Genomic DNA, 72,089 nt, shown 5'->3' with positions numbered 1-72,089 from the left:
GTACATTTATATTTGTTGTAGGCTCTAAAAGGGCTCTATTTTAATAATCTAGGTGCAAAGTCTAAAGTGCATGGTGCAAAAGTATAAGGGCGTGTCGGAATACACTTTTGCTTTTTAAGGACAGAAAAATACGCTGTGCGCCCCAGCACATGGTCTAACAGGGTTGTGCTTATTTCTTAATGTGTTGGGTGTGTTTTGAGCATGACGTGCATTAAACCAACTAGAGTTTCATCTCCAATTTCTTTTAAGACTTAGTTGCATTGCACCATGGTGCATTTCCTATTTACATGGTGGACTTTATAAGTAGAAAAACTGAATGCTTCACTAGCGAGAACAGTTAAACAGACCATCTGCATGAGGATAAAGAATGAGCCTCCTCCATTCAGCCTCTTTACTTTCCCTTTATTTTACTTTTACTCTTTACTTTAAAGGCACAAATGTGCTGTGTTGAAACAGTGTTGTACGCACTCCACTGAAAACATCCATTAGCCTACATATTTAATTTTAACAAAGATTTGTTTCAAAACTATTTCTAAACTCTGTTCTAATTTCCAGCAAATTAATAAATAAACAATAATAATAAAGTTGGGTCAAAAAATATCCAAACATACGTCCTATTCTGCTCCATATGGTGCATACATCTTCAAACCCAACAGATGAACAAATCAAACGTGTTTTGGTTTTGTCATAGAGGTATTGTTTTTTATTTATTTTACAGAAAATAATAATTTTTGGAACATTTTAATCCTTTATTTTTTTCATATGTAAAGATATTTGTGTATTGCTGTACATCCTGTGTGTACTAAGCAATGTGTAAGCGTTTGGACCTGCATAGGTGCATAACTAACGAGCTCTGCACTGGACTTTAGGCCAGCTTTTAAGCCTTGCTCACACTTTGTGATTTTTTTATAATCCTGAATGATTGTAGCATGTCAGACTGCACAAACATGGCTCCCATGTCACACTGTAAGATCTCAGCTGTCATAAAGTCAGACTGAACAACAATGAAGACGCCCCAAACACGAAAGAAAATGCCCCCTTGTATTTGACGTCATCAAACCGTGACACTTTCACTACCCCACAGTCTGAAATGATTTCTCACAGCAAACGTAAACAATCTGTTTTGACATTTACCCGCAGCCATTTGAATTGTCGCATGGATTGTGTCATCAAATTTAGAGCTCCTATTGGTTCTTGGATTGGTGTCTGAAATCTTCTCACACTGCCAGAACTTCATCGAATCAAAGATCACAGATTTTAGCCTAGGATTTGAGGAACCTTTCAGGATTTCCCAAACTTGTCTCCAATGGCAAAATCGTGGCTGAGATCTCACAGTGTGAGCAGGACTTTAGTCGGTCAAAGGCGAAGTCTGTTTCAGTTCCTCAAAATAGCAACCCATCAACTATGCGTCTTAACACACCTCCTTTTACACCGGCACACCCATGAGTCCACAAAGTGGTGCAAATAGATTTGCTGTTTAAACAACATGGCATAAAATGATAGCAACAAATCGTGCCATAAATGTCTTGCGCCATATTGCGCTAGATGTATGATACAGGGTTTCTGCAGATATCATAATGTCAAATTTAAGACTTTTTAAGACCATTAAGTATTAAATTTAAGACCTATATCACAATATCAAAACACGCGAGAGAAATGCTAAATCACAAAATTAATGGTAAAATACATTTATTTAAATTGAACTGTACTAAAGACAGGTTAGATGCACCATTAAACTATAGAAAAAAAAACATCTTATGACAAATTTATACTTTCGCCTGGCACTGCATTGCGGACCTCCGCTGACTATGCGCGCACCTCACGAAATAGACGAGGCTTTTATACTTGACACGTTCACCATTCTGATATTCTTTATTTTTAAACAAATTTTTTTTTTTTATAAATTTTTTCATAAAAATTTATAACCATTCAAGACTTCTAAAATGAAACTTTAACGCATCACTCGCTTTTGTTCATATCTCAGACAGTTCTACCTATTAAAGTTAAATATCAATGACAAGAGAAAATTACTTGCTCTACAATTATATATTTTTTATTTTGGCAAGAATAAAAGCAAAAAAACTTACCAAAAATACTGACTTTTTATTTTTATTTTGCCCACTCAACAATTCACACATTACTGTCTGGCTAGATTCTGTCCTCTACTTATAAGCCAACAAGTCAATAATGGTCCAACATTCCTGACCCTTATTACCAATAAAGCCTAGAAAACAGAGCATCAGTATACAAGAATTACAGTTAACAAGAATTATTTATATTATTTCTTAAATTTCCCATTTATTGCATTTTATTAACATCTTAATGAGTTCAATAACAGAAATATGATTGGCTATTGCATGTTGGTCTCATTTGTAGTTGTAATACCACAATTACATTTGGACTAGTGAAATAAAGAACTACAACACCACGAAAAATGAGCAACAACAACAATTAAAGAATTTAATTGAGCATTAGATGTAGCGTTACATGGACATCAGAAAAATAAGATTTGTGCAAAAATATTTAAGACCTAGAACAGCGAATTTAAGACTTTTTAGGGCCTAAAATTTGAGACTTTTTAAGACCCTGCGGAAACCCTGATGATAGGGCCCATAGTTATTATTATTATTAGTAGAATTTTATTACAGCTCATTTTTAAAATGCTAATGTGCAGAAGTGTCATTGAAAATTATTTTACCAATCTTATTTTTTATAGGCACTTCATATAATCTTATTCCTACTAATGTCACAGTGCATTTTCTCACACATTTTCATTACTCTAAATGTAATCTAAGTGTATCTTCCTAGATTTTCTTGGTTGCAGGGCTGGGAGATAAATCGTTTTTATCGATTAACTTGAGTGTGACATTTACATAGTTTTTTTTATTTGAATGAAATGGGTTTTCACCATAACACCTGACACTCGCGTCTGGGCTCCTGTAGTTTACCCTGCATTTGTCATAGAAACACACGAACAACATGGCAAAGTCAGCAAGCAGGGAAGAACTCGGAAAATTATGCACTATTTAAATTGAAAAAATAAAATAAAATAGACGCACACCCACCAAAAAAAAACAAAATAATTCAGGTCTCTCAGTCACACATTCAACGTCAGACGCATGCATTTGAACCTGCTCACCACACCTTGTATTTCTCATGGTAACAAGTAATGGAGAAGACAATTAAGGGAGAAGACGTGTATATGACTAACTGCTACCGATCTAATGCTGTAATCCAACAATGCTGTTTCTGAACATATGACATGACCCAGCCGCAAAGATGTTCATTACTGTAAATATGAACACAGACAAAACTCGCTCAGTGCACTAGACTGATCTATCAGATGCAGAGACCCCATGCACTGATAAAACACAAAATAAAAATGAATAAACCTCTGAATCCATGTTCACTGAAAAAAAAAAGGTCTTGGAAAAAAAAAGTCTTAAAAAAGGTCCTCTTTTTAACAATCATTTTGAGTTTACTTTAATTGTAGTTTACTTTCACTGTAATTGTATAAAGTGGCTTAATTTATATTACTATTATTATTATTAAAGTCATGTATGCAATTATAAATACAACTTGTTAAATTTGATTTAAATATCTTTATTTTCTGTCAAGTTGTTTGTTGGGTAGATCTTGCCTATCAGCAAGGCTGAGGTCAAGGACTAAAATGACTATCTTGGACTAAAAAGGTTGGTGACCACTGGTCTAATGTGAATCGCAGTTTATCAACAAACAGTTATGAAATTAATATTAAGACTGTTTGTTGAACACTCACCTACTAGGATTGTCACCACTTGGTTGTTGGCATACTGCTCAATCTCCCTCAGCCACTCAGGAAGGCACCGGAAGGAATCTTCGCAGGTGATGTCATAGGTGAGGATCAGGGCATTGGCACTGCGGTAGTAGCTCTGGGTTATAGAGCGAAACCTTTCCTGACCAGCTGTGTCCCAAATCTGGAGCTGTGGGAATGAGCCCATCCAATAATCAGTAAAATCTAGCAGACTACACAGACTACCAATATTAGTACAGCCCAATTAGCAGGAAGGTGACTAAAATATGGAAAACTGCCCAGGGGAGCCCACAGACAAAAAAAAGGAATAAAGGCAAACTTTAGTCAGCTTTCTGCTTAAAAAAATAATGTGATATACAGTCGAAAAAAAATTATTAGCCCTAATGTGATTTAACTTTTTCAAACTTTTCCTAGATGCTTTTTAGCAGAGACAAAAAATCTATTAAACTTATATAAAACAGGTTAACTAGGCAATTTAGGCAAGTTGTGTGTGTGTGTGTGTGTGTGTGTGTGTGTGCGTGCTGCGTGTGTGTGTAAAATGGCTAAGGTCAATAGATTGACCCTTTTCAATGCAGTGTATCCATACTTCTGCCTATACGGCACTACCCAAAATTTACCCAGTCACCTGAATATTTACTACTGATATGGTTAGATGACGACTACGGCTGTTTTCTGTTGTCTGCATACAAAGCTAGACATCAGTGCCCAGTTGCATGAAAACCCTTAAGCTAAGAAATCCTTTAGGTATAAGGTTAAGTGAATCTTCAGTAAAAAAAAAAAAAAACCCAACTTAAAGAACAATGACAAATTGACTGTCATTGAGTTCCCCCCTTAATTATCGAAGTAATTTCTAAGTAGCAACTCTTTCATTGATTCATTTTCTTTTCGGCTTAGTCTCTTTATTAATCTGGGGTCACCACAGCAGAATGAACTGCCAACTTATCCATATATTTTACGCAACGGATGCCCTTCCAGCTGCAACCAAGCACTGGGAAACATCCATACACACTCATTCACACACATACACTACAGACAATTTAGCTTACCCAATTCACCTATACCACATGTTTTTGGACTTGTGGGGGAAACCGCAGCACCCAGAGGAAACCCACGCCAACACAGGGAAACATGAAAACTCCACACAGAAATGCCACTGACCCAGCCAGGGCTCGAACCAGCGACCTTCTTGCTGTGAGACAATTGTGCTACCCACTGCCCCACCGTGCTGCCCCTAAGTAGCAACTACTCCCTTAAGTCAATTTTAAACTCAGATGCTATGGCTGAATTAGTTTTAATAGAAGAAGAGGACGTGCCAAGGCACATTTTCACCAAACCAATCCATTGGAGATGATGAATGATGTGCAGCTATTGAGGGAATAATACTTTGGCTGCAAATGTTCTGGTACCCTTCAGCTAACTAGTAAATGACTAATAAACTTAAACAATGGGGCTTTACAGGATTTTCAGCGGGAATGGCCTCACGAGACTTTTGAATGACTCCGCTACATGGTCATGTGCTCGCCTCTGGCACATCCTGCCAGATGTACAATTTCATAGAGACAAAGAGAAATAATGCATACGAATGAAAGACAAACTTTTAAATTGTCAAAACTAAGGCAGATGTATCTTTGAATAATATGCCATGGTTTTCCTCATATGCTATGTTTATTCCAACCAACCAGGTTAATTATGTTTTTTAACCCTTATTGCAGATTAAAATGATCTGTATGTGTCTGAAATGTATGATGTCTGGTATTGAACGAAAGCTAGTGACATTTGCAATAGATTGGTGTAAATGAAAAACTAGTAGCACAAACAGTATTCGTTGTGTAACCTTTGATGTGATATAGTCACAAAACTTACCACGAGAATTCTACATGCAGTCTGTTAATTATTAACCCTTTCTATGATGGTACGGGGCGTGGCCCCGCCCTTCATGGGAACTGCTCTTTGGAAGACAGTGCCATGGGGATGGACCAAACCAGGTCACTTAAAACACCCTGCAACAAAGAAACTTTGCTTTTTGCATTAGCTGGCTTGCACATGCTTTTGCTTTCTGCCCCCGTTCGCCTGCTCGGACACTGCGCCGCCACGCGATTGGGTCACCACGAACACTCCATGCAAACCTCTTAAGTTTCGGACCGCCGAAACCGCACGAACTTCCGCAAACCGACTCTCAGCAGTCCGTCACCTCGGTAACCCAGAACGACCCACTCACGAGCGAGGGAATCCCAAGGACGACACAGAAGCCACCAGCCAATCAGGAGCACTGTGTTTCCCCGAGGCCAGCCGGCGAGGGAAATTCGACTTCGGCAAAAAGGGCGCAAGTACCACAAAATAATGTTGTCTCTTGCTGATCTGGTGCAGATTGATCTTAAGCAGTTAAAAATAAGCCATATCTCTGCTTTTGTGGTTTCTCAGGTGTTATTCTAAGATCTTGTAAGTATTAGAATTAATTTGGGACGGTTGTTCAACTCATCTTACATCATCTGAACTGCCTCTGTGTGTATGTGTGAATGTGTGTGTGCGTTTGTTTGTTGTTTGCTTATTACGTAGTTAGTTTCATGTATCGTAGTGTAGCTCAATAAATCTTTGTTCTCAGTTTGTAAGAACTGTGTTCTTGTTTATGTGCTTCTAAGTCATTGCCTCGAGCTGTAGATCTTGTTACCTTACTAAAAGTTAACCCAATACTGTGTTATGTTATTATCGTTGGCCACGTAAATAATATTAACAAGATTGGTAAGATACGATGTCTTCTATTTGCAGGACAAATGGTAGATAAAGTGTGAATCTTTTAATCTGATTCAATCTGAATCAATGATTCGAATCTTCAAGATCCGGTTCATTGAAATGAGCTATTAAATCCCTGATTGATCTTAAAACGTAGGTTGATCCCCTACATAATAATGGTGGAGAATTTTTGGGCACAGCACGATCTGACTTTTAAGCACAAAAACTTTGTTTATCTTTTCTATTTTGTCCGGAAGAATAGATCAGAGACAGAGAAACAAAGTTGTTGTGTTGCTGTATGATTTATTGTGGTACCAGTGTGTTTAAACGCACGAATGCGCAACTCGAGTGCTTTTGAGAAAGCGAACTGCAGTAAATAGTTATTGTCCACGAGACAAAAGCTATAAGTCGCTGTAAAGCGCACGGATTGAGAAACAATAAGCGTGTTCCTTATTCTTTCTCCTATAAGGCCTTCACAGTTGATTTAAAGGTGCGTGTCCCAGCTTTAAAGACTAACTGTGCATTTCTCCCTGGGCAAATTAAGCACAGAGTAGCTAACTGTCTTTTGCCATTTAATTCACTAGCATCAGAGTTTAGTGAACTCAGAGCGCTGCGCTCCAGCGAGCCCGAGCGTATTCTCACGGGAGAACTTCTCTTGATCAAGTAACATGTGTGGTTTAATCCACAAGTGTCGTTGATTGTGCATAGTCTCGACACAGAGCGCTGGGATCCGCCGAGATCTTAATAGTGCTATATTCTGTTGAGCAATGTGAAATGTGCCACCATTTCACGTGACTCATGTAAGCTTGTGTGCATAACCGCATATTGGTTCGTTCTGTGTACGTCGTCATAGTAACAGCCTACCGAGAGTCATGGGAGACTTTTTCGAAATAACTTTCAAGTGCGCAGGCGCAGTCCCCCGCACGTGCATCGGCTGTAGACATTAGCACAAGGCTAAGCTAACTGAAGCTCACACTGTTGCATTGAAGTGTGTGGTATGGCTGTAGCATTGAAGGCTAGTGGTTAGCGCTCTTGTGGTCTTGAATGCAGTGTGTTAAGTTGAAGTGACAACCCAACTCACGCTAGCGAGAATTTTAATCTTGATTTCTCACTTTTTAGGCTATTTGCCTTATTTCTCAGTTTCTCCCCTTTCTTGGAAAAGTCTTTGACTAATGCGGATTTAAAACCTTACTGTACGCGATCTCATCGCTGGTTTAATCACATTTGTCAAATGTTTTTCCTGCTTAACCTGGCCTGTTTTATCAATCCAAATGCTCATAAGTTGTTGGTTTATTAGCAATGAATTATAGTTTATGACTATAACTTAATGCTTTTGATTGCTCAATCAGATTAATGCTTAATTAATGATTAATGATTTTCTTCTGAAACTTACTAACATTATAGGAACAACCATTTCCTATGACTGTTGATATTAGAAGTAAGTAGAAGTAAGAAGTAACAAGATTTATAAGTAGTGTTTACTGATTAATTTAATCATAACATTTATTGTTCCTGGGACTTTACAAACACAATCACTATTCTGAAATTTTAATTTCATTTAATAGTTCATTGATGATTGGCTGCCCTACCTCAATAACAGTTATTGATTAATTTAATTAAACATTTTTGATCTAATTTAATGACATCAGGAATACCCATTTGCTATCATCATTGATTTAGAAATTGATTTATTCTCATAACTATAGTTTGCAGGGATGCTTGCTGATTAATTAAATCATAATTGTGTTTATGATTTTAATGACAACCTCACTGAGTGTTAGTCTTAACCAACATTATTACTATTTGGAAATTTTAATTTCATTAATAGTTAATAGGTGTTTGGTTTGCCTTTTCTATAACAATTATTGATTAATTATAGCAGCTCTTAATCAAGGTTATTGATAAAATCTGATTTCTGAATCACGTAATGTCATTTCTAATTTGAATTACATTTACATTTAGTCATTTAGCAGACGCTTTTATCCAAAGCGACTTACAAATGAGGACAAGGAAGCAATTTACACAACTATAAGAACAGCAGTGAACAAGTGCTATAGACAAGTTTCAGGTGTGTAAAGTCTAAGAAGCAAAGCATTAGTAAAAAAATTTTATTATTTTTTTTAAAAAAGAGAGAGAGAGAGAGAGAGAGAGAGAGAGAGGAGAGGAGAAGTCCAAATCTCTCTTTATTACTTCACAACATTCAATTCATTATCATACAGAAGGCTTTTTACATTTTTAAAGTAAAACTTTATGAAAACAGACCTCTAATTCAACTCAACACAGCCCAAAAACAACATATGTTCTTCAACCATACATAATACATTTTAAAACACCAAATGATTATGAACTGTTCTCCATTATTGGTCTATTTGAAATAGTCAAAATGAATTTTCAATCTGGCTTTCACTGATCTGACAAAAACTGTACTCACATCACTGTCTAAAAAACCTTCTATCTTGTTTCTTCTACTTAAGTAGATTGCCATTTTGCTTGACCAAGTACAAAATTAAGCAACTGACATTTCACTCTCCATTTTTGACAATATTTAAAATCAAAAATGAACATTTGTTTTGAAAACTTTTCTCCAAACATTATAAACATCTTTTGCAATAACCGAAACAAAGCATTCAATCTGCCACAGTCGGAAAAACTATGAAAAAGGTTTCTCTCTGCTGACAGAAAGGACATTGATCATACATTAGGATTTATCATGGAAATAAAAGCATTAACAGCCAAACTACCATGCAGAATTCTCCATTGCAAGTCTCCTACCCTCTTTGTCAACGGTGGTTTATACAATGCTCGCCATTCAGGTTTGATCTCATTTCCAACCCTTAAATGAGCTCTCCAAGGAGTGTCAACCTTACCATTTAGTCTATTTTTGTTTAACACTTTTATACACAGGTTATACATAGCTTTTCCTTTAATGTTTTTCAAATCATTTGTGACAGAGAATTCAGATTCCAAAAATTGACCAGTGCATTCTTTAAATTCAGGAAGTAGTAACATATTAGGAAAAGATGCATCAAGGTTTGACAGACATTGTCCATTACAGTACTCATTCAAAAAAGAAAGTTCAGTTTCTGCAAGTTTGTTTTTTCCAAATAGCAAGTAATTGCTCAATGATCCGAACCGATTTTACTCCCACATGAACTGCCAGATTTTGAGGATTAGAAAGGTCTGGTCCGCATAGATCCACTACATGTCTGAGAGTGACAATTCCAGCCGAAATGAATGACTGCATAACAGAAGGTCCTTTAATGTCCTCTACGTTGAAACGTGTTCCATACACAACAGGTTCTTTTAAGAGCCATAATAACGACTCTCCTGTTGTTGTTCTTTGTTTACAAAACAGTCCCCACACAGTAAAGAGACCTTGATAAAACTTGGGAAGATTTTTCAGCTTATTAGGGCTTATGTTCATTAAAAACAACGAGTCTGCAAGTTCCAGTTTGCTTCCTTGGGACAATATAGTTCTGGCTAAGGGTCTCCAAACAAGATCTTTGGTCCAAACAGAACCTCTGTATAAATTGAAATCGAAAGGTAGCACCTCTACTGGCAAGATGGATAAGACCTTGGCCTCCTTCTTCTTTTGGCAAAAACAAAACGCTCTGTGGGACCCAATGCATTCGGTCCCAAAAAAAGTCCACTAGAATTGATTGTACTTTTGCAAGCATCTGTACTGGAGGGTCAATACACATTAATTGATGCCACAACATTGAAGACACCAAATTGTTGATAACAAGTGTTCGACCTCTAAAAGACATGTGTGGTAAAATCCACTTCCACTTTTTTAAGCGTCCTTCAACTTTCTCTAGAACATTTTCCCAATTTTTACACATTAAAGTCTCATCACCCAAATAGATTCCAAGATATTTAAAACCCTCCGTACTCCAGCTTAAACCACCAGGTAAAACAAGTTTCTTACTAATTTTTCACTAAAAGTTATAGCTTTACTCTTGTCCCAATTTACTTTAGCAGAAGATAACACACTAAAAACTTTAATATTTTTCACCAAAGTGTCAATGTCTCTTTGCTTGTTGACAAGAACAACAATGTCATCAGCATAAGCAGATAACTTAAAAACTGTTTCACAACCAGGAATATGTACACCTGAAAGAGAACTTCTCAAATTTTGTAAAAGAGGCTCTATTGCCAAAGAGTACAACATACCAGAAAGTGAACATCCTTGTCTTATACCCCTCTGAACTTTAAAAGGAGCGCTTAAACCACCGTTGATCTTCAATGTACTCTCAATGTCACTGTACAAGACTCGAATCATATTCATGAATGTAGAGCTAAAACCAAAAGCATCAAGCGTTTGCCACAAATATTGGTGCTCGACTCTATCAAAAGCTTTTTCTTGGTCTAAAGATATTAAAGCATTTTCACAACCTAATGATCTAGAAAGATCTACAAAGTCACGAATTAAGAAAATATTATCAGAAATTAATCTATTCGGAATGCAATAAGTCTGATCCACGTGAATAATAGACTCCATTACTTTCTTAGCCTAAAAGCCAACACCTTGGACAAGATTTTATAATCAGTACAGAGCAAAGCAACTGGTCTCCAGTTTTTAATTTCCTGTAAATCCCCTTTCTTGGGGAGAAGAGTGAGAATAGCTCTTCTGCAGCTCAAAGGTAACAGCCCTTTACTTAGACTGTCCCTGAGAACCAGCAGTAGATCCTCACTAAGCACCGGCCAAAAAGCCTTGTAAAATCAACAGGAAGTCCGTCAATACCCGGAGCCTTGCTTAATTCTAGGCTCTGCAATGCAGAATAGCTCCTCAGCAGAGATCTTTGCACTCAATTCCACTATAGATTCTTCAGGAACTCTAGGTAACTCTCTATAAAAAGATTCAGCCATTTCAGTGTTCTCCTGAAGTTCATTTTTAAAGAGTTTCTCATAAAAACCAACTGCACATTTTCGGATTTCTCCAGGTTCTTTCAACAGCTGCCCATTGCTATCCCGCAATGAATGTATCAGCCTTTTTTGACCATTCTTTCGTTCAAGACCAAAGAAAAAGTGAGATGGAGCATCCATTTTAACAATGTTCTGAAAACGTGACCGGACTAAAGCACCCCGAGTAGAAAAACCCAAAAAACTATCAACTTCTCTTTTTTTAGATTGTTAAAATGTTCTCTATCTTTAGTTTGGTTTGCCAATTGTTGAAATTGTTCAATTTCATTTTCCAAAGCTTTTATGGACTTAGTCATGTCTTTTGTGACATTCAGAGTATATTGCAAACATAACTGCTTTATTTTTCCTTTTCCTATATCCCACCACTGCTGTAATGAATTATATTCTGTTTTTGTTTTTGTATAACCACTCCAAAAATATTAAAAGCTTCAATAAAAACTTTATCAGAAAGTAAAGACACATTAAAGTGCCAATAAGCACTGTTACATTTTACTCTTTTAACAAAAAAGGAAACCTGAACAAGAGAATGATCAGATACACCAACTGGATGTATTGAACAACCCCTAAGAATGTTTGTTTGATAATTAAAACAATAAAATCTATCAAGTCTTGCTAGAGATAAACTATTATCCTTCGTGTGAGTCCAGGTATATTGACGTTGGGTGGAATGAAAAAATCTCCAGGTATCACATAAATCATTTGTTTCAATTAATTTTACAAGGTTTTTCATACTTGCTCCATGCGGTTCTGGATGATTTCTATCAAGAGCTGCATTTTCAGTGCAATTAAAATCACCACCCAGAAACATTAATTCATCTTCACTGCATTTACTTAATACTGTACTTAAAATATTCAAAAATATAATTCTTTCAGTGCATAAATTTGGACCATATATATTAATAAAATTAATCTTTACAATTTCAAAAACAGCTTGTATTTTTAACAACCGGCCTTTAACTATTTCTTCAGTACACATGAAATAGGTGAAAAACTTTAGAAAAGAGAATACCAACACCTCCACTGTTATTATTTTTATGACTAAGATACACTTGTCCATCCCATTCCTTTTTCCAATTTGTTTCAATCTCAACTGTACTATGTGTTTCTTGAACAAAAATAACATTTAAATTCTTCATTTTAATTAGATTAAATAAAGCAAATCTCTTAACATCTTCTCTGGCACCATTAATATTTAATGAGCCCAGCTTTACTTCACACATAATAAAAATAAAATTTCATTTAAACAAAACAACAAAATAAATGCAACAAAAAAGGAAAAAAACTTAACAAAAACACTTAGCCATCGCTTGCTATTTGGGCTTTGACTTTAGCCACCAACTTAATGAGACGGAATATCTCCTGATCAGTGAAAGTTTGAGTATGGCCTGTGTTTTTCATGAAAACCCTAACTGAGCCGAGGAACAGCTTCAAATCTGGAAAAACTCATCAACTTTAACAGACCTCATTCCCTTTGTTTTTTGCAAAAAGGTCTGAATTCTGTTAAAAGGGTAACCACCTTCTAGTTCCATTTGTGCACCTCCACAATCACTTTCACCTTCCTGTCTGCTTACGCTTTCCTGACACTGTGACAAACAAACCATTGATTGCATTTTTGAAACTTTTGTAATTTGCTGTTTTTGACTTATTTTCTGGGCTTTTTCTTTTATTTGACACTTTAGATAACTCATCATCCATCAATACATCATCCTCATCAAATAAAACTGACTCCGCTATTCTTGTCGCTGTAAGTTCAACATTTAGAAATTTATCAATCCTATGATGTACTTGCTGCTCACTTTGTTCCATTTCATCATCTTATCGATCAGAGTAATCTGCCTCTAAATTCTCTTGCAGTTTGCTCGAAGCACCAGCTGTATTATCAACTGTTGCGGCCGGTAATTCATCCGCATCATCCACTATAGCGGGGGACATTTCAGCCTCGTTAATTACTGTAGCATCCTGCAAATCATTTACATTATCCACTATAGCGGCTGACATTTCTCCCTCATCCGCTATCGCAACTGGCATTTCTCTTACATCCATTATAGCGGCCGGCATTTCTCTCACACCTATTACAGCGGCCGGCATTTCGGCCGCACGAGTTGTGCTCCTTCCATTAGGGCAAGAGCATATAACATGCCTCACTACCCCGCATCCAAAACACTTCATTACTTCCGTTGTGACATGTACGGTATAATCAAAGTCATCAACCTTGAACTTAAAAACTAAGTTCAACTCTTCATCGTTGTTTTTTAAAATCATTTGGACCTGCCTCCTGAACGATACTACATGTCAGTTGCAGATTAGGAAGGAAAGTGGAGACTAAACAGTTGCGTTTTTAGTCGTTTCTTGAAGACAGCAAGTGACTCTGCTGTTCTGATGTAGTTAGGGAGTTCATTCCACCAACTTGGCAGATTGAATGTGAGAGTTCGGGAAAGTGATTTCTTCCCTCTTCGGGATGGAACAACGAGCCGACGTTCATTCACAGAACGCAAGTTTCTGGAGGGCACATATATCTGCAGAAGTGAGAGCAGATACGAAGGAGCAAAGTCAGAGGTCGCTTTGTAAGCAAACATCAGAGCTTTGTATTTGATGCGGGCAGCAACTGGCAGCCAGTGCAAACGGGTGAGTAGCGGAGTGACATGTGCTCTTTTGGGTTCATCATAGACCACTCGTGCTGCTGCGTTCTGAAGCAGCTGAAGAGGTTTGATAGAACTAGCTGGTAGCCCGGCTAGCAGAGAGTTGCAATAGTCCAGTTTGGAAAGAACAAGAGCTTGAACAATGAGTTGAGCTGTATGTTCAGATAGGAAGGGTCGGACCTTTCTGATGTTATAGAGTGCGAATCTGCAAGATCGAGCAGTTCTAGAAATGTGGTCAGAGAAGTTCAGTTGGTCATCAATCGTTACTCCAAGGCTTTTTACCATTTTGGATGCAGTGATGGTTGCTCCATCCATCTGGATTGAAAAGTTATGGTGAAGAGTCGGGTTGGCAGAAACTTCAAGCATTTCCGTTTTCGTGAGGTTAAGCTGGAGATGATGATCTTTCATCCAGTGTGAAATGTCTGACAGGCAGGCTGAAATGCGAGCTGGAACCGAGGGATCATCAGGGTGAAAAGAGAGGTATAGCTGGGTGTCATCAGCATAGCAGTGGTAGGAAAAACCATGTTTCTGGATGACTTCCTAAAGATGCCGTGTAGATAGAGAAGAGAAGTGGCCCAAGAACAGAGCCCTGAGGTACCCCAGTGTTTAGATGCTGTAGGTTGAACACCTCTCCCCTCCACAACACCCTGAATGACCTGTCCGAGAGGTAAGAACTGAACCATTGAATAACAGTGCTGCCTGCGACGCCCAGTGACTCAAGCGTAGATAGCAGGATCTGGTGGTTTACAGTGTCAAAAGCAGCTGATAAATCCAGCAAGATGAGGACAGATGATTTAGAGTCTGCTTTAGCCAGTCTGAGATCCTCCACGACCGAGAGCAGGGCAGTCTCAGTTGAGTGGCCTTTCTTAAAGCCAGATTGCTTGTTGTCCATGAGGTTGTTTTGAGTAAGAAAATTAGTTTTAAATTAATTTGCAATTAAGTTTTTTCTTTTTTTTATTATTGTTATCCTTCAGGTATTAAATTACCTCACAGGACAGTGCTCCCCTGGTGTCTGGTTGATGCAATGGGACAGTTTAGCCTGTAAGTAGCTGCAACTGAACTCAAGTCATCACACATAACCTAGCATACCAGAGCAGTAGCCTCCAATTAGTTATCTTGATAACATTAAACCAACCCCTTTTGATGTATTGACTCAACAGTGCCACCACTTTGTCAACTTTGTAATTTGAAAACTCGCTTCACTTTCTATTCTTTCCTCTAACTGTCTTCTTCCGAGTTGACTACCGTTGCCCTTTTGAGATTGTACCTATGTGAATCATGAAAGCAGAGAACGTTAGAAACACTTAACAGATGTTTGTGAAACTTAAACATTTTATGTTAAAATTATCTGACTTTCTCTCTACCCTTTCTCGCCATAGGACGCTACCCAATCAAGGACGAAACGAGTCAACCAGAAGACAGGTGTTTTCAAATTCAATTTCAGATTCGCATCCAAAAGTGGTCTACTTGGTGTATGGTGTCAATCCTAATGCGTAAGAAACCAATACTGTCATTGTTATTGTACTTTCTTTCACAGCGAAGGAAATTTAATAACAGTCACAGTCCTAGTGTTTAGAGCTCCCCATTTCTAACTTCCAGCCGTGAAGCCTCCTTTCACATGCTTGACAAAAGCTAAAGGAATCGTTCTCTTAGGAACCTGGAAGCAGCCAATTATCACTCTACTCCTTATCAGTCTTGCTCTCTTCCTCTGTTCTCTAGCTGTCCTAACTGTGTGTGTTTACTGACTGTCCCCACAGAGACTACAAGTTAGATGCACGCCCCCCAGAGGATCACAGTCACAGAGAACAACACCCACCTGTTTATTCCACACTCAACAGTAGCTCATACCTGACATTACACCCTGACACTCTTTGTTTGCTATTTGTTTTTGTTTTGTTTTTGTTCTTTTCTCTCTCTCTCCCCCCTAGGTCTGTGTCAGTTTTAGGTCTTCCCCCTAACTGCTGCAAAACATGGCTCGCCCCAAAGACCCTGTTGGCCACTGGAAGGACCTAGAAGCATGGCTAAGTGTTGCAACGGACAGCCTCCTCCCTAAGGCCGCCGAAACGCTACAGCATCTGACACAGGACCAGCTGGATGAGAACCTAAACAGCCTTATGACGCAAGACCCAAGCAAAAGCTACAATCACAAAGACCTAGCCAAGATCACAGGTACTCTGAGTCACGTCCTCATTGCCACCCTCAAGCTGAGTGACAGGCATTCCACCCAGCTCCAGCACAAGCTGACACATATGCAATCCCACATCAACCAGCTAGAACTGGAGGCTCAGGAACGACCGGAACAGCCAGATGAGACTGATCAAGCTGCCAAAGAGGAGATCGATAAACTTCAAGAGACTCTAGCCGCCACCACCCAAGAAATGGAACAAGCCAAAGCCGACCATGCTGACGTTGCTAACAAGCTTGAGTATGTCGAACAGCGACTGGAAGAGGTAAATGCTGACTCTAAAGACAAGGACAGCAGAACCAAAGTCTTCGAAACTCACCTGAGTGAAGCTAGACATGAGATCAGACGACTAACGCAGCAGCTGGACTACATCAAAGAAAAGTCCAACAGCATTAAAGATGAACTCAAGCATGCACATGAACTGACACACAGTGAGAAAGCTGAGAGTTCACTGCCAAAACCCTCACCAGCTCCCTCTCTTCCAGCCTGCCATGTATCACCATGTGGCCTGGACCTTAGAGACCTTGACAAGCTAGTCAAGAACCTGGGCAAGTTCACGCCGAATTTGCCAGGCAGCCAAGATGTTCACGCCTATCTTCAAGACATTGACTTTCACTTGGAAATGAGACTCAATGTCACTGACAAAGATAGACTGTATTTGCTCCTAGCAACCTCCAGCCCTGAAGTACGCAGCTTCCTGGACCGTCAGTCTGCTCACACAAAGACTGACTACCTCCTGCTCCGAGAAGCCCTCATCAGAGAGTTTGATGACATCGAGTCTGAACAAGGACTTGTAGCTGCCCTGGAGACGAAACAAGGTTGCCATGGTCTTCTCAAGCCTACTATAGCAGACTCAGACGAGCCTACTTCGGCACCTTCAATGAACCTGAGATGGAAGAGGACCTGAACTTCAAAATTCTCTTCCTGAGAAACCTTCATCCTGGGGTAAGCCACCATCTTGGGGTTCTTACATGCCCCCACACGATGAACACTCAGCAATTACGAGATTTGGCACATAAAGCCTACGTCAAACAAAGGACGACTTCAGAAAAGACTGCCAAAATCCCTGCTGTTTATGACTTCAACACCCAAAGTCAAGATCTGGCCCTTGAGGGTGCCCAAGGCCCAGACAATGCTAAACTACCTCCCAGTGAGTGGAATGTGTCGTCTTACCATAGACAACGAGACAGTCATGCTGATACCAGACCTAAACAGTGGAACAGCAGCTTGAAAGGACTGTATGGACGACAACACTCACCTGAACGTCACCGGGAGAGACCGTGGAACAGGTCCACCTCATTTGCAAACCAAAGGGGGACAAGCTCGTGGGAATCCAGTGGTACCTCCAAGGTAAAGCAACACCACCTTGACACAACCAGCCCAAGAGGTCAACGAAAGAACTCACAAAGATTCCACGCTGATCGAGCTCCAACTGAACCTCCAGAAGGAAAAACATCACCATGTTTTGACCCTCAGGAACTGATGAAAATGATCCTGAAAGAGTTCATCCAACGAAGGGAAGAGGATCGGAAGTGGGAAAGGAAAGGAAAACCTGATTCTGCCTGACAAGCAACGACCTCACAAAACAGCACCTCTTCACCTCACTTACAGAGAAATGTAAAAGACTCAATAGACTGTACTTGAACACCAGAGTTAGACGCTAACTCAACACCTGATGCCTCAGGTCACCACTGCATCACACAAACACTTGTGGATGAAACCCTTCCAACTCCTAAGAGTGCCGTCTTGGTCGTTTGCCACTCCACTGAACTCAGAATCAATCCAAATCCTACCTGTGCCATGCCAACTCCAGTCCCTCAACTCCAAGTGACCAGAAAGGGGGAAGATCCAACCTGCTGACACAGACCCACTATTCTAACTCTTAATATAACGCTAACCTGTTTTTGTCATTTTAGGAAGTCACCTAGCCCTAGCTATGTTTCCTAAAACCCAACACATACACTCTCCCCTCCACTGCACTGCTAGGAACAATCTCTAGTAGAGAGGAGCTATTACACATATGTGACACTTGTTTGTTATGCTACCCTTACTCAATGTCCTTATGTCTCAGTGTTGTTTTCTTTTTCTCTCTCTATGTCTTTCAATTCATTTCTCTTGCCTCATCAGGGAACCCCCACAGATGATGTTTAAGTCCAGAGCTCAGAATTGGGATGGACTCCTTTCACCAAGCCTCACGGATCAATGCCCTAAAGGTGTGATCGCTGTATTGATAATTTAATGTTGTAGCACCTGTCTGACGACATGTCTTAGGCGAAAACTCAAAAGTTTTGTTAACCACATTTCTTCATTTTCAATCCAGAACCAAAAAGAGGATTGAAGGTAAAGAATTAAATTTATTGGTTTTGACTCTCGTCAAAACAGCATCGTAGGGTATATGTTCACTTTGACACTTGCCTTCTTCCTCCACGAGTGAGTAAAGGCCATCCAAAAGTTGTTCAAATGTGCACGCCCCACATCTTGCGCATACTTAGATGCGATAACGCTGACCAAAATTTGAATTCTTTACTGATTGAGATAATGCCTATACACCTTCATTGACCTTCAATACCTTGGTTAGTCCTAGAAGCCTGAATTCTGATCATACTAAACTATGCTCTTCTACACCTTAAGTGTTGCTAACCCGAGCATTCCAAAGTGCCTAAACCCCACAACAAGATTCAGTTAGTGATGATGTTGTTTGTGTCTTGTGTTTGCCTGTTCTCTCTGCTTCTGCCTGTTTGTTCCAGTGCCTGCCAATGTTCAACACCCGGGAACATCGCCAATCAAAGGGGGATGTAGTAACTCATGGCCCTGTCGCAGTGAACAGCACGAGTTAAATCTGAAACCTCAGAAACTAGGTGCCAAATTGTCTGTCATTTAACTGGCTTGAGGGCTTATACCATCACGATCACAGAGCACCATTGACTTGAATTGCAGATTCAATACTTTGGCTGCAGATGTTCTGGTATCCTTCAGCTAACTAGTAATGACTAATAAACTTAAACAATGGGGCTTTACAGGATTTTAAGCGGGAATGGCCTCACGAGACTTTGAATGACTCAGCTACATGGTCATGTGCTCGCCTCGGGCACATCCTGCCAGATATACAATTTCGTAGAGACAAAGAGAAAATAATGCATACGAATAAAGACAAACTTTTAAATTGTCAAAACTAAGGCAGATGTATCTTTGAATAATATGCCATGGTTTTCCTCATATGCTATGTTTATTCCAACCAACCAGGTTAATTATTGTGTTGTTTTAACCCTTATTGCAGATTAAAATGATCTGTATGTGTCTGAAATGTATGATGTCTGGTATTGAACAAAGCTAGTGACATTTGCAATACATTGGTGTAAATAAAAAAACTAGTAGCACAAACAGTATTTGTTGTGTAACCTTGATGTGATATAGTCACAAAACTTACCACGAGAATTCTACATGCAGTCTGTTAATTATTAACCCTTTCTATGATGGTACGGGGCGTGGCCCCGCCCTTCATGGCAACTGCTCTTTGGGAGACAGTGCCATGGGGATGGACCAAACCAGGTCACTTAAAACACCCTGCAACAAAGAAACTTTGCTTTTTGCATTAGCTGGCTTGCACATGCTTTTGCTTTCTGCCCTCGTTCGCCTGCTCGGACACTGCGCCGCCACGCGATTGGGTCACCACGAACACTCCATGCAAACCTCTTAAGTTTCGGGACCGCCGAAACCGCACGAACTTCCGCAAACCAACTCTCAGCAGTCCGTCACCTCGGTAACCCAGAACGACCCACTCACGAGCGAGGGAATCCCAAGGACGTCACAGAAGCCACCAGCCATCAGGAGCACTGTGTTTCCCCGAGGCCAGCCGGCGAGGGAAATTCGACTTCGGCAAAAAAGGGCGCAAGTACCAAAAAATAATGTTGTCTCTTGCTGATCTGGTGCAGATTGATCTAAGCAGTTAAAGATAAGCCATATCTCTGCTTTTGTGGTTTCTCAGGTGTTATTCTAAGATCTTGTAAGAAGTACTAGAATTAATTTGTTAGTTAAAAGGTAACCCAATACGGTGTTATGTTATTATTGTTGGCCACGTAAATAATATTAACAAGATTGGTAAGATACGATGTCTTCTATTTGCAGGACAAATGGTAGATAAAGTGTGAATCTTTTAATCTGATTCAGTCTGACTCAATTGAGTCGAATCAATGATTCGAATCTTCAAGATCTGGTTCATTGAAATGAGCTAATAAATCCCTGAATGATCTTAAAACGTAGGTTGATCCCCTACAGCCTGCTGCATCACATATGTCAATGTTTAACAAATTATATATATATATATATATATATATATATATATATATATATATATAATATATATATATATATATATATATATATTTATAAACACTTTCTGCCATCTGATATTAGGCATGGCTAAACATATTATGAGTATTAAAGTATTACAGAAAGTATTACAGTGTTTTGTAAATGTTTATTATTATCATTTGTTGAACCTCCCTATACAGATTGATAGAGTGTGTTGGAATAAAAGGTTTTATAATCTAGTTCCAAATTAGCAATAATAAATATATAACTGAAAAGTTATATCCTTTGGTTTTTTAATAAATCTCATTTCATTCAAAAACTACAGCAGGCCAAGTCTTGAAGACATTTAACTATTGTTTTTATGCACTTCCAGACTATGGGCAAAGTCTCAAATGGTTGATTAATGAAAACTTATACACGTGAATGGTTACTATTATGTTGATGAGTTCAGGGCTGAGAAACGGCATTTATCTTGCTGACTCCAGTACTTCATTTGCATGCTTTGTTTAGCCATCTCCACCTTTAGCCACTGCTCAATCCTAAAAAAATATAATGGACAGGACAACTCTGTCTTTCAGACTTGTGTTAGACTTGATAGACTCAATTTAGACTTTTAATCTAATCTTGTCACTGGAAGATTTCTTGGAGATGTTGTTTGATTGCAAATAACAATCACGTCCCAATAAAGAATTTCTCCTGGCTTGGGTTCTCATATTTCCAACAAGTGCTTCATTGTACGTCAGACTTAACAAGCAAATTATATGAGCCTTTTTCAAAAAAGGTGAAGTGTTCCTCTAAGTTGCCATTATTTGATCAAAAATTCTACAAAACCAGTAATAATATAAAAATGTATTACAATGTAAAAAGTGCTTTTCTATTTAATATATGATCAGACATAATTTATTTCTGTGATGCAAAGTTACCTTTTCAGCATCCTTTAGACTTCAGTGTCAGATGATCCTTTTTAAATGAAAATTTTAAATGGCTTTACTGTCACTTATTTTCAATTTAATTTTAATGTGTTCTTCTTAAAGTATTTAAAAAAATTGTATACATCTTGTTATCTTTTATGGTTGAATTTTAAGCAACAATTAAATGAAATTACAACATTAGCATGAAAAAAAATGGTATTAGTAATAAGTACTGTATAACCTTTATTGTGGTCTTTAAGAAAGCTTAATCAACAATTGAGGTAAAGGTTTTTTTTATCTTGTTTATGTAAAGCACTTTGAATTGCCACTGTGTATGAAATGTACTACATAAATAAACTTGCCTTGCCTAAGTTTTATATTCGCACATTCCGCACAATCAGCACTGGCGCCCACCAGGGGTGTTTTCTCTCCCCACTGCTCTTCTCCCTGTACACGAATGACTGCACTTCAAAAGATTCCTGTTAAACTCTTGAAGTTTGCAGATGACACCACACTTATCAGCCTCATTCAGGACGGTGAAGAGTGTGCTTACAGACAGGAGGTTAAGGAGTTGACTCCCCCCACTGAGCATCATGGACAGGAATGTGGCAGCAGTGGAGTCATTGAGGTTTCTGGGCACCACCATCTCTCAGGACCTGAAGTGGGACACTCACATTGACTCCATTGTCAAAAAAGCTCAATAGAGGCTGTATTTTCTTCGTCAGCTGAGGAGTTCAACCTCCCAAAGGAGCTGCTGAAACAGTTCTACACCTCCATCACTGAATCAGTCATCTGCACATCATAACTGTCTGGTTTAGCTCAGCTACTAAATACGATCTCCAAAGACTACGTCGAATAGTTCGGACTGCTGAGCGAATCACTGGCTCAACCTTTCCTACTCCCCAATAACTATACTTATCCAGAGCGAACAAAAGCGCTGCAAAATCACTCTGGACCCCTCACACCCAGCACACTACCTCTTTGAACTTTTACCTTCTGGTCGACGCTACAGAGCACTGCGCACCAGTACAGCCCGGCACAGAAACAGTTTCTTCCCTCAGGCAATCCATCTCATGAATTCTTAATGATAATAATTGTGGAACCAACATCACTACTTGCCATACATTTTTATACACATATACACTTATTTAACAACACACTTTACATGAAAATTTGAACATAACAGCTGTACATATAACAATGTAAATAGTAATATACCTGTACATACACTTGTCAATTTGTAAATTTGCATTCACTACATACTTCTATTTTTTATAATATATTTATTATCTGTTTTTTGTCCTGTCTCTGTAATCCTGTTGCACTGTGGAAGCTCTGTCATGAAAACAAATCCTTGTATGTGTGAACATACCTGGCAATAAAGCTCATTCAGATTCTTTCAGTGACAATTTGTGTCTATATTGTTTAACACATTGAATATTTAGTCTGAAATCACAACTATGACTTCAAAACAACATTATCAATATTTAATTGACTGAAAACCATGTTGCACTTTGATATTTATTGGCTATATGATTTATGAGAAATATGATTTCTCCGTTTAGAATTTGCAAAGAATACTTTTCTGAAACTATATTATTTAGGAGAATGCTGGAATGTGTGAATATAAAACCATCTTTACCTCAGTTAATCAATATACAGTATATATTTTAAACTTATTTCAAGAACAATATATTGCAAACCATCTTTGCACAAAGTAAATTGTTTAAATAGCAATAAAGATATATAAAAAACAATAGTGTAAATCAATCGATTTTTTTATTATTTTATACATTTTATTTTTTGTACAAATAATATCCAAAAAAATGTTTTATTTTATTGTATTAGTAACTTTACTATTTTATTTACTTTTATTACTATTCTAATTAGTAATTAATAACATATCGATACACTTTAATAAATACATTTTACATATCGATTCAAATTAATTAGCATATTTATATCACTATCAGATCATATACACAAAAACTAAAAACTGTGTGGGTAATGAAAGAGAATATCATTATAATAACAGTATCTAATCAGTTTTGGCATGCATTTAAACTATTACAAATGTAGTTTTATTTTATCCATATAGACAAACGGTTGTGGGAGATAAGCAATGACACTTACCTGTTGATCAATATATAAAGTGTTGTATGAGACAGATCTGTGATGAGAGAAGCTCTGGTCCGTGTTTCTTCCTAAAAACCGAGGTTTGAGAGCCAGAGCTTTACAGCTGAAGATGAAGATGAAAAAAAGAAAGAGCAATGCAGAGCTGGCGAGTCTCATGGCTGAATGACTTCAGTCACTGGTCATCATCTTGAGATATGAAGCGGGTTATTTGCATACGAGGAACGAGGAAAGACGTCAGATGACTCGTCGTTGTTGTTCCTCCATGACGCAAAACTTTTCAAACAAATGTAGTAAAAACGATGTTTGTGTTGATACAATGTAACGATTTGAAATGTCTCTTATGTTTTCAGTTCTGACATTTCAAGTTTTTATTTAGAAATACTGCTGTGCGCATGCCAAATCGTTTCGCATGTGTGTTAAGTGATCAAAGATGTCGTTCGGTGTTGTTCTCCCTAAAAGCGGATTATATCTAATTTCTGTCGATATCTGTTTTGTGAACTTCTTACAGCGACACAACATGCTTTGCGTTTGAATGCTTTGCATCATGCTTTCCTTTCGTGTCATTGTAAACACGTGATCACCGCAATCCCTCTTGGGTATTGAAGTTTTATGTGATTATGAGCTCGCTCCCGATATAAACATAAACCTTTTTATTAGTGTTGCTGCACAACCATTATTACCATTTTATTACTAGAGTTTATTTTAGCTGTGCATTTTACTAAAATGTCATTCGGTGCAACAGTATTTGTATGCATGTTAAAACAGAATCAACAATCAATTGACATTTAAGTCTCCATTTAAGGATAATAGTGTGAAATACAAACCGATTGTAAATTCAATATTAATTTTAGAATTAAAATTTAAACAAATCATAATGTGACACACAAAAGTACAATACTGCACTTCACAGAGTATCATCTATTGAAAAAAATAAAGTTTACTATATATTCAAACATGTTTTTATTAGTTAATGCATTTGTAAATTAGTAAATTAATAATAATTATTAGTATTGGCATAATTATTGGTATTAATACATAAGTAATTGTACATTTATAATGGTAAAGTTTTATTCTAACATTCTCATGTAACAAAATAAAATGTAAAAAAAACAACAAAATTGAATTTACTTGTAGTAACATTTCAGTTATTTTGTAAAGAAAAGTAAAAAATATGTACTTATTTCCTACAGTAAGAATACAGATAGTGTCATAATCATGTTTATTTGGATAATGTGTTAACTTGCAGTCTATATGTGGAGTATTACTACATTAAAACAAGTTACATGAACAGAATTGCAGAAAGAAAATGGCTTATAAGCAATACTGAATCACTGTAGTCATGGCTTTATGATAAATGCATCACATATGACATCACAACTTATATACCAAAATCACACGTAAAAAACAATAAATGTACAGATATCCACTTGAATATAACTCAAAAGTTGGCATTTCATTCACTACACAAAGACTGTTATGCCTTGATGAATATTCACATGATGTAATTCACATAATGAAATGGTCAAAGCATCGTACATAAAAAAAAAAAAAAAAAAAAAAAAAAAAATATATATATTATATATATATATATATATATATATATATATATATATATATATATATATATATATATATATATATATATAATATATATATATATGCTTAGTAATACAACTATACCGGAAATTGGGTCCTTTAACATAAAAAAAGAGAGTCCCATTGCAACACATTACAATAAGGCAAGTATTGTAAAACAAAGCTAGACAAAATGCTGTGCATGACACATCATGTAAAAATTCATACAAAACTAGAAAAGGTCATCACTTTAAAATAAAAGGTTAGAAAAGCCTAACATCATAAGCAAGCTATGTGTACATATAAGGAAAGTTCAAAGCATAATTGGCATGAATAACCAAAAAATGCTGAAACAACTGATCTTCAAGTTAAACATTTTTATTTTTAAATGAATAAAATTAAATCATAATATTTTTCATTACAACCAGGCTTTCACACTAACTCTAAATGTTGGGTTAAGTAATCTTACATTATCTTGCTTCATGTTTTAAACTGCTTGTTATTACTGATATTAGCAATTCATTCTGGACCTTTATATGCTGCTGATTCACACTGTCCCCTTAATAAAAACTGCATAACAACAATACTACCTTGCGATTAACAACCCTTACACTTTGTTATGCATTTTTTTGCATCAAATGGCAAAATTTGTTTGCATGTATGAACACGTGCACAACGCTTGCACATTCACACATACATTCACTCCAGTGTCTGATCTTTATCACTCCACAAATTATAAGAAATACTAATATTGAATGTGGGTATCTTTTAATCCACTCACACAACCACTTGTCAACACAGCTGTCTATTGTATTTCTCACTTCAATAGTTTGTTGTTGTTCTTGTTCTAATTTTGACATGGTGCTAGTGCAAGTTTTTAGCACTGCATATACTTTTATTAATATTAGCAACTTTTCCATCAGTTTTCCTGAGTAATTACTTACGTATATGTGTGTGGTGTGTGAAGCCAAGTTGCAGGTGAGCATTTTTTTTCTTCTAATATTTCAACAGACCAGAGTCAATTACACTGATGTATGTTGGCTGACCACTTGTAATCAGATTACAGAAAACGCGTTAACACCATGTGTAAACAGCACTATAGATTGCAAGTTTGAAACATTTCTCTTTTTAGAGTTATATTTAGTAAAGCTGTGGCAAAAAATCATTAAGAAATCAATTTCGAGATTCACTAAATTCACCACTATTCTCTCATGAATCAATTTGAGCATATTCTATTTCTATGTAAAGTTTATTTATAAACTAATCTCGAGAGGATCACATGCTTATGATTGCTAGCGACTGAATCCGCATTATCCAATTCTCAATGCACCAATCAGACGACTCCTAAACTACTACAATACCCTGGGTTTCATTACACCACTATCTTCGTTTTGAAGAATCCCCCCTTCCACCCCTACTCCTCCTCCTTCCTAGATGGGTGACATGGTGGCCCAGTGCTTAGCACTTGAGCACTGTTTGCCTCACAGCAAGAATGTCTCTGGTTCCAGGCTTTACCAAACCATCAGATGTTTCTGTGTGGAGTTTGCACTTTCTCCCCGTGCTCACGTGGGTTTCCCAGGGTTCCCCGGTTTCCTCCCACCGTCCAAAAACATGCAACTTAAGTTAATTGACTAATCCAAATCAGCACCATAGACATGCTTCTAGTATGTAGTTATCTCTCAAGAGCAATCACTATCTGTTCCTTAGTTATTACAGCAAGGGGGTTCTCGAGATCTACAAGAGCTCAAACTCCCCTCCTGCCTTGCAACAGGTGGGAGCCCCGGGCTCGAGGATCTTATGAGCTCAGGGCTCTCTCCCGGGACAGCATGCCAAACATGCTTTATAATCAATCATCAGCTAAGTGTGAACTCTTGAAATTCTATATTTGTTTATTTAGCCATACACTAAAACACTCATGTGGAAGAGTGCTGGTGCATATAAGGCTACGTTGTCTTTTATGTCACAAAATAAATTAAACACAGCTCACTATGAGCACTCTTAATTTGCTTCCTAACTTTATTATCCTTATTTTTGGTTCAAGTTGAGTTTGTAAGGAACTAGAATGTCTGTAAAACATACAGACATACAGACAGTACCATTTGCAGTTTAGAAACTAAGCACAGAATTGATTCAAGAGAGAATAGTGATGTATTTTGAACATCTCAGAATCAATGAAATGTGAAAAGCTCTACTAATAACCAAGCATCTGATGGCATCTATGATCTCAAATACAGTCAAATTTGTTACAAATAAATGAATGAAAAGCTCTGTAGCAGCAAGTTAAATACTGAAAATCTATAAAAGAGGAGATTCACAGTTCCATCGTAATGACATAGGTGCAAACAACCTTACAGCACAGCCAAGGTTGGAGGTAACACACAAACCACACTGTTAAAAATTCCATCATCTTTTTCTTTAACACTGAAACACAAAGAGCATTTGTGCAAGAACTCATTGAAATATCTATGAATTGCATGATATCTCATTCACACAAACTCTTCTCAATCTACTCACGAGTGCTAAAAGCTTTAAACATCACTGTAGTTATTACAATAGCAAAGCTGCATGGACTAAATTAACTATAAATATTCTTAGTATGTTTTGGATAAGGACAGAATATCTCAAAATTGGAATTGTAGTAAACCTTGGGGTGGGAGTTTGAATCAATCTATACAGAGTGAAGCATTTGAGGTACTGCATATTTAATTTTTTGTGTAAAATGTGAAAAGATATAAATGAATGATATCATTAGCTTTGCTGCTAATAATCCATTGTAATTTGAAAAGCCTGGACAGGTAAATCTCATGAAACCATTCAAAAGTGTGGGGCTAGTAGGACTGAATTTTGTTTTTGCTTGTATGCTTTTTTATTAATTATATACACTTTCTGTGAGCATATGAAACTTTTTTAAATAAAAAATGTTTTATATGCTTACCAAGGCTGCATTTGTTTAGTAGTGTATTTCATTTGATTAAAAAAAAAGTATAACTCTGTTTTTTATTATTATTTTCGCAGTTCATCATATAATACCATGTTGTGTAAGCACTCTTATAACCTAAGAAAATAATAATGAAAATAAGGGTTATATTGAAAATGATTGTTCTGATTATTGCATTAGAGTAGTGTGAATTTTCTTAAAATTTAAACCAAACTCAATACAATATATATTGACCCTAACTGAACCATATTTTAGTGTGAAATTTGACCCAAATATGCTCCATGAGATTCCCTTGAGTCTAATGCGTGACGACAGGATGAAAATGGCAGAGGCACATTGGGTTTTTGCTATGACTTATCGAAATGGCCTGGCCTTTGTTGAGTATTTACAGCCAAACATCCATGCAAGCACTAAGAGGGTTTTATATTCCTATAAACTGGCTGCCTAATAAACAAGGACTAAAATGAGGTTTCACATCACATCTTCCTGTCACAGATTACTGAAGGTAGCTGGCTGTCACTTTGCAGTGCTGATCTCTTTACTTGGGAAAAAAAAATGCATGCATAAGCAACCTAAAACAATCTTGCAAGAAATCATCAATAAGCATGTACACACTAATACACCATTCGTGTGGGAATAGATCTTAAATCAGGGGTGCTCAACCCTCGATCGACTTTTCTGCAGATTTCAGTTGCAACGTATATCAAACACACCTGCCTGTAATTACCAAGTGCTGTTCAGGTCCTAATTAATTGGTTCAGGTGTGTTTGATCAGGGTTGGAGCTGAACTTTGCAGAAAGGTTGATCTCCAGGAACAGGGTTGAGCACCACTGTCTTAAATGGATAGTTCAACAAAAATAGAAAATGTTTTCACTATTTACCCTCAAGTGGTTCCAAAGCTTTATGGGTTTTCTGTTGAACACAAAAACATATATATATATTTTTTTTTGATGTAGTAACCATTAGCTGGGTTTCAATTTTAACATGAAGTGAATCTTTTAAAAGTTAACAAAAAAAGCTATGCAAATTAGGCGCATTTCCATCAGTTTATTAGAGTGGCTTTCTGTGGTACTGGTAACCTAGCAACCAGTACTAAAGAGCAACCAAGCCAGTTTATTCAGTTTTTTCAATCTCACATTTTTTCACAAAAAATAAGGGTTATTTTGAACCCCAAAACCACTGAAAGCAAGTGTAAAAACCTTTTTTGCAAATCAAAGAAATTTTATGTCAAATTTGGTGTTTCCATCACTTGCGATACATCAAAATGTGCATTAGCACAGGTTGACGGAAACCCAGCTACTTACATTGCTAGTAACGGGAAAAAATACTATGTTAATTACAACAAGTAAATAACATTCTACAAATATATTCTTTTGTGATGAACAGAAGAGAAAAACTCAAACCAGTTTGGATCAAGTCGAGGGTTAGTAAATGATAACAGAAATAAATGGTTAGGGTAAAACACCCGTTAATGGTGCAGCCAAACGTAAAACAAAAACTGTTTCATCATTCATTTACCCTCATATTGTTCCAAACCTGAAAGCATCATATGGCTTCAAAAGAATAAAAGTAATATAGCTTGCCATAAGATTCAGATTACATGTTTTTTTTCTCCAGATAACGGCACAATTTGCCAGAGGTAAGATGTCGTGAGGATTTGTAAACAACAAATAGGCATCAGGACACAAGGTTTAATTATTTAACTTTTTGTAATGTGTCACCAATCCCATGTCTGCAATGCTTCACGATGTCAACATAAAAGCATGTTTATTTTTTCCCTGTCATCCACAGGAAAATGAGGTGCCATTAAATAATTTTGCTGTTCCTGATTCAGTATATGTTGGAAATAATATGAATTTGGAACAAAATGAGAGTAAATAAATTACACATTTTTTGATGAACCAATCTATCAGGTGGGTGAAATTGCTGATGAAGATCTGCATTCAAAACTTTGTTGTTGTTTTTCAAATCTCTAAAATGACATCCCAACTGTTGCATTGTTCAGGAGTGTAAAAAATCTCATTGTCTGACCTACCAGCAAGCACTACTGTATAACAACAAGGCCATGGTCAAAAGCATAGGAGCTTCAGATGCCAACTTTAAAAGCAGCATTACGATTTTTTAAAATACTCAGGGATTTAAGAAGAATAAAGTAGACCTTAGTGTAGACTGTAGTGTGCAACTACGCAGTGGCCACCAACAATACAACCACTTTGTATGCAATCCATGTTGTCTCTTCAGCCAGACAGCGTGGCCAAGTTTACTAGTTCATGCTGCAGCAGCCCAAATAATTGATGTTTTTCCCTTCTCCGGGCATGGGAGTGGAGTCGTTGTTGTCCAACGTGTTTTGCTTGGCGTCACGGATTAGTTCGCAGGCCAGATCTAGAAAGAGCTTCTCCACGTTGTCTGATTCCTTGGCAGAGGTCTCCAGATAAAGCATGCTCTGAGCTTCTGCAAACTCCTCTGCTCGCTGACGAAGGACTTCTCGCTTATCAGCCAAGTCTATCTTATTCCCTGCAAACAACACCAATGAACAAGACTGAAATGCTCTTGTGAAAAGGAAGTATATAAAAATCTGTTGTTGAAAGCTAGAAGGTTGAACATAAGCCAGTGAATTATTTCAGTTTTAACAAGTGAGCTGTTTGCTTATTCAGCATCTAGATTATTCTGTGTCAACTCAACCAGAGGTTCCTGGCTCAAATTTTAGGTTTAAATTATTTTCATTCTGGTGAAAAAAAAAATACATGAATAAAAAAATCTCAATATTTAATGTCATGGATGTTTATTTATATAGTAATATACAGATTTAAGAAGGAGGTAATAATAGAAAATTTCAGCTGCGATTTAGAGTCAAATTACAGGGGGGTAAAATTGGCTAGCAAATGTGCCAGCATCATTTTGTTTTTACACAACAATTGGTAGAAAGCTGTTAAATATTAGCCAAAGATAACACAAGTAAACACATCATGCAGTTTTTAAATTAAATGTTTTTATTGTTAAAGGAAAAAAAATACAAAACTACACAGCCCTGTGTGAAAAAATGTGTTTGACCCCTAAACCTAATAACTAGTTGGGTCACCCTTAGCAGTAACAACTGTAATCAAGCATATTCAGTAACTTACAGTAAGTATGTTACAGCCCTGTGGAGGAATTTTGGCCCACTCATCTTTGCAAAATTGTTTGCAGCAATTCACTGGACTCTGGTCGGGACACTGACTAGGCCATTTCAAAGTCTTCATTTTTTTTTTCTTCAGCCATTCAGAAGTGGATTTGTTGGTGTGCTTTGGAGCATTGTCCTGCTGCAGAAACTAAGTTTGCTTCAGCTTAAGGTCACTAACAGATGGTCAGACAATCTCCATGAGCATATGTTGGTACGCAGCAGAATCTGGTTCCATTTATCACAGCAATTTTTTCAGGTCCTGAAGCAGCAAAACAGTCCCAGACCATCACACTACCACCACCGCTGTTAGTATGATGTTCTTTTTCTGAAATGCAGTGTTTCTTTTATGCAACACATAACGGGACACACACCTTCCAAAAAGTTCAACTTTTTTCTCATCAGTCCATAAAGTATTTTCCCAAAGGTCTTGAATATCATCAAGATGTTTTAAACTGAGATGAACCTTTATGCTCTGCAGTGGTTTTCGTCTTGGAACTCTGCCAGACAAACCATTTTTTTCCTGTCTCTTTCTTATGGTGGAGTCATTAACACTCCCCTTAACTGAAATAAGCGAGACCTGAACTTCATTGGATGTCTTTTGTGATCCCTTGGATGAGTTGTCGCTGTGCTCCTGAGGAAATTCTGATTCCACTTCTGGGAAGGTTCTCCACTGTTCCGAATGAAGTAGATATTCAGTTCAGAGACAAAATATTACGTAAGGTTATTTGATTTGTTGTGAAGTTTATTTACGCCTTTCTTAAATGACGTTATACAAAATTTGCTGTACACACAAGCACACACTTTAAACTTTACACTGTTTTGAAAGAGTACTTGCATCAAATGTAGAGGATACAAGTTAATATGCACTGTTGTATGAATCTTTATTATCCTACTGTGCAAAATAAACCATAACTTATGTCCACAAACTGGAACACCTGTTTTGTGTTTGAAGCAAATTTATATAGGTTGTACTGAAACAACGCAGCAGTGGTGAATCCTGATAATGAAAAATTAAATAACAATTTTACTGTCTTTGCTTTATTACAAACATGCACTGTTCATTCATTCTTAAGGTGCAGCTGATCACAGAGAGAGTTGGAACAGATCTTTTAATCTCGGTGAAGTGCAAATCCTTTTCTGTGGACATGTTTATATGTGTATTAAAGAGAGTAAATACAATCCTGTCACAGCTGATACCAGTGCACATTTTCAAAACGAAAAACTTTATATTCAGAGAAGACAAAATGAATTGTAAACTAGCTGTAAAATATGTGTACATCTTTAGAAATGGTTAATCAACTTATTTGCCTTATTTAAACAATCATTTATTATTATTTAAACATTTTTTAATCTAGTAAGTATTATAATTTTAGAGATATTGTCTGTTTTAATTGATTTTTTTTTCATTTTCTGTCATTTATTTCCAATTTGCTGTATTTCTTATTAATTTAATATTAATATATTAGACATTTTATACATATTTAAAATGATTTGGCCATACTGTACAACATAATGCCATGCCGAGGAGAGAGAGAGCGAGCAGTGGCTTTTACTGGTCAGTGGGTACATATACCTGTAGCTCCTGAATAGAATAAAAGTAAAATAATTAGGGAATTCCTTTTATTATTTTTTTTAAAAGCCTCTTTTAACTTTAACCCTCTGGGGTCTAAGGGTGTTTTGGGGGACTGGAGCAGTTCTGATGTTCCCTGATATTTATACTTTTTTTCAGTTGCTTATATATAAGTGGCTAAAGTCTAATACCACTGTAAACAGCAAATACTGAGCTACAATAACATGTTAGCTACAATTATGTACAAAATTGTGTTTTTGAAAAAGAAACATACATATATGGTAAGTGAAAAACTAAAATTTTGAAGTCACTGAAATAGCTCAGAAACACAGAATATTTGTTCACAAGAATTTTAAGAACTGGATCATGTAGCCTACAGTTTTTGTTTCAAAATAGTGTAAAAATCATCTTGTTAACTTGCTTACAGAAAACAATATATTGATTTAAATTTTGTAAGATACAAATGCTCTATGGCTTATATGCAAGGAGATGTGAAATATTATTACTAATGCAGTGATTCACACCTGAGAAAACAAAGACCCGCATAATGAGATGTATAATGGGGCATGTGACTGAGGGAAGACTGAGGGGAGGGGGGGGGGACAAAATAAGTTTAAAAGGTTTCTGTTTTTAGTTTATTGATAATATATTTTGAAATATTTAGAATATTTAGAAATGTTTGCAACACTGTTGTAATAAAAACACCTGAGACACTGAAATAGTCTAATGGGGCAAGTTTTGTTCACAAAAATAAATAATATTTTAAACACGAAAAACAATTACTTTACATCAAAATAATATTTTAAACATTTTGTTTATATTTTTGCTCAAATAATCGCAGTCTTAGCCCATTTCAAACTTTTAACTGGTTCAACAGTTAAATAAACAAATTAATTAGTGCTGTGATCAGCAATGAAAACAGCAACTTGTGGCAATTCAATTGTGGAAATTACCTTTTAATATATGAACAAATGCTGCAGCCAGTTAAAGTGTTACTTTACTTTTACGTTTAAGCTTACAAACAAGACAGTACCTTAAAAATACAAATACCAAAATAAAAATGAAATTGTTTAGAAGTAGAATCCAAAAGGATATTGAGATATTGTCAATCCTTGATAAGCTACAACAAATACACAAAAGATTTTACTAATACATATATCACGTAATGTATAGACTTGCATATAGCATGTGTAAAAATGAATAAAAATGCTGACATTTTTTTAAAGTCATTTTTGTCCCCCTGTAATTTGCTATTTTAGCTCCTAAAAACTGTGGATCACCCAGTAAATAAACATCCATGATATTTACTATATCAGCTTGTTAATTTATATAATTCTTTTAGCCAAATAGAAATTATAAAACCTAAAAGTTCATTTCAGTCTGGTTGAGTTGACAGAATGATGCAGCTCTGCAAATGTGAAACTAATGTTGATAGAAATATTTCTACACCTGTAGTTAGAGTATGATGTGATTCTTAATCAGAAAGTATACTTAACTTTGCTGATAAACTGTTTTTATAAAGTGACATTAAAAAGTCATGAATCTTAGTGTAGTGGATTATAGAATACAATAAAAAAAACAAATGTAAGATGGGCACTTATGTATCAGTTGGAGATTTGGTATTGAATCTGAGATATGAGCAAGGGCTGGCAGGGGTGGGGTTTGTGTGAAAAATCCAGTTATGACATTTTGATAAAATGCAATTATTTTGACAACATTATGACAGACAGACAGACAGACAGACAGATAGACAGATAGACAGATAGATAGTCCTCTCTTGTTGATATGATTATACACGTGACTACCTGAACATGTTAATACGCGCAGCTGTCAATTCGGTGGGCGGGGGGACCGCACTCCTACATCAAGTTGCGGTCGGTCTGAAAACCACTCCAATTGGTCCACCGTTTTTATGTTGTTAAATTGAAAAAACAGGACTGAGTGTGTTTATATCACCCCAATATGACGGTCTATACACTATACCTGCACATATGTCTGTCCAAACAGCTAGAAAAGTAGATTTTTCACCATAGGTGCCCTTTAAGCTCCTACAATAATATCCAACTGCAAGCACTAGTTTGCCTTCTTACATTGCAAATTGTTGCTGCAAAATATTTTTGAAAAACCGCAGTTACTGCTGAATTATATTGTAATGTTTTAGTACATTTATATTTGTTGTAGGCTCTAAAAGGGCTCTATTTTAATAATCTAGGTGCAAAGTCTAAAGTGCATGGTGCAAAAGTATAAGGGCGTGTCGGAATACACTTTTGCTTTTTTAAGGACAGAAAAATACGCTGTGCGCCCCAGCACATGGTCTAACAGGGTTGTGCTTATTTTCTTAATGTGTTGGGTGTGTTTTGAGCATGACGTGCATTAAACCAACTAGAGTTTCATCTCCAATTTCTTTTAAGACTTAGTTGCATTGCACCATGGTGCATTTCCTATTTACATGGTGGACTTTATAAGTAGAAAAACTGAATGCTTCACTAGCGAGAACAGTTAAACAGACCATCTGCATGAGGATAAAGAATGAGCCTCCTCCATTCAGCCTCTTTACTTTCCCTTTATTTTACTTTTACTCTTTACTTTAAAGGCACAAATGTGCTGTGTTGAAACAGTGTTGTACGCACTCCACTGAAAACATCCATTAGCCTACATATTTAATTTTAACAAAGATTTGTTTCAAAACTATTTCTAAACTCTGTTCTAATTTCCAGCAAATTAATAAATAAACAATAATAATAAAGTTGGGTCAAAAAATATCCAAACATACGTCCTATTCTGCTCCATATGGTGCATACATCTTCAAACCCAACAGATGAACAAATCAAACGTGTTTTGGTTTTGTCATAGAGGTATTGTTTTTTATTTATTTTTACAGAAAATAATAATTTTTGGAACATTTTAATCCTTTATTTTTTTTCATATGTAAAGATATTTGTGTATTGCTGTACATCCTGTGTGTACTAAGCAATGTGTAAGCGTTTGGACCTGCATAGGTGCATAACTAACGAGCTCTGCACTGGACTTTAGGCCAGCTTTTAAGCCTTGCTCACACTTTGTGATTTTTTTATAATCCTGAATGATTGTAGCATGTCAGACTGCACAAACATGGCTCCCATGTCACACTGTAAGATCTCAGCTGTCATAAAGTCAGACTGAACAACAATGAAGACGCCCCAAACACGAAAGAAAATGCCCCCTTGTATTTGACGTCATCAAACCGTGACACTTTCACTACCCCACAGTCTGAAATGATTTCTCACAGCAAACGTAAACAATCTGTTTTGACATTTACCCGCAGCCATTTGAATTGTCGCATGGATTGTGTCATCAAATTTAGAGCTCCTATTGGTTCTTGGATTGGTGTCTGAAATCTTCTCACACTGCCAGAACTTCATCGAATCAAAGATCACAGATTTTAGCCTAGGATTTGAGGAACCTTTCAGGATTTCCCAAACTTGTCTCCAATGGCAAAATCGTGGCTGAGATCTCACAGTGTGAGCAGGACTTTAGTCGGTCAAAGGCGAAGTCTGTTTCAGTTCCTCAAAATAGCAACCCATCAACTATGCGTCTTAACACACCTCCTTTTACACCGGCACACCCATGAGTCCACAAAGTGGTGCAAATAGATTTGCTGTTTAAACAACATGGCATAAAATGATAGCAACAAATCGTGCCATAAATGTCTTGCGCCATATTGCGCTAGATGTATGATACAGGGTTTCTGCAGATATCATAATGTCAAATTTAAGACTTTTTAAGACCATTAAGTATTAAATTTAAGACCTATATCACAATATCAAAAACACGCGAGAGAAATGCTAAATCACAAAATTAATGGTAAAATACATTTATTTAAATTGAACTGTACTAAAGACAGGTTAGATGCACCATTAAACTATAGAAAAAAAAAACATCTTAGGACAAATTTATACTTTCGCCTGGCACTGCATTGCGGACCTCCGCTGACTATGCGCGCACCTCACGAAATAGACGAGGCTTTTATACTTGACACGTTCACCATTCTGATATTCTTTATTTTTAAACAAATTTTTTTTTTTTTATAAATTTTTTCATAAAAATTTATAACCATTCAAGACTTCTAAAATGAAACTTTAACGCATCACTCGCTTTTGTTCATATCTCAGACAGTTCTACCTATTAAAGTTAAATATCAATGACAAGAGAAAATTACTTGCTCTACAATTATATATTTTTTATTTTGGCAAGAATAAAAGCAAAAAAACTTACCAAAAATACTGACTTTTTATTTTATTTTGCCCACTCAACAATTCACACATTACTGTCTGGCTAGATTCTGTCCTCTACTTATAAGCCAACAAGTCAATAATGGTCCAACATTCCTGACCCTTATTACCAATAAGCCTAGAAAACAGAGCATCAGTATACAAGAATTACAGTTAACAAGAATTATTTATATTATTTCTTAAATTTCCCATTTATTGCATTTTATTAACATCTTAATGAGTTCAATAACAGAAATATGATTGGCTATTGCATGTTGGTCTCATTTGTAGTTGTAATACCACAATTACATTTGGACTAGTGAAATAAAGAACTACAACACCACGAAAAATGAGCAACAACAACAATTAAAGAATTTAATTGAGCATTAGATGTAGCGTTACATGGACATCAGAAAAATAAGATTTGTGCAAAAATATTTAAGACCTAGAACAGCGAATTTAAGACTTTTTAGGGCCTAAAATTTGAGACTTTTTAAGACCCTGCGGAAACCCTGATGATAGGGCCCATAGTTATTATTATTATTAGTAGAATTTTATTACAGCTCATTTTTAAAATGCTAATGTGCAGAAGTGTCATTGAAAATTATTTTACCAATCTTATTTTTATAGGCACTTCATATAATCTTATTCCTACTAATGTCACAGTGCATTTTCTCACACATTTTCATTACTCTAAATGTAATCTAAGTGTATCTTCCTAGATTTTCTTGGTTGCAGGGCTGGGAGATAAATCGTTTTTATCGATTAACTTGAGTGTGACATTTACATAGTTTTTTTTATTTGAATGAAAATGGGTTTTCACCATAACACCTGACACTCGCGTCTGGGCTCCTGTAGTTTACCCTGCATTTGTCATAGAAACACACGAACAACATGGCAAAGTCAGCAAGCAGGGAAGAACTCGGAAAATTATGCACTATTTAAATTGAAAAAATAAAATAAAATAGACGCACACCCACCAAAAAAACAAAACCATAATTCAGGTCTCTCAGTCACACATTCAACGTCAGACGCATGCATTTGAACCTGCTCACCACACCTTGTATTTCTCATGGTAACAAGTAATGGAGAAGACAATTAAGGGAGAAGACGTGTATATGACTAACTGCTACCGATCTAATGCTGTAATCCAACAATGCTGTTTCTGAACATATGACATGACCCAGCCGCAAAGATGTTCATTACTGTAAATATGAACACAGACAAAACTCGCTCAGTGCACTAGACTGATCTATCAGATGCAGAGACCCCATGCACTGATAAAACACAAAATAAAAATGAATAAACCTCTGAATCCATGTTCACTGAAAAAAAAAAGGTCTTGGAAAAAAAAAGTCTTAAAAAAGGTCCTCTTTTTAACAATCATTTTGAGTTTACTTTAATTGTAGTTTACTTTCACTGTAATTGTATAAAGTGGCTTAATTTATATTACTATTATTATTATTAAAGTCATGTATGCAATTATAAATACAACTTGTTAAATTTGATTTAAATATCTTTATTTTCTGTCAAGTTGTTTGTTGGGTAGATCTTGCCTATCAGCAAGGCTGAGGTCAAGGACTAAAAATGACTATCTTGGACTAAAAAGGTTGGTGACCACTGGTCTAATGTGAATCGCAGTTTATCAACAAACAGTTATGAAATTAATATTAAGACTGTTTGTTGAACACTCACCTACTAGGATTGTCACCACTTGGTTGTTGGCATACTGCTCAATCTCCCTCAGCCACTCAGGAAGGCACCGGAAGGAATCTTCGCAGGTGATGTCATAGGTGAGGATCAGGGCATTGGCACTGCGGTAGTAGCTCTGGGTTATAGAGCGAAACCTTTCCTGACCAGCTGTGTCCCAAATCTGGAGCTGTGGGAATGAGCCCATCCAATAATCAGTAAAATCTAGCAGAGACTACACAGACTACCAATATTAGTACAGCCCAATTAGCAGGAAGGTGACTAAAATATGGAAAACTGCCCAGGGGAGCCCACAGACAAAAAAAAGGAATAAAGGCAAACTTTAGTCAGCTTTCTGCTTAAAAAAATAATGTGATATACAGTCGAAAATAAAATTATTAGCCCTAATGTGATTTAACTTTTTCAAACTTTTCCTAGATGCTTTTTAGCAGAGACAAAAAATCTATTAAACTTATATAAAACAGGTTAACTAGGCAATTTAGGCAAGTTGTGTGTGTGTGTGTGTGTGTGTGTGTGTGTGTGCGTGCGTGTGCGTGTGTGTGTAAAAATGGCTAAGGTCAATATAGATTGACCCTTTTCAATGCAGTGTATCCATACTTCTGCCTATACGGCACTACCCAAAAATTTACCCAGTCACCTGAATATTTACTACTGATATGGTTAGATGACGACTACGGCTGTTTTCTGTTGTCTGCATACAAAGCTAGACATCAGTGCCCAGTTGCATGAAAACCCTTAAGCTAAGAAATCCTTTAGGTATAAGGTTAAGTGAATCTTCAGTAAAAAAAAAAAAAAAAACCCAACTTAAAGAACAATGACAAATTGACTGTCATTGAGTTCCCCCCTTAATTATCGAAGTAATTTCTAAGTAGCAACTCTTTCATTGATTCATTTTCTTTTCGGCTTAGTCTCTTTATTAATCTGGGGTCACCACAGCAGAATGAACTGCCAACTTATCCAGCATATATTTTACGCAACGGATGCCCTTCCAGCTGCAACCAAGCACTGGGAAACATCCATACACACTCATTCACACACATACACTACAGACAATTTAGCTTACCCAATTCACCTATACCACATGTTTTTGGACTTGTGGGGGAAACCGCAGCACCCAGAGGAAACCCACGCCAACACAGGGAGAACATGAAAACTCCACACAGAAATGCCACTGACCCAGCCAGGGCTCGAACCAGCGACCTTCTTGCTGTGAGACAATTGTGCTACCCACTGCCCCACCGTGCTGCCCCTAAGTAGCAACTACTCCCTTAAGTCAATTTTAAACTCAGATGCTATGGCTGAATTAGTTTTAATAGAAGAAGAGGACGTGCCAAGGCACATTTTCACCAAACCAATCCATTGGAGATGATGAATGATGTGCAGCTATTGAGGGAATATCGTTTTGACCGCTGATCAATCATTCATCTCACTGCTGCACTTCAGAACCAAACCCGTGTAGGGTTTGTTATGCTTGCAGCCCCGCTTCAAGATTTATTAGTACTGAGGTTTTTTGAGTGTGGTACTTTGCCATTGTCTTCAATGTACACAAATCTACTGTTTGTAGAACTGTGCTTCAAGTGTCCTTAGCCCTGTGTCACCAAATTGACAAATACATTAAATTTCCTTTTAGAGATGAGGAGCATGTAAATAGTAGTGTTTTTGCTGTCTCTGAATTCCCACGCCGACAGTGGTTAAACCTGTCGTTCCTGTCTTGTCATTCAGGAGAGACTGAAAAGAGGAAAACTCACTGACTGCAACAAGAAGTAAACTGAATAATCTTGGAGAATCTACAGTTCAAGGTGAAAATAAATAAATTTTGTTTGTGGAAGAGTCCTGGATCCACATATTGCGTCTGTGGACACCGTTTATTTTAATTAACTGGATCTCACATCAAAGATCCTATTTTGTTGAAGCTCTCTTAAAGAACCCTTAAAAGAAACATATTTTATAAGTAAGCATTAAAGTAAACAGATCACCCTGTATATGTAATGCAGTAATAAAAGCAAAAATACAGTGATAGTATTGCAAAAATTTCAGGCTTTCTCTTTGATATTTGCAGGAATATTTGAAGAAACAATTTAGTCCATTCATCAAAAGATTTTAAAAGAGCAGTGGAAATGTTAAGCTTAGTCCTTTCTCAGGGTACTTGCATTTAATTATTATGGTAATTATTCAAGAAACAGTTTGGTCCTTTCTTCCAGAGATGGCAGGTGCTGTGTCTTAGTCTGTGTTCTTTGAGATTGTAGGAATTGTTGAAAATAATTTGGTCTGTTTTGTGCAGGAATTATAGGAGCAATAAAAATAGTTTGGGACTGATTTTGCTGCAAGAATTGAGAATTCTTGACTGGATACTAATTTAGTAGCCACTATTTTAATTTTGCAAGTAACATAGCCCTCTGATCTAAGATAGAAATGTTAGGGACATTTTAGGCTTGACTCCTTTTCTGGATTGTTTAGGAACTGTAAAAGAATTATTCTGGTCCAATCCTCAAGATAATGCAGAAGCAGAGCTTGGTCCATTTTCAAGTGTAATTGTAGAGATTGAAAAATAACACATTAGTACATTTAGCTGTAAAACAAAAACAAATAGTTTAGGCCTGATATCGCTGCAAGAATTAGTAATTTGTAAAAGAATTATTTGTAAAAGCTTGTCGCCTAAGGATGAAAACATAAACCACCGTTGATAAACACCATAGTGTCCTGTCAATATTAAATAGGGACAGTTTCTATAGGCAGTTTGACAATTCCTATGAAATATTTTTTCTTGGCATTATACGTTTCCCTTTTCTCTTTTGTGTGATTGCACGAGTTCCAGTGCTCCAGAGAATGACCGGAGACATAGAACACAGCAACAGATGCCTAGCTGAACACACCTAAAGTGGAATGCAAGTTTCACCATGACCTCTTATTCTGTCACAGCATGGTGTTTTCACACCTTTAGTTAAAAAAAAACAAAAAAACAATTCACCAAAGTGTCCAGCTTTGTTTAGGTGGGAGTGTCGAGTGGCAAAAGTGGAAAAGGGTTTGCATGAAAAGGGGAGTTTCATTACGTGCACTACAGATGATGTTTACACATAAACACAAACGCAGGGGAGACAATAATTCGGAGAGCAGCATTTACAGTAGATCTGAGGTCTGTGTGGAAGTGGAGGATTTTCAGTCCATAATATTGTAGTAATATTACTATATACTAGGGATGCACGATATATATCAGCGGCCATATCGTTATCGGCCGATAAATGCTATTTTTAGAGTTATCGGTCCAATGTCAAAATCACGTCAGGAAAAATATTACATGTGTAAACATAATAGCAGCGATGCACACATGCTAAACAACTCATTGGGTTGTTTGTAATCTAAAATGATTTTTTGTTATTATCAACACGTTGCTTGCCATGTGTTGTTGATGTAAGATTGCATTCAGTTTGATCGGCATATTTATAATAACAACGAACGCGCGTGATGGCTTTCAGCACGCACACACATATGACTCTATTTTAACAATCTAGGCGCAAAGTTAAAACTGCAGGGTTTTAATGCAAAAGCATTAAGGCCATGTCTGAATCCACTTTTGCTATTTTAAGGATGGAAAAATATGCTCTGCGCTGCGTAGTCTAACAGGGTTGTGCTTATTCTCTTAATGAGTTATGGGTGTGTTTTAAAAAGAAACCAATCAGAGTCTCATCTTCCATTCCCTTTATGAGTAAGTTGCCTCATGCCATAGCGCATTTGCTATTTACATGGCGGACTTGAAGTGGAAAAACTAAATGCTTCACTAGCGGAAAAAAAACAGACCATTTGCCATTAAAGAATAAGCCTTCACCAAACGGCCTTTTCTCTTTCTCTCTTTCATGGATAAGGAACGCACTCCACTGAAGCCATCCATTAGCCTACATAAATAGTTTTGTTTGCTAAGTGCAAAGATTTGTTTCAAAACTGTTTCTAAATTCAGTTCTAATTTCAAGCAAATGAATAAATGAACAATAATAACATTATTTTTTTTGTGTAACATTAATAACACAAAAGTGTGGTCAAAAAACGGAGTTATATCAAAACACACGTGCTATGCCCCATATAGTCCATAACAGGTGGACAAATCCAAACTTGTATTTAATAAAACAAATATAAATATGCATATAATAAATAATACTACTAATAATAATAACATTATACAAAAGCAAGTTGTTTTAAATAAACAGAAAAAAGCCCCCCGAGATGAAGAAGGCATGAAGGCAGTGGTTTTTATATTTATGTAGAAAGTGATAAAGTTATTTTTCATTTGTAAAGATATTTGCGTATTGCTGTATATCCTGCGTGTTTTAAGCTACATGTAAGCGAGGCGCACAACTAAAGTGCTCTGCGCTGGACTTTAGACCTGCTTTCAACTGGTCTTCTGGTCTATTTTAATTCCTCAAAATAGCAACGGGCCAACAATGTGCCTTAACACACCTCTTTTCTAGAGCGAAACACCCATGAGTCCACAAAGTGGCACAAATGGATTTGGTATTTAAACAATGTGGTGAAAATGGGAAAATCAGAGTTGCGATGGTCTGAAAATAGCAACACATTGGGGGAAACACGCCTTGCACCTTCTTGTGCCAGGTGTATGATAGGGTCCATAGTGACAAACCGACAGAGCCTTCACAAGCAGCCTAAACAGCAGCAGGGGAGACGAGTGCCAGTCACTAAATCCAGCACAGGAGTTCTCAACCCTCCGTCACATTCTGACTTTATATTATGCGCTGTGTTTTTCATAAAGTCATCTGTGCTCAATGCTCAGGTATTGTAACAAAATTTGACTGTGAGGGCAAATCTGACTTCGCTTCGCATGTGCGCGCATCACACAGTGCTTGCAGTTAAAGCTTTAAACTCACAGCGGTTTATCATAAACCTTTCATTGATCATTTTTCCCACAATTCTTGTAAATTTTGATGCAGATTTTGTTACCTTGTTAAATTACAACCCAATACTTTGTTACACTATTATCATTGGCCACGGAAATAACATAAACAAGATCGGTAAAATACGATGGCTGTTTTTCAATTCCAAGATTACAGACAACAGACTTCTTGTGGAGACCGGTCTTGCCAAGTTACCTCGGAAGAACGAACTCAGGAGAACACGAAAAAAAAGAACGCATCCTGTGAGAAATGAGATGCTGCGTTCTTCCCTGGTTCTTCCTGAAGGTCACATGACCTTCACGCGATTTTAATGGGAAATTATATAAACATTACAGCATTCATACAACAATTTTTTGTTTTTTTTTCCCCTTTTCACAATATAAACTATGCAAAAAACCTTACAAATATACATTGCACAATACAAATTAAACTATTTTAATACAAATTTCAGCAAATTAACACTATTAATGTGTTTATGCCTTCATAAAGATTTTCATGGTAATGTTTACTTTCACCATTTCATTTAGGGAAACTCCTGAATAGGGTTGGGTACCGAAACCCGGTTCCATTACAGCACCAGTTCCTTTGTAACTGGTATGCACCGGACCGAATCAGCATATGAATTTGGTGCCACTAAGAAGCATCAAGGGGTGCATCAAAGGCACACATAGGTACACGTTGTCACACCATCTCTCAACATTTAATTCTAAACAACTTTGAGCAATACGGACAGGCATTGTCAGATGTTTGTTCTTGTTGCCTAGGGAACGGATGCACGCAACACACACAGTACAGCGCATTCAGTGAGTGAGAGCGAATCTCTTCAGAACAACACGTGTTCTCTTCAGAACAGCATGATCGTGTTCATCAAATTTGCTTTAACTAAGCATTCTAAAGTGTATTTTACAAGCAAGCATTCTGACACAGCAACATGAAGCAGATGCTTTACAAAAGTTGCGTGTAAGAGGGAAACACGTCAAACTTAATGACACATTTGGGGGCTCATGGAATCAACTTAAAGGCAGAGGAATGCACTGTCTCTGAGAGCTTGCGACATCATCTGGCACTTTTAAGGAGTACGTAGATGGACACCAATGCTCCGATTTTAATATGATTAAGACAATATTCTGATTAAGAGTCTAGACTACCATGTAAACAGTGATTTTTAATTACCTTAAAGGACCACAGACACCTGCGTCGCAAAATGGGGAGGTTTTTTCTTTCAATTCAACGTGCGGTATCAAATTCCATTAAAAGAGCACTTTTCCACCAGTCCTTACAAAATGCTCGCATCAAATACTTGTTTGTCATGGGGGCATGAATGAAATGTTCCTGAATGAAAGTAAAACTGCAGTTAATGTTGAAAAATTTGAAATAAAACACCTGAAATTACTTGAAACTCTGGAGGAAACATGGATAGCGTGATGACGCAATGACGTTAATCGATCTATGTACTATAATATGTAAGACGGGATCACGAAAGGAACATTCTAAAAGCAACTCATATAAACACCTTGATAATATTATTGTTTTATTCAGATTAAGGCAAATCATTAGATTACTGATAACCATGTAAACATAGTCCCAAGCTCCAACCCGAGTTCAGAATTTTGATTACAGCCTTTCCACTAGTTAGTGGTAAGCAAATGTAATTTCATAATGCAAATCTTAAATTCATGCTAACCAACAAATGACCAAAGGAAATATATTAATGTAATTCAAATTTATAAAATATGAATTGATGTTTACTTTAAACTTTAATTACATTGTTTTATTAAAATAGGTCAAATAAAAGATTTTTCTAGATTCATCCACCATAATTTTGTGGCTCAAAAGTTTCAGTTCAGGCACTGTTTTGGCACCGGTATCGTTTTAAATGTATCAAGAACACATCCGGGAAGTTTCACGCGTCCTCCGTTCTTGCGGTCTTGAGTTTTGGAACTGAACTTTGGCAGTTGATGATGACGTTACACGAGAACACGAGGACACAAGATCCCTGAAGAATGCATATTGAGAGGGAGGAGTGTCAAGATGGCGCTCTGATCATACGCTTGTTTGAGAGGCTCTCGATCCCAAACTTTAATTTGGAGGTTCTACTGAATTGTGAGAAAATTATTTTGATTGTTTAATGTTTATTATTACCTAAAGCATCTCAATCACAATAATGGGTGGTTCTGAAAAGAGAAAAAATGCTAAGAGGTCCGGGAAAACAGTGTCGAGCACAGCTGCTAATTCTAGCTCTCCTTGCAACACGGCCTGTAACTCGTTTGAATCGTAAGGACGTGCCTATGCTTCTGCAGTCGGGGATTTGAAAAATAACATGCACGATTATGTTGTGCAAAATGATGATTCTGAGCTTATGCTCTTGGAGGAAGTATTCCCGCAGCTATCCGACACTCCGTGCAATTCTCCTGTGGTCAAAATAAGGAAAACAGACAAAATCGACGCGACAAGTGTCTCCACGCAACTCTCTGAATTATTTCAGCTGGTGACAAATAGATCAGACGAATTACAAGCACTGATAGTTGAAAACTCCCGGATTCACCCATACAACTGTGTGTTCACCCACACAGCAAGGGTCATGGAATTCTCTTGCAATTTACATCGCGCTTTTAGCGAGATGCAGTTTGGCGTGCCGCGAAGGACGCTGATTTTCTGACAGAAAATCGTTTGAAAATCACGAAGGACTTATCACCAGCTGATCGAGCAAGAAGATTGAAGCTGTGGCCATCAACTGAAAAAGCTCGTAAAGAGTACAAACGAGCGTTCTTCGTGGGCGAACGCGCTTTTGTTGATGGTACAGAGATTTTTCCTCCTACATAAAAGCAAAAATATGGACTTGATAGGATCCATCTTTATTGCTTTTTTGCGGTGTTATTTTGTGGTCTGCAGCTGTTAAGAAACACTTTTTTTCTCTTTTTCTCCACCTCGAAGAATTTTTTTTTCTTCTCATACTTCAAAAGTTCAGTTCAAACTAATTATAAAGAGGGATTGTTGTCCTCATCTCGTTCGAATAAGGTTTTGACCAGTTGGTTCTCCATAGTGATATTCTCTTTTTCTAGTAATTCTTAGGTCTTGTTCCTGTTACCAGTGTTTTTTTTTCTTATCCTTCTTGTTTTCTTCCCTTTCATGTCCCTGTCTATTGTTTCTTTAAATTGCAGAGGGCTAGCAACATTCTTAAGCGTAAAGCAGTTTTTTTATTTCTTAAATGTTTTAATACAAATTTTTGCTTTCTTCAAGAATCTCATTCAACCGTACAAGAAGTTAATTTATGGAGATCACAATGGGGGTCAGAAATTTGGGTGTCCCATGGAAATGAACATTCTGCTGGAGTCTGTATTTTAAAAAATAATTTTAGTGGAAACATTTTGGCTAGTGATTGTGATATTAATGGTCATTTCATTTTACTAGCTTTACAGTTTGCAAACCTAACATATGTTATTGCTAATATTTGTGGATATAATTCTCCAAAAGATAATAAGCTTTTTTTTAGTAAATTAGAAGCACGGTTATCTCAATTGTTAACTAAATATCCAAACTCGTATTTAATTGTTGGTGGTGACTTTAATGTTGTGTTTAATAACACATTGGATAGATGGCCCCCTAATCCCACCAGTGTTAATAATGATTATTTATTTTCTTTTGTACAAAAGTTCTGTTGTTGATGTGTGGCGAAAAACTCATCCTTCACAAAAAGTTTTCAATTGGAACAATAACTCACTTTCTAATCAATCCCGACTTGACTTTTGGTTAACTTCAGCAGAGTTATCAAACATAAAAACAGATATTATTCCCTCTTTATTTTCTGATCATAAAGCCATTATTATCCGTGTACCAATATCTTCTACTTCCCCACATAAAAGATCCTCATACTGAAAACTTAATAACTCAATTTTAAAACACAATGAAGTTCAAACTAAAATTGATAATTTAATTTCTTCTTATTGAGATAAAGCTAATAAATAAAATTTATTTTGTAGCAATTGGGAACTTCTTAAATTTGAAATTAGTAAATACTGTAGAAATTATTGTAGACTGTTAGCAAAAATTCTGAAAAATAATGTAGATCAAATTATGGCTAGAATTTCTATATTATCACATAAAAATATAGAGGATCTTACTGACACAGAGAGATCTGAATTTATAGATCAGAAACATCTTTTAGAAGATATATATATAAACAAAAAGCTGAAGGTGCCTTCATTAGGTCTCGTCGAAAATGGCTAGAAGAGGGTGAGCCGAACTCTGTTTATTTTTTTTAGGCTAGAAAGGTAACGAGTTAAATATTCTATTCAAAAACTACGTATTGATGGGAATATCTCTGAAGACTTCAAAACAATTGCAGAATTTTGTGCCAGATTTTATAAAGATTTATACTCTTCTAAATTTTCCCAGGCATCCGCCACGCATTTTTTTGATTCGTTACTCAACATAATTAAAATCAGTTCTGAAGAGTGTTTTCTGTGTGATGCACCTATTGGTCTTACTGAAATTGCTGAGACCATTGATTATCTCAAATGTAATAAATCCCCCGGAACTGATGGATTGTCTGCAGAAATGTATAAATTATTTAAAAAAAAACTGGTTCCTTTTTTACACAGAATGATTTTAGAAAGTATAGAGAATTTAACACTCCCTCCTACTTTATGTCAGGGACTAATAACTCTAATACCCAAGTCCAACAGAGACCCCCTTTTAATAGAAAACTTTTTTTGGATTATTATAAAGCATTTGATTGCTTAGAACATGATTTTATGTTACAAGCCCTGCGTAAACTTGGTTTTGGTAATCTTTTCTGTAATTGTATTAAAATGCTTTATAATAATGGAAATAGTTCTATTCGGCTTAATAATGGCACTTCTCCCAGATTTGATTTAAAGCGTGGTGTAAGACAAGGATGCCCCATATCTTTTCTTAATTGCTACACAATTTTTAAGTTTACATATTGAAGAAAGTCCTTTAAAGGTAATTTCTGTTGCTGGAACAGAATTAATAATCAGCCAGTTAGCTGATGATACTGCGTTGTTTTTAAAAGATGTCTCTCAGATCCCAATTGCCTAAAAGTCTCTACAGTTTTTTACTGATGCTTCTGGCCTTCAGCTTAATATTGATAAGTGTGAGTTGCTTCCTATTAAAAAATGTGCTGCCACCTCTATTTATAATATTCCTGTCAAAGAGAACGTAAAATATTTAGGAATTAAAATAATAAAAGACGTAAAACTAAGATGCAAGGAAAACTTTGAACCAATATTAGAAAAAACAAAAAAAAATTATGTTTGGTTACTTAGAGATTTATCTTTAAAAGGTAGGACTTTACTTACGAAAGCTGAAGGCATCTCTAGGTTGTCATATGCGGCTCATTCTTTATTTGTAGATAAACCGACCTGTAAATTGATTGATGTAATGCTGTTTAAATTTCTTTGGAAGAATAAATCGCACTATGTTAGAAAATAAGTTATTTTAAATTCCTATAATAAGGGTGGCTTAAACTTTATAGATTTTGATGCACTTAATAATACCTTAAAAATAAATAGGCTTAAACGCTTTCTCTTCACTCAATCTTCTATTTGGAATGTAATCCCTCATTATGTTTTTTCTCAATTAGGTGGCATTGAATTTTTATTAATGTGTAATTTCTCAATTAACAAACTTCCAATCAAACTTTCCAATTTTCATCAGCAAATGCTTCAGGCCTGGGAGCTTATTTATAAGCATAATTTCTCACTACACAATTTTTTAATTTGGAACAACTGTAATATTTTACATAAGAGAAAATCTATATTCTTTAATAATTGGTTCAGTGAAGGCGTGATATTAGTAAACCAGTTATTTGATAGTAATGGTAATTTATTTACTTACTCTGATTTTATTGCAAGATATACTTTGCCCATATCTAAAAAAGAATTTAATATCGTTTGTAAGGCCATTTCCTCTGAAATCTGTACGCTTTTTAGAAATAATAATAATAATTCATTGATTTCCGCTTGTTCTATTAGTCCTGTTTCTACTGTTGTTGGATCTATTTGTTTCTCCACTAAAAAATCCAATCATAAAATCAGATCTTTATTTTTAGACCTGGTCATCTCAAATCCTTCTTCTATTTCTTATTTCTTTGGTGATATTAAATGGTCGTATGTCTGGTCACTCCCCCAGAAATTTTTTTAACAAATAAAATTAAAGAAATTTCTTTTGAATTTTTCACAGGTTTTATCCAGTTGAACAATTTTTACAAAAATTCAAAAATGATATTGACATATCTTGCTCTTTCTGTGAGACTTCTTCTGAATCTGTTGCACACTTGTTTTGGGAGTGTCCCTTTGTTAAATCGTTTTGGTCTGATGTTAATTCTCTAATTGTCCAAAACATTTGTGGTGATTTTTCTTTAACCTATAAACATGTTGTTGTGGGGTTTTATAATAAAGGAAAACACTTCCATAATTCAAAAAAAAAAATGCATATTGAGAAACAGCCGGTGTCTTCTATTTGCTGGACAAATGGTTGATAAAGTGTGAATCTTTTAATCTGATTCAGTCTGACTCAATTGAGTTGAATCAAGTGATTCAACTCTTCAAGATTCAATTCCTTGAAACGAGCTAATAAATCACTGATCGATCTTTTAATGTAGGTTCATCCCCAACAGCTATGATGACAGTACATAATATTTTACTTGATATTAATCAAGATTGTAGTACTGCATTTAGCTTAAAGTGCAATTTAAATGCTTAACTAGGTTAATTAGGTTAACTATGCAAGTTAGGTTAATTAGGCAAGTCATTGTATAACGATGATTTGTTCTGTAGACAATAAAAAAATATTGCTTAAGGTGCTAATAATTTAAAAAAATTTCTTTATCTTAAAACATTTTTTAACTGCTTTTTTTCTAGCCAAAATGAAAGAATATACTTTCTCCACAAGAAAAATATTATAGGGAATACTATGAAAAATGAATTGCTCTTTAAACAAAATTTGGGAAATATGTAATGGTAAATATAATAATAATAATAATAATAATAATAATTTATTAAATATAATTTATTATTATTAATACAAAAATAAAATAATATTAATAATACATAATAATTGTGTAAATAATTAAATACTGCCTGTTGATACACTGATGTGCCGCTAAAAATGATGTGGTTTATTATCATTATTTAAAAAAAATCAGATGTTATAATTTTCTCTCTTTTAAAAAAATAATATTGGTAAATATTAAATTGTAACCATTGATCTAATTGTTATTACGATGATAATGACTATTAATATTATTATTTAATAAAAACATAATATAGATTTTCTTTTTTTAAATATTAAACATTATTAAATATTGAATTGTAAACATTATTATTATTATTATTATTATTATTATTATACATAAATTTGTCTAGATTAAAAGTAAAGTAAAACCATTCATTCATTCATTTTCTTTTCGGCTTAGTCCCTTTATTAATCTGAAGTCGCCACAGTGGAATGAACCACCAACTTATCCTGCATTTGTTTTATGCAGCAGATGCCCTTCCAGCCACAACCCATTACTGGGAAACACATACACACTTATTCACACACACATACACTACGGACAATTTAGCCTACCCAATTCCCCTGTACCGCATGTCTTTGGACTGTAGGGGAAACCGGAGCACCCGGAGGAAACCCACGCGAACGCAGGGAGAACATGCAAACTCCACACAGAAACGCCAACTGATCCAGCCGAGGCTTGAACCAGCGACCTTCTTGCTGTGAGGCGACAGCACTACCTACTGTGCCACTGCATCGCCTAAAGTAAAATCAAATACTTCTAATTTACTTTTCAGTGAACAATCAGTTTTGCAAAAACAAACCCCAGTAATTTCTAAATGCAAATGCAGTATACTAACCTTCACCTTAACTCCTTTTATTTCCACAGTTTTAATCATAAAATCAACTCCAATTGTGGCACCCTGTCCAGGAGGAAAGAGCCCCTTGAAAATAAAAAAAAAATCAGATTACACATACAGAATCATTAAAACAGTAAGGAAATCTGTGTTTTTCCTTCACAAACCTGAGTGAAACGTCGCACCAGGCAGGTTTTACCCACTCCTGCATTTCCTATCAGCACAATTTTGAATAAGTAATCATAATCCTCCATGCTCACACTCAGCTGAGAAAAGATGACAGACAGATCAAATGTGGAGATGAAAAACTGCAATGCAAACTCTTAAAAAAAATAAACTACGCCTGACTTCTCCAGGGACGTTTTTTTTTTTTTTCTGCTGTCCATTCATGTAATTTATTAGATCAACAGTGGTTGTGTTTGTTTCAAAAGTGTTGCTATAGGAGAAGCTGCTATGCATGTGCTAAAATGCTGCTGTTGCCAAAGCCAGTGGCTGGATGCAGTGTGAAGAGCAATGAACACATGAGGAATAAAGAGCAGATTCAGAGGTCTGAAAAAACACACTTGCAAAAGCTAACTGAAACATAAAAAGGTGATGCATTAGAGAAATACGATTGAAAGCTGTACGCTGAGGATTAACAGATTGGATTTTTTTAAAATTGCACAATATTTCAGGGTAAAAATAAATAATGTTATTGGTTGTTATTATAATTATTCATTCATTCATTCATTTTCTTGTCAGCTTAGTCCCTTTATTAATCATGGGTCGCCACAGCAGAATGAACCGACAATTTATCCAGCATATGTTTTTCGCAGCAGATGCCCTTCCAGCCACAACCCAACACTAGGGAACACCCATACACTCTCATATTCACACACACACACACACACACACACACACACACACACACACACACACACACACACACACACACACACACACACACACTCATACACTACGGCTAACTTAGCTTATTCATTTAACCAATACCGCATGTCTTAGGACTGTGGAGGAAACCGGAGCACACGGAGGAAACCCACATGAACACAAGGAGAACATGCAACCTTCTTGGTGTGAGGCGATCGTGCTACCCACTGCGCAACCGTGACACCCATTATTATTATTATTATTATTATTGTTATTATTATTATTATTATTACTACACTTGATGTAAACTTTATTCAAAACTTCAAACTTGATTAAGTTGCATGGATACATGCAAAACAATAATATCCAAAATATTTCAAATATATTTTCTCATTCATTTTAATTGTATTATTTAAAAAAATATATTGACTTATAATTTTGGTATGGTAAAATAAACGTAATATTCGCATTATTAATTATTTACATTATGCACAATCATCACCTCTGCCAATATTTATATTATTGATTTTACATGTATTGAATGATGATAATAATAATAAGAAGAACTATTATTATTATTATTATTATTATTATATTATTAGCACATTTTATTAACATGCATTATCACCACACAATGAAATCAACACTGCAAATAATATTGTAATTAATTTTGTAATCTCAGATAATTATATTTGATTATAATTTTGATTATTAAAATATAAAAAATAAAATTATTAATTACACATTCATGCATTTGCTACTATTCAACTGCATGTTTGATTTATACAAATTGTTTGCCCCTTTTACTAAAAATAAAAATGTGTAACCCTCACATTATCCAGTTTGCCAAATACAGCAACAACAGCATGAACAGCACAGCTTTTGTACTCTCATGGATAAAAAGCTTAATTTTGTGATACAGAAATCAGTGTTGAAAATAGAATAAACGTAATTTTTTCTTTCCATTAACATTTTAACTGTAAAATGTGTATTATGGAGAAAAAAGAATGGATAAGAATAGAAGATAAACATCTTATTGATTCCCACTGCTTCCAGTTGAAACAATCTGATGTGCAATAAGTCTCTTGCAGAAAATTGAAATCAGATATGCAATATGGACAGAGCAGAAAGAGAACATCAATGAAAAAACATAGATGTGGCCTAATCTATTTTATTTGTATCCAGAGTACAGATAAAGAGTAAAAACGGCACATTTTAATTAACATTTTATTTTAGACAAGGTGTTCTGCATTAGCTAGCGGGATGCTCAGCACAATAAAGGTCAGAGTAAATCATCTTTAGACTCACCGAACACAGGGGATTTACCCCGCTGCTTCTACGATTCCTAATGCATTCAGTCTTTACTTCAGGCTTTTAATCGAAGCTATAACAGTAGTGCTGCAGCATCAGCAATACCTCGGCAAATGTTCGAGAATTGTCTCGCATTGCTGCACGATGTTCACAGTTTCCTCGTCCTTTTTACAATGACATCATGCTGCTTCCCAGTGGAAGCCGAATTCGGAAAACACCACTGATGCATTCTGGGATTTGTAGTGGGATTTAGAAGTTTAGCGATTTAAAAGAATAGTTCAACCATGTTGTTGAAGGCATAGTTCACACACACACACACAAAATATCGGTGCGCTACAAACGGTTATATTGCCCCGCGAAAGGCACTTCGGCCATCTCGTTCCTAACCCAAACGCACACACAGAAGGTTTATTATCATCATTATTATTATTATTATTATTATTATTATTATTATTATTATTATTATTATTAGCAAATGAAACAAATTGGCATTATATCACATTACATGACCGAGAGCAAGAAAGAAAGATATCTTTTTTAACAGATTCACAGTTAGACTCATTAGACGATTTAGAAATCAAAGACCAAGCGGCAACCTCCCGCTCTCTCTCGGGAAGCCAATACGGAAGTAACTGAAACTGCAATTCATCAAAATTCCGCTAGTCCTGGCTCCATAATGAGCAAGTGGCAATTGAGCCCACTGTTAGAATGGCCAACTTTACAACAGAAAAAAAGGTGTTTACAGCCTGGTACAAAGAACGATTTTGGTTCATATAGCTATTATTACCCTCCATGACAACTGTGAGGGGGGTTAATTTTTTTATAACTCATCCAATTCCTTTATTTTAGGTTATATTAAGTTTGCATAATTAAGGGCGTGGCCACTTGAGTGACAGCTAGGTCTCGCTGGTCGCCGTCACTTCACCTTAGCCTAATCCGGCAGAATGGCCACTAATCTCGGCATATTCATCGTATTTTTGTGTTGTTTTATGTGGCTTTACACAGTCAGCTGCCTTTTGGAATTATTTCTTACAATTTTCAGATGATATGGGATGCTGTGTGCACTTAATTGTGCTCACAAACCATTCACGTGGCCTCGTTTCCTATGTGAGTAAAGTTGTATACTTATATACCATCTTTATAAATGTGTGTTTTATTTAAGATCATTTATCATTAATATTTTTCTTTAGACCCGTAAAGCACTCTAGAATGTGACAGATTGATTAGCTGTAGGCTCTAGAACAGTCATCTAAAGCGTTGTCATGTTATGCTGGAGTTCATCAATAGTCCTTTACTAACACACACTATATTTGAAGTGTTTGGAAGTAATTCGCGTTTTCCTCCTGTAGAAAAATGTCATAAGAACAATGTTTAGTGGCTCACTGTATTACTACAGTGTTTTTAAAAGTCTAAACACTTTATTGATATAGTGTACAGCCAAGCACATGTGATCAGAACACAAACGAGTCGCAGGTAATAAAGTATCAAGCGTTTCTCCCAAAGTAAAGTCTTTCTGCTAGGTCTAAGCAAAGTGCCAGCAGGCGTCTGTAGCTCCGCCCACTCTCCGCCTCTTTGCCCTTGTTTGGTATCCCGTCGTCGGTGCGATGACGCGCGAACAAAATGGCGACGGTTGGCCGCGCCTACTTGTAGCTTCTTTTTTTTTCTTTTTTTTTAAATTAATTAATTTATTTTTTTTATTAAACAGTAAATTATTACAACATAATGACACATTAGGAACTATATAAGGAACATAAAAGATGCCAGGGGGATAAAACAGTAAAGAAGGGGGGGAAAATACAATAAATTGAATAAGAGATACATATAACTTAAAGCTTAAAATAAAAATACAATATTAAGAGTGTAAGTAAATCAAAACGAAGTACCGCTTTTTACAGGGGAATTTTAAATAGGGCATGACAAGATAATGTTTTCCTAGCCTTAGTGTTTGCTGAACCGGAAAGTGTTTCAAAGTATTGTTTCAGTTCTTTTATGAATACCTTAAAAAGCGGTTTATTATTGGAGAATTTGCATTTATGGATATGATATTTAGCAAGTAAAAGTAAAAGATTTATGAAGTAGAACACTTTTTCTGTACTATTGTCTGTATCAATAAAACCAAATAATACATTTTCCCAAAGCAAAGAAAAATTGGAATATATAAACTCAATTACAAATTTGCAAAAGTTACCCCAAAATGTTTTTGTGTAGGAACAATACCAAAATAAATGTACAGTTGTTTCTTCTTTTGAATTACAGAAAGTGCACATTGTGTTAATATTCAATTTAAATCTTTTTCAAACAGCTACTCACTGGATAGAATCTGTGAATTAATTTAAAAGACACTTCTCTGACTTTGTTCACAATAAGATATTTGTGTGGCAAAAGCCAAACTTTTCTCCAGTTTGAAATATTTGTAAAATTGCTTTAGTAAGTAATAACATATGATTTTGCAACAACTTCTGTCTGAAACAAAATACGGATTGATTTGTTATTTGAGTTTGGAACAAGACAAGCTTTGCCCACTGTTGTTTCAAATGGATCACAGAGAGATGGTGTGATACATAGAGTTCAGTTCAAGCCTTTAAACAGTGTAATAATTCCTGCAGGAACAGCATCAAATACAATGGCAAATTCTTTTGGTGAGACAGAAAAATTGAACTTCTGTAAGAACTCATAATATGATAGCAAAAAACATTTTCATTAAAGAGATCATGAACTAAAATAATTTTTTTATCATACCAACTCTGAAGAAATAAGGATTTGTTTTTGTAGAGTATATTGCGGTTATTCCAAACAAAAAAGAGTGTGGAGAAAAGTTGTGTTTATAGATAAGAGACCAAGCAAGAAGCATTTGCTTGTGAAATGCCGAGAGCTTTACGGGTAACTTCTCAATATTATAATGACACGGAGAGAAAGTTCAAGCCACCCAGCTGTGAAAAAATATAATTAGGGATATAATTCCAAATCGATGTGGGGCACTTTAAAAATTGTTTCATCCAATTAACTTTAAAAGGTACAATTTAATGAATTAAAATCTAAAAAATTGAGTCCTCCATTTTCATAGGTGTTCATCACAACTGTTTTCTTAATGTAATGTGTACGATTTCTCCAAACAAAGTTAAATAATAACTTGTCTATTGTTTTACAAATTTTGTTTTATAATTGTAAGACCAAAGCAGCATAGATTAATCCGGATAGACCTTCAGCTTTAGTAAGTAGCACTCTTCCATTTAAAGAGATATTTCTTTGAAGCCACTGATTAAGTTTTTTATGAGTTTTTTTTTCTATAATTGGAGTAAAATTATCACTACAGCATATGGATTCATTTTTGGTTATAACAATTCCTAAATAAACTACTTTTTCTTTAATCGGGATATTGCAAATAGAGGGAGCATCACAATCTTTCACAGATAATAATTCACATTTGGCAATATTCAGGTGTAAACCAGATGCTTCTGAAAATGTATTTATTACTCCTAAAGCTATGGCAACTTGATCACTATTTTTTTAAAAGAGAGTAGTGTCATCCGCTAACTGACTGACAATCACTTCCCTTTCTGCTATATTGATGCCTAAAAGATCACTTTGCTTAATATAATCTGCTAATAATTGTGCAGCCAGTAGAAATAAATAAGGAGAAATGGGACATCCTTGGCGTATGCCCCTTTTAACATCAAATCTAGTTGAAGTCCCATTTTTCAGTTTAATTGAGCTGTTAGCATTACTATAAAGAGTTTGAATTGCGTTACAAAAAAATGGACCAAACCCAAACCTTTTAAGACTGAGAAAAATAAAATTATGTTCAAGGGTATCAAAAGCTTTATAGAAGTCTAAAAATAATATATAACTTTTCTCAGAAATCAAGTGGGAGTAATCGAGAATGTCCAAAACTAGTCTGATATTGTTAGCAATATGTCTATTCATCATAAATCCTGATTGGGTTTGATCAATAACTGAGTCTAATATATCTTTGAATCTTTCAGCAAGAATTGCTGCAAATATTTTATAATCATTATTTAATAGACATATTGGTCGCCAATTATCAATAAACAAGAGATCTTTATTTGACTTTGGGACAAGTGTGAAAAGACCTTGATTCATAGTTGGTGGCAATTTGCTATTGGAAATACTCTCATTAAATACATGCAGTAAGAAAGGCGCCATCTGTTGGGCAAAAGTTTTATAAAACTCTGATACCATCCCATCTGTTCCAGGAGATTTATTATTTTTTAAATGGTTGATGGCATCCAATATTTCTTTACTAGTTATGGGCTTGTCACAAAAAATCTTATCTTCTAATGAGATATTTGTAGGATTTTTTAAGGATGATAAAAATGAGGATGTTAATTGTTGGAAGTAGTAGTTGGAAGTGTATGAATTACTGTAAAACATAGAGCAATATTTAGATATTAATTTAGAGTCAGAGGTAACTGTTCCATTAATATTAAGCTTGTTTATAGTATTGTGATTTGCACGCTGCTTTTCTAATCGAAAAAAACGCGGAAACGCGGAATTCTGCTCCCACTCTTCAAGCCACTTTTTCCTAGAACGAATAAATGCACCCTCGGCTTTTTTCTTATAAATGCATGTGTATGTATTGTTACAGTAGCTGGTTTACAAACAGAATTGTAAAGTATTGCACAAGTTATTATTATTGAGTTTGTGTAATTATCAGCAACATGGGAGAAAGGGGCAAACGTGAGAAGTCCTGTCATAGTTTAAGCACAATGCATAGCAGCAAAGCAAGAAACTGAACGTAAACAACAACAAATAAGGCAGATTTGGTGCAGTTGTGGTGAAGTTTAAACGTTAGCCTCACTAATTTACTTGATCAACCAAAAATGTTTTATAGATTGATGAACACAAGTTACCTGAAAGTGATGCACGCGATTTATCTTGTACTTTTTTCTCTTCTCGGCTCCAGACTGCTGTTGTCTTTTTTCCAGCCATAGAGCCAGTGGCGGCTGGTGATAAAAAAAATGGGGGGGGCGCAAACACCATAAATTTTTTTTTTTTTAAATCTAACTGTTGGTAATACAAGTGTAAAAGCCATTTATCAGGTAATGTATCAAAAAATAAAAAGATGACTAAAGCATAGAATAAATGCATCACAAACAAGTGAATTTTAGTTCAATTTGGGTTTATTATCAGTAATGAAGTAATCAAGATAATCAATAAACACACACACAATGTTGCCTAATCACTGGCCAGTAGCACTACTTAAAAATAAATTTAGCTCTCCTTTCTTTCTGGCTTGCAAATTTCTCAATGACCTTTTGGTTAAAGTCAGTCATCTCAGTCACCAGTCTCTTCTCTATTGACAGCATGGCCAATGCATTCAGCCTCTCTTGGGTCATGCTGTTTCTCAGAAAAGTTTTGACTCTTTTTAAAGTTGAGAAGCACCTCTCAGCTTCTGCTGTGGTCATAGGTGTAGTTACAAGAATCTTCAGGAGAGTTACAGTCTCTGAAAAGACTTCCTCAAGATTGTTCTCCATAAACAGCTGGAGTAGGTCCAAAGCACCACAACAGGCTCTGAACTCATCCTTTGAGTAGATGAGACTAAGCTCTGTCTTTAGCTTACTTCCATCGAGCACTGGATAAGCTTTCAGAGTCCTGCTAAGTGCATCTTCTGGAAATGCTACTGCATACTGCTCAAACCTGTCTGCCTGCAGCAATGTGGCACTAACCAGGTGGTCTGTGAAAGAGAACCTCTCCAGTGTGTGTGTCAGTATGGTATCACAGACCTAAAGGATAAAGACAAAAATGCTGTAATTATGACAGTGTCAATTTCAACTGCTACATTTAAAATGACCAGGTTGAGTTATAAAGGCAGACCAGTTGTAGTGTTTAAATTCATACTCAAAACTTCATAAACACGTTCATTCTTAGTAAACATGTCAAGCCCCACAAGAGGGAACAGAAGAATAACAAATCCTTTTAGATAATAGTTTAAAGACTATATGTTTAAGAAGATAAAGTCATTCAAATGCATTCACGTTTATCATAGTTTTATACAGCCCAATATTCCCAGCTTATAAACCAACAACACTTAGCTTCAAAATTCCTATCAACTATTTTTATATAATGCTTCTATAATGAGACACAGACTTCTATTTGAAAAGAGACCTGGTCATTGTATCATCATCATCTAAACAAGCCAATGTGCTTGCAACAAATTAAACTATTGTTTCATTTACCATCTGTGGGTAAATGTTTTTGGTGACTACATTACGTTCCAGCGTTATGGATGTGACATTTAGCAGTAAAAACTCAAAAAAAATTAATAAATAAAAATTCACATATAAAGTTTATATTAACTTTATATTTAAACATCTGTTTATATTTTCCAAAACTACTGACTGCATGGTTATAAGATCAGAAAAATAAACATGAGTTATGATGAGACCAAAAAAAAAGTCTGAGTTTGCAGTATGCAACATGCTTAGTAGAAATTCTGTCAATTAAACTGCACAACCCCCCAAAAAACAATGCTAATCAACAGGATAAGAGTTGGCTCTCTATAAAACAAACATGATTGATTTTATTTTATATTTTTGCATTTAAGAGGAAAAAGCTTCGTTATAGATGACACCTCTGCATTATGGATGCGACCGATGTGAAATTGTCATTTGTGCACTTTGGTAAATTAAATGGTTAAAAACATTGACGGAGACATTTGAGTATGTCTAAAGTACTGTAAAATACTTGCTTACGCGTAAAACATAGAAACAGTTTCTGTATTTTGTTGAAAACTACATTTTTTTCATGGCAAGGTTGACATTTGCATGGAATTGCTCTATTATCATTTTTATCTTAAAATCAAAGACAAGGGTATTTACAAGTTCCCATAGAAGGTAAATAAACGATGCAGTTTAGCTTGTTTGTAATGACTTATTTTGACTGAAATAAATACTCACTTCTGCTGCAATCCGTTCATGGACCTCTGGACTGAGGGACCGCCGCCTCTTCGGTTGAAAACCCCCTTCGCCACATTGGTCAACCAGGGAATGGAGAGAATTTCTGTAAAGGAAGAGGAAAGTGTATGAATAATAATAATAATAATAATAATAATAATAATAATAATAATAATAATAAATCCAAAACAAGAAATACAGCAACTACCTGATCTTCTGTATGTCCTGCTGAAATTGCTGGATGCTCACCCTGATGTGGACAGAATCAATGTCCTTCTTCTGGAGTTTGGCATAGAGGATGTCCACATGTGGCATGATGTTGTGGAAAAGTTGCAAGAAAAAATTAAAATCCTGATTCTCCAGCAGCATGGCAAAGGCTCCTGCCTCTCTGACAGCAACAGGGTCAAAGTCACCCGAGTCTCTAATAGTTTGAAAACAGCGGATGAGGTCCTCTCTATGCTCAAACACTGTATTGATGGCACGGCTGTGAAAATTCCACCTAACATTGCTTGATGTTGGTAGTCTATGAGCCACTACTTTGTCAAGGACGTCTGTGCGTTTGGGTGATCTTGAAAAAAAGCTGGCAAATCCTCCAAGGTCAGAAAAAAAAATTCTCACTTTGGATATGTTAGAAGTGGCCTGTTGCATTATTAGATTGAGTTGATGTGCATAGCAGTGGATGTAATGGGCATTTGGGTACACATCTTGGATTTTTTTTTGAACACCTGCAGTGGCACCCCTCATCACGCTGGCTCCATCATACGCTTGGGAGATGAGTTTGTTCTTTTGATCCTCAGGAAGGATGACAGAAAGACGTTCTTTAAGTACTGTGGAGATGGAATCAGCTGTACTTAAACGCAAAGGAATAAACTCAAAAAATCTCTCCTGCACGTTGTTTTTTGAGTCAATGTACCTTAGCACAAGCACAAGTTGGCACTGTGTGGAAATATCGGTGGTCTCGTCGGCCTGGATTGAGAGAAATTCGCTGCTCTGTGCTTCTTGAATTATGTGTTCCCTCATAACAGACAACATACAGTCCAACAGCTCGTTCTGCACTGTCTTTGAAGTTCCCTTAAACACAGTTGCATTGTCGAGGTGTTCTTTTAAAACTCCGTCAAGGGAAGCAACAAAATCGACCAGGCCACGGAAGATCCCGGGGTTATCCGAGCTCTCGCTCTCATCATGGCCACGCAAAGCCAGCTCAAACGCACCACAAAATTTCACACAGTCTATTATTCTAGACAGGATGTGTCTATTTTTCGTAACCTCTTCATTGTGCCTTCTAATGCCAATCCTGTAGCCCTCATCTAGCTGTTGGGCAATGCTAAGTTTCCCAAAAAACTGGAGTCTCATAGCGTTGTCAAGATGGCTTCGGCTACTTTCATGACGCTTGCACTTTTCAGAAAGATGTTTTAAATCGCGAACCCCTGTTGTTGTCCACAACGTTTCGGTGCCAGGACTTTGAAACAGCAAACAAGGAAAACAGTAAAAGGCATGACTTACATCACAACCTGCCAGCCAACTCCGTTTGTCATAACAAGTGCTGGAAAAGCCCCGAGTGTACGCGCGCCCGCGATCACTTGACTGCTGGTGAATTTGCAAGGAAGGTCGATCTGGTCCAAGCTCCTTGATTCTTTTTTTTTCGTCATCCAAACGCCTCATGAACGGATATCTTTGCAAAGATACAACGGAATTTTCCTTCATCTCGAGAAATTGCACTTGCTTCCACTTTGATTAATAGTCGTCAGTTAACTGAGGAGCTGCTGCTAAGTGAAAGGTCTAAGTGAGAATGGTCCAATCACATAAGGCCAATCATATAAAAACAAATATGATTCGTTCTAACAAAAAAATGGGCGGGTTCGGGGCGCAGAGTGCTGCGCCCCAAGGACAATTTAAAACAGACCAATTAGAGCTTATTGTCATATCACATGCATTGCAAAAGTTCGTGTACCTACATAGACACTCATTAGTCCGGCGCCCCGCACACATATGAAAAAAATATTGTTCATACATTTTTTTTATTTTCAATAAATGTCAGTATTACTAACCGTACAATGTTATCATTAAATCAATTTATTTTGTTAATATTTGTGATAATAAATATTAACATATTAAAGGGGCTAACTTAAAGGGGGGCGGCGCCCCAGCGCCCTCTATTGACCAGCCGCCACTGCATAGAGCTGCAACTTGCAACCATAAGCTGCAAGCAGATAACCGGACCGCGCCGCGCATACAGCCGCCGCCTACGCAGCTGCACGTACACGAAAAAAAAAAAGTCACATGTTTGTTTTTGCGTTCGTCATAAAATGAATTTTTAAAATGTATTAAACAACATATTATCAACAGGCTATATATTTTATTTACACTCAGTTTATGTTAATATTTTTAAATAAAAGTTAGTATTTTTTTCTGAGAAACCGAGATGGTGCCTCTGGAGTTGAGGCCCTACGCAGCCTGCGTACTCTGCATGTAGGGAGCGGCGGTACTGGTCACAAGTTGTCACTTGAAATTTGTTAATATAAAACCAAGTTTACCTTAATAACTTACACTTTCACGTTTCATTCTTAGCATTCAGTGTCTGCAGTTTAATTAATCATATGTAACTGTTTTTGCTGAAATCATTTCTGCAATCAAACACGAGTAATGTGTATGATTCAGCATAGCGTGAGCTTACCTGATATCATTCATATATATATATATATATATATATATATATATATATATATATACACTAGATATCGCATATGGACCCTGAGCATGCGTCAATAGAGCCGCCACATTTGTACAGTGCTCCCAGGACAAATGTCATTCAACCGCACTAGTCAAGACAGTGTTACTATGTGAAGATGCTGGACTTTAGCATTGTTTACGGGTGTATTAACGAGCAAACAAAGCACAAAGGCAGAACATTTTATAGGTAAGATTAAAGTTTTTTACGTTTTTGTATGTTATGAACTTTTGTGTTAAACAGGTAAAGTTATTGATGATAGTACAGTCACTTACTGCATTCACCATAAGGCAGTAGCACCAACTCGCACTAAATACTCGGCTTATGCTAGTTTTGTTGAATAAAATCAGCAAACAATCCAAAAGAAATATGACAACGACATACTGCGGTACTAGAAACTTATCGTCGGCTAAGTGAAGAAGTCGCTCATAACGCAGATTCATTCACAAACGAATCACTCCCTCCATCAGTATGAGAAGTGAAAGCAGGAGAGGGGTGTGTTTCAGGACATGGATTAGATCAAAATCCATGTCCTGAGGGAGGGTGGATAGTACATTTCCATACACCCAAACATAAGCTTTTTGTCAGGAATGTCTGTGCGGTCACTGATCCATCAATGTAGAAAAGTGATGTAACATTATAATTTTCGTAATTTAAAAAATAATTGCATACTGACCTCCGGGAAAACTCCCGATCAGAGATATATCTGTATATGTGTATGGCCTCTGGCTGTGGATAGCCACAGTCCTCCACTGCAGCTTGGTCCCACAGTCATTTCAAAGGAGCGCTACCCTGTACTAAAATGGCGGCTCTATTGACGCATTCCTTCCAGTAGACAACAACAGGGTAGGCAACATCTAATGTATATATCTATGACCTGATATGACATGAGAACTGCAGAGTCCAGCATTTATAATTAGGTTGTCACTTCATTCAGCTCCCTTTTAGCCAAAGACGTCTGCAGTTAGCACTAAAGCAGTGTGGTGTACGGTAAAAGTTAAGTTCGAATTTGGCATCCTACCGCACAACACTACATCTTTACTATTGCAGCCTGTGGTTTTTTTTGCAACCGGGGACCCGTGTGAAGTCATGTGTGACGTAGGTTGGTAATTGGTCTATTTATCATTCATTCATTTTCTTTTTGGCTTTGTCCCTTTATTAAGCCACAGCGGAATAAACCCCCAACTTATCCAGCATATGTTTTACACAGCGGATGTTCTTCCAGCCGCAACCCATCTCTGGTAAACATCCATACACACTCATTCACACTCATAACACTATAGACAATTTAGCCTACGCAATTCACCTGTATCTCACCTGCTAGCTGAGAAAAATAAGACAATTGAAAGCCATGTTTTTCGTTCTCGTCTGCAGCAACAGGGAGAGATTTTTTACAGTTTTAATGGATTTGAAGTTGAAGCAAAAACATGAAATTTCACATTGTTGCAAGAATCAATGATTCCCGACCAGATAGTGTTTGACATCAACGATAAAAAGTGAGGGAGAGGCTTTCGAGAGAGACATCAACTGGGACAGAACAAGATAGTTATTCCTCTAACACTGAGACACGACATGTTGAAAGGACTGCACGAAGGGCATCTTGGAGCACAAAGGGCTTTTTTAAGAGAAGGGCTAGAACAATTTATTGGCCTGGAATAAATGCTGACAACAATAGAATTGTGTCAACCTGTGATACTTGTTTAAAGCATCGTGCAAAGCAACAGAAGGAGCCAATGACTGTAAGTGATCTGCCAGATGTACCATGGCAAAAAGCTGGAACTGACTTATTCAGTAGCTGGACTACTGTAATGCACTGTTTGCTGGCTGCCCAGCATCCTCTATTAACAAACTTCAATTAGTACAATATGCAGCTGCCTGAGTTCTTACCAGGTCTAGAAAATTTGATCACATCACCCCAATTTTATCCTCCTTACACTGGCTGCCTGTTAAGTTTTGTATTGAATTTAAAATATTGCTTCTTACATATAAAGCTTTAAATAATCTAGCTCCTGTTTATCTAACCAATCTTCTGTCTTGCTACAATCCAACTCGCTCTTTAAGATCTCAAAACTTAGGGCTTCTGGTAGTACCTAGAATAGCAAAGTCGAGTAAAGGAGGTCGAGCCTTCTCATTTATAGCTCCTAAACTCTGGAATAGCCTTCCTGATAACGTCCGAGGCTCAGACACACTCTCCCAATTCAAAACTAGATTAAAGAACTATCTGTTCAGTAAAGCATACACTCAGTGCACCACTTAGTGGGCTTCCACACAGGTTCTGCATCTTGTTGATATACACTATGAACAGCAGTTACGCTAATTATTTTCTTTATTCTCCATTTCCACCTGGGGATACTCTTCCCGAGGCCCTCAGACTATGCAGAGTCACTGATTCGATCCAAGACCAAGGACGAGATGATCCCAAGGTTTCCATATCCTGGACCAGGCCGTATCCTGGGCAGCTACTGTGGTGATCATGGAGGAGTGGAGAACATGAGACTGATTCCTGTGAGGCTTCAGAGACAGACGAGTCTTCGCTGAGGCCAGCTTCCAGCCTCCGCCACTGAGACTGCAGCTTTGCACAAGACGTTTGGCCAGCGGAAAAATTAAAATGGTCGTGTCCAACTGAGCCTGGTTTCTCTCAAGGTTTTTTTTTTCTTCACTTTCGCCATTTAGTGAAGTTTTTTTTTTCCCTCTCCGCTGTCGCCACTAGCTTGCATGGTTCGGGATCCATAGAGCTGCGCATCGTTGGATTTGCTCTTCAGTATTTGGACTCTCAGTAGTAATTATTAAACCACACTGAACTCAGCTAAACTGAACTGAACTTAAACACTAAAAACTGAACTACACTGTTCCTATTTACTATGACCTTTTATGTGAAGCTGCTTTGACACAATCTACATTGTATAAGCGCTATACAAATAAAGGTGAATTGAATTGAATTGAATTATTCTTCCTGGATGGACAGAACATTAGCTGGTGATAGATTACCTGTCAAACTATCCAGAGATAGCATTAGTTCCCAGTTCATCTGCTGTGAGTGTGGTCAACATCTTTGCAAGACATGGCATTCCACAGGTGGTTTGCAGTGATAATGGCCCATGCATGAGGAGCATGGGTTTTAACATGTGACCTCCAGCCTATTATATCCACAGTCGAATGGAAAAGCAAAAAAGGAGTACACATTGTGATATTGCTACTCATAAAAGCAGTAGACAGTAAATCTGATCTTTATTTAGCTCTGCTGAATTACCATGCTTCACCACTAGAACGTCACCTGCAGAAATCCTGATGGGATGCAGTTTAAGGACCATGTATCTTGGCCTACCAACACCTAAGAAGAACAAAAACCTTAAGAGAAAACAACAGCACTTAAAACAAAGACAAAAGGCAAATTATGACAAGATGGCAAAAAAAAATTGAAACGACGCTCCAACAATGACACTTAGACTGGATGATTGTGATCCCTGGTTTAAAAGAGCCACAGTCCTGCAGAAGTCAAACCCAAGTCAAAACAGAGGATGGTCATTTCTTGAAGAGGAATAGGAAGAGTTTGTTGAAAACAGGAGAGACTGTAGTCATGGATCCTTCTACGGATGACATAGACCAGGGGTGTCCAAACTTGTTTCTGGAGGGCCGATGTCCTGTATAGTTTAGCTCCAACTTCCTTAAACACACCTGCCTAGAGCTTTCTAGTTTATCTGAGCTTGATTAGCTGGTTCCAGTGTGTTTAATTGGGGTTTGAACTAAAATATGCAGAACACTGGCCCTCCAGGAGCGAGTTTGGGGAGCCCTGACATAGACTGTGCACTATCATCAAAAACATCTGAGACACTTCCAGTATTGCATGGCAAGGAACCAGTTGAATGCATTCAATCACTAGTGTGTTAAAAAGGTCTAAATGCACAGTAAAGCCTCCTGAGAGACTTAACCTGTAAAAAGTTTTTAAATCATCCTAAACTCCTCAAGAACTCAATAAGTGCACAAGACGGACATGGATAAGGAGTTCATGAGTGTTACCTCTAAAAGAAAAGGGATGTAGTGATATTGTGTATTTGAGTGTGCTATTACTTTAACTAACCACTAAGGGTCAGTAATGTTATTTACACCAGTAGCATTACAATGATCATAATTTTAACAATATATGGAAGACAGTAATGAATACATTAGATCTGTACTTTCTAAGGGACAAAAAAGGGGGGCTTTAAAGGTGGTCCAAACTGTATTTTAAGGCTTGGTTTTGTTTATGGGGTGCAAAGCAATGTGTACTCATGCTTCATTTCTTTAAATTCACATTATTTTTTCATATATCAAATTTTAATTATATCCTGCTACTCAGCTAACATAAAAACAATTATTATATTTCCTAGTTCTTCTGAAGGCCTGCCCTTAAGAGGCTCTGAATAGTCAGCTAACATAATCTGGTGAAACACAGCACATCAGTCACCAGGAAGTGCCACGCCTCCACTAGCCCGTGATTTGCAAATGTGTAAATACTGTCAGTCAGTGTAACTATTAGATTATATTCAGATTACAAGCATGTGTAATATGAAATGTTCACAAATGTACATATTTGTTATTTGAGATGTACAATGGACAGAAAGTGACCGCATAGACAGAGACATTGCAGCGCTGGTGAAAATTGTGGGAGTTTACATGGGTTTGACGGGTTAATATGATAAATTGTTAATGATGCCAAACAGCATTTCCCATTATTTACATCCTTGTTTACGTCCTTGCTACAACATACCATTAACGCAAAAACTATGCATGCAAAAGATAAATTTTAACAAATAAAAATGTTGTAAAATCAACGGTGTATATTTCTGTAAGTATAGTATAAGTATAAAGAACGTATGTGTATGAAGGAAAAATCTGTAATGCTTGGGTAATAAAGGGGTAATAACCAGATATGCAACACTCAAAGTACCTTGTAAATTGTGTATATTGAATTTACGGTGTACTTTTCTACAAATTGTAAAGAAACAAACCTTAATGTTTGGGTAATAAGGGATAACAATATGATATTTAACACGCAAAGATCCACGTAAGTATATTGAATTCATGGTGTAGTTTTCTATAAAGTGTAAAAGAACAAACCGTAATGTTTGGGTAATAAGGGGGTATCAAGATATGCAACACAAAAAACGCGCAAGTATATTAAATTTACGGTGTACTTTTCTGTAAGTATTGTAAACATATAAAGACTTATGCAAGGGGGGTGACAACCTTATGCAACCTGGTTCCACCTGCAAAAGTACATTGATAATGGTGAATAAATGTTTACAGCCTGTGGAATTATAAAACCTTATTCTATAGGCTACTGTATGCATTTTAAATCTGCAATTCAATATAACAAGGTGTCATTCATTCATTTTCTTTTCGGCTTAGTCCCTTTATTAATCCGGGGTCGCCACAGCGGAATGAACCGCCAACTTATCCAGCACATGTTTTACGCAGCGGATGCCCTTCCAGCCGCAGCCCATCTCTGGGAAACATCCATACAAACTCATTCACACTCATACACTATGGACAATTTAGCCTACCCAATTCACCTGTACCGCATGTCTTTGGACTGTGGGGGAAACCGGAGCACCCGGAGAAAACACATGCGAACACAGTGTAACGCTCGTCTTTAAATCAACGGGATACACAAGAATAAAAATTAAAAAATGGTTCAATTCTCTAGTTCCTGTTTTCAAATTTTATCATGGATTGATAAAGGATACACAGTTCTTTCAAAATGTCCTTACAATCAAACAAAAAAAAACAAACAACATTCGTACAATAACACAATACAAAAAATGGTGAATCCCCGTGTGTGTGTGTGTGAGTGTAAAGTCCAAAAGTCCGTGGATGTGTACGTGCAAAATGGTTCGCGCTCACCCCAAAGTATGAGTCCAGATAATTGGAACCATGCCTTGTTGCTGTACGTTAAAGGTCCTCCTAGGATAGTCTTGACTGTGGGTCTGCAAGACTAATGAGTCCTAAAAAGAACAAAAAATTCCACGCAAAACAATTGTCCTTTGCCCACGAATCAAAAAAAAAATACAAGGTAGATTTGGCAAACACCTCACTCCATGTGCTCCTCTGGCTTCTTCAGATGTCACCTTGAGCAGTGTCCATGTGCCCACTATCTCCCCCTTGTGGTGTGTATGTTATGTAAATGTGTATTTATGAAAAAAACAGCAACAGTTAGAACAGGAAATAGACTAGACACATTCACTTCCCCTCATCACTTCAAAATAAAGACTGTAAAATAAGACCATTACTCATTATATATTTAAGCTACAAAAAAACTAAGTGTGAGTATGCTTAACCGCATGGCCTATTCACACATTTAATGAATTTTTCAGTCAGCATAAACTCAATTATGTGGCAGCGCTACATAGATTCCCCCCCCAGCCGGCATCTCGGAGGAAGAACGACCATAAAAGCGTTTTAAATTAACCACATTAAAACAATCAGTTCTTGGTGGATCACCCCATGATATAGAGTAATTTATTGGCCCTTTTCTCTTAGTAATCACCCCAGGTCCTTCCCACTTCGGAGCTAATTTGGAGGTGAATTTACTGACTGCACTGGATATAGGATGAGTTTTAAACCAAACTAAGTCACCCACCTTAAATTGTACATCTTTCCTTTTAAGATTGTAGTACTTAGCTTGTTTAGCCTGGTTCATCCTCATTCTACGCACAACCTCCTGTTGAAGGTGGTGTTGTCGATCCAGTACAGTGTATGATGGTTGATCAGGTGATGGAGGCAAATGTATGAGTCTTTCCAGAGGTCCATGGATCTGACGTCCTACCATAAGCTCCGCTGGGGTGCAACGAGTTGTCTCCTGCTGAGCAGTGTTGATAGCATACCTCAACTCGGGCAACCACTTGTCCCAGTTCTGGTGTTCTTGGCCTACATAGGAAGCGATCATGGTTTTTAGAGTCCTATTTACCCTCTCAGTCAGATTGCTTTGTGGATGGTAAGCAGTAGTTAGTTTTTGTATGCAGCCCCAGGATTTACACACATCAGCCAAGATGGAAGAAGTAAATTGTGGACCTCTGTCTGAAACTAAATACTTTGGGACACCCCATCGGGTAAAGATTTCCTCTTTGAGAATCTTTGCAATCTTTTGGGTCTTACTGTCTCTCAAAGGGAATAATTCTGTCCACTTTGTAAAGTAGTCCACAATCACAAGAATGTAAGCATTTCTGTTCTTGCTTATGGGGAACGGTCCCATCAGGTCAGTTCCTAGAGTGTGTCCTGGTTCAGTAATTAAATTACTCTGCAAAAGTCCAGAGGGTTTACTATTACTGGGCTTGTACTGCTGACAGAGCTTACAACTTTTAACATAGCTCCAGACCTCTTTTCTTAAAGATGGCCACCATGCCACTTCCAAGATCTTCAGAAGAGTTTTGAGTTGACCCAAGTGACCAGCTAGTGGATTATCATGGAAATAGTGAAGAAAGTTCTTAGTGAGTTCTTCAGGTACCACAAGCTGATACTTATTCCCTTCACCTTTTAGGGGAACTTTTCTGTACCAAATACCCTGAATATTCTCAAAGGTAATGGCTTGATCTTTGGCAGCACAGCGTGATGGAGTGGATGTTAACTGGAGTAAAGCTTTATCATCTTGTTGAGCTTTTTGTATTTCATCCAGACTGATAGGCAACTCTGATGCAGTTGTTGAAGTGATGGAAAGACAAGGGTTAGGTACTGACTCACCAGCTCTGGACAGAGCGTCAGGTACCAAGTTTACACACCCTTTACGGTGTTGAACTCTAAAGTCAAACTGCTGCAGCCTCAGGGTCCAGTGTGTCAGACGAGAAGAGGTCTTTGGGCAATTAAATGCCCAAGTCAATGCAGAATGATCTGTGAAAACATCAAAAGGCATCCCTTCCAAGAAATGTCTCCACTTTTCTACTGCCCAGACCACCGCCAAACATTCTTTCTCTGATGTACTATAGTTCTTCTCCGCTGGAGACAGAGTGCTTGAAGCATAGGCGATTACTTTCTCCTGGTTGTCACAAGTTTGAGTGAGTACAGCTCCTAGTCCCACATCACTAGCATCTGTGTGTATCTGGAAAGGCTTAGTGGTGTCTGGTTGTGCAAGTATAGGTGCATGTTGTAAGGATTGCTTCAGAGCATTCACACTTGATTGACATTCCTCATTCCAATCCCATCTCACTCCTTTTTTCTTCAACTGATTTAGGGGAGCGGTGATATCAGCAAAATGAGGAATATAGCGATGATACCAACCTGCTAACCCCAAAAACCGTTGGAGGGACTTCAGGTCAGATGGTGTAGGAAAATTCACGACTGCTTGAATCTTCTCTTTGTCCATTTCTATCCCTCTTTCTGTGATCAGGTGTCCAAGGAATTTCAGTTGTCTGGTGAAAAACTGACATTTCTTCATGTTCAGGGTGAGGTTGGCCTGAGTAAGTCTCTCTAATACTTGATGTAAGTGTTTCTTATGTTCTTCTGGGGTTTTTGAATAAATGATGATATCATCGATGTAGACAAAGCATATCTTACCCCTCAACTCTCCCAACACTCTCTCCATTAGTCGTTGGAATGTTGCAGCAGAGTTTTTCAGTCCATATGGCATCGATTTAAAATGGAATAGGCCTTTGGTGGTGATAAAAGCAGTCAACTCTTTGCTTTCCTCTGCC

The 72,089-nt window shown here is 36.6% G+C and overlaps 3 protein-coding genes across 3 annotated transcripts in view; 1 reads left to right on the top strand and 2 right to left on the bottom strand.

Moving 5' to 3' along the window:
• Positions 1-3,980, bottom strand: part of LOC130241381 (ras-related protein Rab-30-like) — an 8,848-nt gene extending 4,868 nt beyond the window's left edge. The window contains exon 1 of the mRNA XM_056473107.1: positions 3,779-3,980. Within this exon, the coding sequence (XP_056329082.1) occupies positions 3,779-3,980 (202 nt within the window). The remainder of the gene's footprint in view (positions 1-3,778) is intronic.
• An 11,770-nt stretch (positions 3,981-15,750) lies between these two features.
• On the top strand, positions 15,751-18,135 carry LOC130241516 (uncharacterized). Its single transcript, XM_056473347.1, is given in 2 exon segments — positions 15,751-17,094; positions 17,097-18,135. Coding segments are annotated over 2 exon segments (1,779 nt in total). The 5' UTR covers positions 15,751-16,055; the 3' UTR covers positions 17,837-18,135.
• An 8,648-nt stretch (positions 18,136-26,783) lies between these two features.
• rab30 (RAB30, member RAS oncogene family) lies at positions 26,784-53,939 on the bottom strand. The gene is made up of 5 exons (XM_056473549.1): positions 53,782-53,939; positions 51,774-51,872; positions 51,610-51,693; positions 38,817-39,000; positions 26,784-30,655 (listed from the first exon to the last, which is right to left on the bottom strand). The coding sequence occupies exons 2-5, from the start codon at positions 51,858-51,860 to the stop codon at positions 30,405-30,407; spliced, it is 606 nt and encodes a 201-aa protein (XP_056329524.1). The 5' UTR covers positions 51,861-51,872; positions 53,782-53,939; the 3' UTR covers positions 26,784-30,404.
• Between the last annotated feature and the right edge of the window lie 18,150 nt (positions 53,940-72,089).

This window comes from Danio aesculapii, chromosome 15 (assembly GCF_903798145.1).
Source record: "Danio aesculapii chromosome 15, fDanAes4.1, whole genome shotgun sequence".
Classification (NCBI taxonomy): Eukaryota; Metazoa; Chordata; class Actinopteri; order Cypriniformes; family Danionidae; genus Danio; species Danio aesculapii.
The sequence above is the reverse complement of the archived record's forward strand: the minus strand, read 5'-3'. Positions and strand labels throughout refer to the sequence as shown.

Excerpts from the sequence above, each read along its gene's own strand:
- rab30 (XM_056473549.1), bottom strand. The coding sequence starts at position 51,860 with ATGGAGGATTATGATTACTTATTCAAAATTGTGCTGATAGGAAATGCA. Across the intron at positions 51,694-51,773 it reads TGGTGCGACGTTTCACTCAG|GGGCTCTTTCCTCCTGGACA; the intron begins GTTTGTGAAGGA and ends TTTATTTTCAAG. Across the intron at positions 30,656-38,816 it reads AGTGGTGACAATCCTAGTAG|GGAATAAGATAGACTTGGCT; the intron begins GTGAGTGTTCAA and ends TGTTGTTTGCAG.